General features: G+C 34.5%; 1 protein-coding gene across 1 annotated transcript; it reads right to left on the bottom strand.

Moving 5' to 3' along the window:
• Positions 1–26,591: 26,591 nt before the first annotated feature.
• LOC145266983 (serine protease HTRA2, mitochondrial-like) lies at positions 26,592–59,798 on the bottom strand. Its single transcript, XM_080122826.1, has 7 exons — positions 59,311–59,798; positions 53,046–53,238; positions 42,816–43,010; positions 39,891–39,923; positions 35,374–35,494; positions 33,480–33,666; positions 26,592–28,325 (listed from the first exon to the last, which is right to left on the bottom strand). Exons 1-7 carry the CDS (start codon positions 59,682–59,684, stop codon positions 28,160–28,162), a joined length of 1,269 nt encoding a protein of 422 aa, XP_079978952.1. The 5' UTR covers positions 59,685–59,798; the 3' UTR covers positions 26,592–28,159.
• Between the last annotated feature and the right edge of the window lie 488 nt (positions 59,799–60,286).

The following is a 60,286-nucleotide window of genomic DNA, read 5'->3' as shown; positions in this document are numbered from 1 at the left end:
TTTCCTGCAACCTCTCTCCCACAGAAGAGACGTTGCGAGCCTTTCTCTGTTTTATCGTTATTTCCATGGCAAGTGCTCGTCTGAGTTCCATTCTCTGGTCCCCCCTTGCCAATCTTTCATGAAAAACACCCGACTAGCTGGAACCACTGTCAATAATTTTCCCCACTCTTTATCCGTGCCTAAATCAAAACGTAGGTTCCATGAACAAAGCTTCTTTCTTAGAACTGCACGCCTGTGGAACTCTCTGCCACTTGCCTGTTTCCCTCCCGACTTCAGCTTGGATGTCCAACACAAACAAATTCCTGATGAACCGCCCCCTTAAGTAATGATACTTCATCAAATCTCCAATACTAACTATTACTACGATACTATCCTATTGATTACTGTACGCACAATAACCCTTATCCCCGAGTGGCTTCTGGGCCTTGATAAGTGGTGACCTCCATGTAAAAAAAAAAAAAAAGGAATATCCAAACAGCATAAAAGTTAATGTGGGATCAATCATGGATCAATCCTTGGCCCTTATTATTCCTGCTATCCATAAACGACTTCCCTGATAAAATTATGTCTGAGATGGGTATATTTGCTGATGATACATTCATCTATAATAGGCATGGGGGAAAAACGAATATACACATATCTAAGGCACTTTCAGAATCCTTAGAAAACGACCTCTAGTCCATAGTAGAATGAGTCCGTAAATGGGTAGTAACATTTAATGCTACTAAGAATAAGCTTTTTCCTTTAACAATTACAAGAAGCCATATCAATCACTGATATCCATGACTAATAACATCCTGCTCAAAAGCTTTTCCTTCAAAATCCATGGCTTACCATTCGCAGGCAACATAAACTGGAACAAATACATTGAGGACATTGCAAAGGCTAGGTGGGTTCCCTTTAGCTTGCTAGAAAATTACTCACACCTGAAAGTATTCTGTATCTTTACAAAACCATCATTTGCCCATGCGTGGAGTATTGTTACCACAACTGTGCTGGTGCATCTACCACTAATCTCTCCCTCTTAAAATCTCCAATCTCCAATCTAATAGGTCCCATACTGTCAACTAAGCTCCAACCCCTGTCATATCACCACAATGTTTCATACGTATGCCTGTTTTACAAATATTTTTTCAATGCACTGGTTTGATGAACTCGTGACATTTGCACCCTTTTTACATACATACCCCCAACAAACTTGTTCATCAACAAAATTCCACCCCCTTCACTAGGTGCATCAGAATTTTTGTAGGAATTTTTGACACCCCTAACACGAAACTGTGAATAAAATATAAAAAACTCGTAATTTCTCTTTTAAAAGTGGGTTGTTTATTTTCTTTATGGATTATACTTCCAAAATAAACTATTAAAGTTGTATAAAATGTAATAGAAATATTATTTTTTTATTTTTTAAAAAACAGTAATGAAATTAATTGAATTTTACGAGTTCAGTATTTTTCAATTTTTAAACTTAAAAAATCTATCAAAATTTTTCTACTGATTCTATTTTCAGGGTCAATGTGAAATTTTATGCTCTTTCCAATAAACCGTATAGAATATTTTAGACAAACGTTTTTTTTAAATTCACGGCCCCCCCATTTTGAAATGTCTATTAAAAAGTAAATAATTAATTTACTCACCAAAGTTTTATATATAACAAATTGAAGATAAAAGATCAATAAATAATATATTCAAATTTAAAACAAAAAAAAATTAGTGTTTTTTAGAAATTTACCTGTAAAGTCCAAAGTTTAAAACCTTTTTTTTAATCACGTTGTTTTTTTTTGTGTTTTTTTTTTTTTTAAATGAAACCTTGGTCCTTGCTCCTTTAATTAAAAAAAATTAGGGTTTGAATTACATTTTCCGAGTAGTTATAAGCTTGGAAAGACAGGGGGTTGAATTATTCAATATTTTTCACAAAGTTTCTGACACACCTACCCCTTCACTGTAGAAAACCTTCTATTTCAATAGTTTCTTCCTTTGAACTGCTAGACTTTGGAATTCCCTGCCTATTTCCGGCTTCCTTGACTGTACTAACATGCAGAAGTTTAAATGTAATGTAAACAAACATCTTGTTCTTTTCTGGGCGTTTTATTATGTATATCGAGAAAAATATATTTAAAATGTTGAAATAAAGAAAAGTTAGAAAATCTTAGATATATTGCAATAAACAAGCCCGTTTATTGTTCTCTGAATTAGAATAAAAATTAAAAAAAACGATCGCTTGAATTATTATTTCACTCGTACCTCAACTGAACAAGAAATTTATTTAAAAAAAAAAAGAAAGACAAATAATAAAAGAGACAATGCATACAGGTCCGAATGTGATTGATTAAAAAGAAATAATTAACAAACAAAAAATCCACTTACAGTTTTAAGTTTTTACAAAAACAACAATTCTGGATCAATGCTTTGAGATTTTTCTTCATTTTCTTTTTAAGCAGACATTTTCTTTTAGCATAAAGATCTCTTTTTTTTGGGGGGGGGGGGCTTTGAAAATATATTACAAAGAATGATACAAATAAGTGTTTTTATAAAAGAATTCTTATTTTCTTCTTGAAATTTGTCGGAAAGTCTATTGAAAATAGTTCTTTTGGGTTTTCATTTTCTTTTCGGAAATCTTGCTAGACTGAGGAATCTTTAGGAAAAAACAGTTCAGCGTCGCCCTTTACTCACGAAAAAATTGTTAAGAATCTGAAAAGGAAAATGCTGAAAAATCTAACCTAAAATAGCTTAAATATTATTTTCTTTTAATATTCTTTTTTTTTTTAAATTTATATTATGAAATAAAAATCATTTGAATTCAAGAAATATTTTTTTCGTTAATCTTTTTAGAGAATACTCTGAAATAATCTTCTTGCTTCATTCTCTTATATATTTTTTTATTATTATTATTATTATTATTATTATTATTATTATTATTATTATTATTATTATTATTATTATTTATCTTTATGATAAATAATTAATACTCTTTTAAAAATTTAGTCACACAGACTACAAACTTTCAGATCTTTATCTTTTTTTTAATATTTTGGACCTCTTCTAAAATAATTTAAAACCAATATTGCAATATTGCGATATTGCAATTCTTCTTAATACTCTCTGACAAAATATTTCATTTTTTATCCAGGTTGATTTCTTGGTAGAAGGTTTTTTACAAAAATATATCAAAAGCTCAAACAAATCAATTTGGAGATCAATCGTCTCGACTTGTTAATATATTATACATTACCATTTCTTCTTGATATATCGAGTTTACTTAAAAAGAGAGACTTGTCTGATAACTGGCAGAGTGTGTTAAGTATATTAGCTATAGGTAAGAACTTCTCAACTAAATCTACTGCTTTTTTCAGAACTTTTTTTTATCAAACAATCGTACAACTGAAAACCATTTAATGACACAAAATATAGTAAAATATTCCTAATTGAAACATTTTTCTTTATCTGTTCTTTAATTCTCTTTACAAAAAGAAGTATATAAATTAATAATTAAAATAATCATAAAAGTATACAAATTAAATAGTTTTAAAAAACTATGAAAGAAATAACGATTGAGAAATAATTTATATCGTTTGTTAATAATTTTCTTAACTTTAATTACAAAAATTAACTTTTTATTTAAAACTTATACTGTACATCTTAAAGACTATAAGCAATTATTTTTTTAAAATAAAGGAAAAAAAATTCATTCCTCATTTTAAACACAGATATGATAAAAAGAACTATGAAAAAAAAGACAAATAATTTGACTAGTTTTTATTATTTTCTTAATTTTAATTACAAAAGATGTACTTAAATGTTTTAAAAATTATATTTCATTAAAAAGATGTTGACCAATGAAAAAATATGAAACAGGAATATGGGAAGTTTGAATTAACGTTAGAGCTAAAGATATAAATGCATTTTCCTACATCAAACTTTAAATAATTAAAGTAAATACATTTTTTAGTAATCATTATGCAAATAAAATCTAGTCAATAAATATATGTGTTGATCAAAACATGTTTGTTGATTAGCATATTTGTCAAGCTTCTTACTTTTGAGTAAGAGTTTAGGAACTGAATCTCCTCCCCCTTTTTCAAGTAAATTTATGATTTTAATAAAACAATCCTACAACTAGAAACATTTAATGACAAAAATAAAATAAAATATTTGCAATTAAAACATGTTTATGTTTATCTGCCTTTTAATTTGTAAAGAGATATTCACAAATTAAGGTCATACGTTAAAAAGATAAATATCAGGTTGGTTTTTAACTTTTAAATTCAGATGAACATGTCTTGGCTCAAACAAAAATTTATTGATCAACATAAGCACCATCAGAATTAACACACTTTTGCCAATGCAAAGCAAGTGTATTTATGCTAGTAACATAAAAATCTTGTGTTCTGGTGGTGATGAAGTCACTAAAAACGTTTTTAATATCGCTTAGGTTTTTGAAGCATTTCTCAAGCAGAAAGTTGTTGAGATGCTTGAAAAAGTGGTAGTAAATAGATGAGAGGTCTGGAAAGGCAGAGTTTCAAAGCCCAATTTGTTCAACTTCTGCAGGGTCGGTTTAGCAACATGCAGTCAGGCATTGGAAGAGATTTGGGCCTTTTCTGTTGACTAATACTAGGTGTTGTTGTGGAAGCTCCTGATGCATTTCATCCATTTGTTGACAGTACTTATCCGCTCTAATTGTTTTGCCTACTTTAACAAAATTGGAATGGATAAGACCAGTTGCAGACCATCAAACAGTCAGCATGACCTTCTTTTGGTGCAACTCTGGTTCCGGGAAGTACTGTGGAGCTTCGTCGGTATTTAACCACTAATCTGAGCATTGCTAGTTGTCGTAAATCCACTTTTCATTACAAGTCAAAACCCGGTTGAGAAACAAGTCGTTTTTGTTGCGTAAAGAAGGGAAGATGACACTTCATAACAGCGTTTCTTTTGGTTGTCGTTCAATTTGTGAAGCACCCATTTATCAAGTTTTTTTGCTTTCCAATCTCTCTCAAGTGGATGGAAATTGTCATCATCATAATCACATCTTCCATTTGTCATTGTATACGTTACGTCTAATTTAGAAGCAAGTTCTCAATCAGTTGTGCATGGATTGGTTTCAACTAAAGCTCTTAATTAATCATTGATGGCTGACCACTATGCTAATCATCTTCAAGACTCTCATCACTGACACAAAATTTTTTAAACTACCATTGTGCTGTGCGTTCAGTAGTGGTTCTTGGGCCAAATGCTTTGTTGATATCGCGAGCTGTTTCAGTAGCTTTTCGGCCTAGTTTGAATTGAAATAAGAAAAATGTATGAATTTGCTTATTTCCATCTTGTATTCAACGTTCTGAAAAGAAGACATAATTGTTTTAAAACGATTGTAATTCATACAATTAGACTGAACAAAAAACGCTCTTTAAAATGATATATAAAGTAAAGGTATTATAATGAAAACTTATGTGAAAATACATAATTTGAAATCAAAATTAAAAATTCCACATAAACTATTTTGTCAACCTAATATAAAAAAAATAAAAATAAAAAAGAATGATTGAGAAACAAATCAACTCGGTTTTACGATTTCCTTAACTTTTATTTAAACATTTAAAACTTATACTTTATGTATAAAGACTATAAGTACTTATTTTAAAATATAAAATATGGAAGCATGAGGAAGAAGGGATAAAGTTAGGATTAGAGTTAACGATATTAATGCAATTTTTTTCTATATCAAATTTTCAATATTTAATGTAAATTTATATATTTTTAGTAATCTTTATTCAAATAAAATCTAGTTAATCAATAGATATCAAGTATATATTGTCAACTCACATATTTGCTAACCTTCTTCTTACTTTTGAGTAAGAACTTATGATGAACTGAATCCCATGTTTTTTCAAGCGGTTTTATAATTTTGATCAATCATACAACTAAACCATTTAATGACACAAAACTAAAATAAAATATTTGCAATTAAAACATTTGGGACGCCTATCTGTTCTATCATTTGTAAAGAAATTTACAAATTAAGGTCACAGCATAAAAGGTAAATATTAAAAAAAAAAAAACTATGAAAAGAAATAACGATTGAAAAACAATTCAACACATTTTTTGTACAATTTAAGGAAATCGTAAAATTTTGATTAGAAAAATTAACTTTTAATTAAAAACTTAAATATAGTTGCCAATTCTTTCTTAGCAATAAACACCAATTCTTCGTTTTAAGCACTTATAAAAAATTAGAAAAAAAAAAAGAAAAAAATTCGACTCGTTTTTTATCATTTTCTCAACTTTAATTACAAAAATGGACCTAAAATGTTAATATTATTCTTCATTTTAACAATTTAGAGCAATTAAATTAATAATTTCCTATATGGAGGAAAGAAAATCGTTGATTTTCTACTTTAAAACACTATTTTTATTTGACACAAGGTTATTTCAAGTCAAAACGAGACAAATATTTACACGTTTTTAATAAATATATTCCTAATTTTTATATTTTGATGAAGTATTTTAAATCAGTTTAGTTTGAAATGTAAACAGATGAACGAAACACTTTGATGATGTTTTTTCTTGCATTTTAAAGCAATTATTTAATCGGTTAAACATAAACCAGTTTATGATGACACGTGATGATGCAGACTCTAAAACACATAAGTGTGATATAGTAAATATTCATTTTTCGATTAAATAAAATCGATTTATTCCACAAACAAGCAAAAAATAAACACAAAAATCCTTTCGGTGTTAAGATTTATTCAAATAAATACAAAATATGCCGTTAAAAATATAAATATTTGTGAGACTCTGTTTTGAAGGACGTCTCGGTCAACGTTTTAGTCAATAGATTGTCTTCTATTTTCGCTTCGAAATGCTTTTTTAGGTTTTAAAACATTCCCTGTTCATGATTTTAACAATAAATAATCTTTATTAAATAATTATTTATCTTAAAACGATTAGAATCATCGATAAAAATGGCCAAATTAAAGGTTTTCCTTTCATGCTAATCAAAATTTTTCTAGATTCTGTCTCCTCCGCCAGTCGCCATTTTTTAGGAGTCGTAATTCATTTTTTTTTTTTCTTGTTGACTTCAAACATGAAAGTTTTTTGTTATTTTTTTTTAGCTTTTTAAAAAAAAAACTTTCAAAGTAAAACTTTATTAATGAATTAACATCTTTATCAATTACCATTTTAAACAAACAAAAGATATATTTGCTTAAAATGTCGGCATTTTATTGTTTAAGGTTGTCATTAAAAAGAACTTCTACTCCATCTTATTTACTTTCGTTATTTATGAAGAACATTGCAAGATATTAAAAAGTTTTAAAAATGTAATTTTTTAAATTAAATTTTCTTAAAATCACATTTTAATTAAACACACACACATAATAGGATTAACAATTTCTTTTATAAGTATATTTTTTATATTTAATTTGAAATATGTTCGTTTTAAAAATGCAAAAAAAAAAAATAAATAAATAAATAATGAGCCAATGCAATGCACTTTCCTGTCCTTACGATCTCTTTCTCACAAGAGACGTTGCGAGTCTATCTCTGCTCTATCATTATTCTCATGGTGGGTGCTCGACCGAGCTTTAATCTATGCACCCCCTCCCCGTAAAATAGTCATAACAAACACTCTAATTACAATCATAGTAGGGAACAAATGGCCTTTTTGGTAAAGATCAAGGTGTAGTATCTGTTCTTCAGATGCTGCACTTCCATTTCTTGTTCTCTTTCGGTGGAGGAGAAATCCTTCACGACTGAGACAATTTTTATTTTTGTACCTTTTCTCCACGTTAAAAAACGACCCTGGTGTCTAACTCTGTCCCGTGGGGAGGCATAGTAAATAGGTACAATCATAGTCAACAATTTCCTCTACTCCTTATTCATGCTTCAATTTAAATGCTAATTCCATGAACAAAGTTTCTTTTCTAGAACTGCCGGCAAGTGAACTCTTTACCGCAAAGTTGCTTCCCAGCTGACTACAACATGATAGTTTTCTAGTCCAATGTAAACAAGTTCTTGTTACATCATCCTCTTAAATAATCAATTTTTAACCAATTTTTACCACTACTGACTATTACTAGCATTGTTTCACTAACTATTATCTTCAAAGTGGGCTACAGGCCTTGATAAGCTGTGACTCCATTGTACGTTTTTCTTTTTTAAATAAACGAGATCAGTTAAATTAAAAGTAGCTGCCGCTATCCAACGTTGCTCGAGTCTGTTTAAATATGTATTTTTTTTAAGTCAATTTTTATTTATTCTAATGAAATTTGAACATTAAATTATTAATTGAACCAAATTATTAGAAAAATATGACTAATTGTTGTTGAGATAATGTTATTTTAATATCTGTTTATAAAATTATTAGTTGTAAAAAAAAACCGTTTCCAAAACTTTCAATGCAATGATTTGCTAAGAAATGATTTTCTATTTGACAGTTTAACTGCTTTTAAATTCCTTTAAAATTTTAGATAATCATGAAATATTTCATTCTTTTTTTTTTCTTTTTTTTTTCTTTTGATAAAACATTAAAATGTTTATATGTAAACAAAGAAACTTTATGTATGTATAACACTTCCATATAGTAGCTGGTTTGTTAAATAAATAGATAGATAGATAGATAGATAGAGAGAGAGAGAGAGAGAGAGAGAGAGAGAGAGAGAGAGAGGGAGAGAGGGAGAGAGAGAGGTGGTTTTTTATAACATCACAGGAGAGTGGGCAGGAGAGTGGACATGATACATTGAGTTTATCTTGGTCAAAATGTAGTCAAACGACGTTTACTTACTTAAAGGCTTATTTGGCTAAAACGTGGTGAGACAACAACAACTACGGATGGCAGTGATTGCTGAGAATGCAGTTAAGAGATTTGAAGTTCCTATCTGTCGCGATTACCACCTGATGAAGGCCAGAGAAATAGTTGGCCGAAACGTTGTGAAACAACAACTAATAAAGATGAGAATAATAGTCCGCAATAAATAAAACTAATATAAATAATACTTATCTCTATAATTAATCCAATTAAAATAATATATCACAGGAGAGTTTTATAAATATTCAGAAATTCCAAAAGGATTTAATAATATATTGAAGAAAGAGGTTAGTTACAGATAATCTGTTTCTAGCTTTGTGAAGTCAGAAGAGTTAGAGCATCATCACAAATTTATACTATTACTGTTATTTCGCAACTCAGCAGTGTGGCTAGATCAGATTCAAAACCAAAACAGTTTCACATAAATGCTTGACACTCAACCCACATGTTTAAAGTTACCAAATGTTACCAATTCATCCACGTTTTGATAATGTAACTCACAATAGTTGTGGGTTGTATTTCCAGAAAACCAAATGTATCAAGGGAAGATAAACCCAATGTATCATGTCCACTGAATAAAAATATATATGCTCTTGCACAAGTAATTGAGCACTCTCATTATTTCTTCTATAACACTGAATTACTTTATATGTAGATACCATAGTATAAAAATCTATATAAATAAAGCTCAATGTCTGTGTGCATGTGTGTATGTGTGTATCTGTCTGTCTGTACACAAATAGGCTCCTAAATGATTTACTATTATACTAAACTGACCACATACAATGATAAAGACGTATCAAGGAGCAAAAATAGGTATGATAAGGTCTTCCCCAACTAACGGGGTGGGGCCCCCAGAGGAGAAACCCTATGCACACTCCCACCATTTCATATAGCAAATTTGGCAGGATGACCCACCATGGGGAGGGGAAAGTTTTGATGAGTTACACCATTCACCCTCACCAAGTCTCAGGTGTGTCACTTATAACTGGAAACACTGTGCATGATTATAGCGTTTGATTTACACTCATAGAGTAATCAAATATGGAAAGATTACCCACCATTGGGAGGGGGAAGATTTTGATTGGTTACACCGCTCACCCTCAGCAACAGGGTGAGGATCCCAGGAGCTACTTATAAATGGGAGCCCTATGCACGCTCACACCATTTAATGTAGAGCTACTTGCCATGATAACCCCACCTTGGGAATGAGTAAGTTTTTACAGGTTACATTGCTTGATCACACCAACTGAGGTAGGGCCCCATGTGGGTCACTTATAATAGGGAATTTGAATTAGTGTTCATACGTTTATGACAATAAAAATTCCTACTATTACTCCCTCATGTTCATTTGCTTTGGTTTTGATCCTCCCAAAAGTTTGAAACTGTCTCTTTACACCCACACTCCCTTTTCATAATCTTTCATATGCCCATAAATCACAGTCCATTTTTTTAACACAGTCAACGACGGGTGCTTCTGTTAGTATATTCATATTTGTCTTTATTGACATCTTCTCTGAGATCCAAAATCCGTACAGCCAAATATGCTTTCCTACTCGACAACAAACACTGACCCCAATGCTGTTTCTATAGTCTTCCTTTCTTCTGGTCGTGTTGTTGTCTCTTACATTGATGGCTGCCAAGGGAATGCACACAGATTCACAAGTGTAAAAATAAAATAATGCTAGAGAAAGAAAAAAAAGAACACACACACACTCTGATACAGTTCATATATATCAGTTGAGCTCTGTGTGTGTGTGTGTGTGTGTGTGTGTGTGTGTGTGACACCATTGCAGAAAACGACCTTCTAACTATTAACGTCCACGTCTACATAATTTTTAAAAGCCTCTTTGTCATCGGTTGATATCAGCTCATCTCGATCTGCTCTGAGCCATAACTTATATAAAACTGTGTCCATCTAACAACTGTCCTCAACTCAAAACTGTCTTCACCTTAACAAACTCAAGATCGTCTGTAAACTGTTCCTAACTGTTGAAAACTCACAAAACTTATTTTAACTTCTAAAACTGTAAGTAAATTAACTCTAAATATTGATCTCTAATTAACCTGACCTTTTGTCCTCATCACTGTCACACCTTGATTAACAATCCTATTTCATCTTTGTTTTTTGTGCATTGATAAACAACTTCCTATACCATTGTACTGCTGATAAACATATTTCTTCTATTTTGTTATATTTTTTCCTCTTTTTTTACTTCCTAACATTTGGGGGAGAAACGTTGATAGTATCATACAACCTCTTTTTAATTTTCTCATTTTGGTTGTTATTTTCACAATGTTTTGTCCCATATAACCTTTGACCCTTTTTAGGTTCATTTTGTCAAACTCGAAGATCTGTACAAAATTTTGAATCAAACACTTAAATAGGTCCATGCCGATATATTGTTCTTGTTCCTTAGTCATGATAAAGTAGAAGTGTTAAGTAATTTATATTCGTAGTAATATCTGTAGTGTAGAGTGAACCGTCAACCTCCACAAGATGTCATTTAAAATTTATTCTAACTCAGCACCTTTTATTCGTTTGTCATTTATTTTCTCAATGAAATGTGAGAAATTAAGAGGTTATGATTTTTTGGGATCCAACAAATTTAAACATTTTTACAATTTTTGTTTTCAAAAACTTATTTAAAAAAATATGTAAAGTTTTTAGTTCAAGGGAGATAATTAGTGAAAATATGAAAACTGGAGGAAATAACAAATTATTTCACATTTTTATTTGAGTGATTATGTGTGAAGTGCTTAGGGTAGATTTGATTTGGTTGTTTTTTTTTTTCTAAGGCATATCAATCTTTTTTTGGATCATATCGAATCCATTAATTTTGAAAAAAGTTTCTTTGTTTCAAGTTCTTTACGTCTTTAAATATTTATTTGTAGTGTTTGGTTTGCTTTTTTTGTATAGGAAAATTGTTTTTGTTTTTGACTTTGCAGAACATGATTAAATTTTAAGGGAGTAAAACATAAAAAGATGAAAAAGGGAGTTGGAAGGATGGGCATGAGCACACAGACCCTGCTTTATTTTTTCATTTTACTTCAGTCAAAGTTTTCAGAAATCAAGCAAGTCCCTTCATGGGGCTAACACTTAAGCTCCATATAAGATACATGGATATTTGAATATTCCATTAAAGTTTTCTTTTACCTTTCAAACGTTGAGTTAGTAAAGAAGTTAAGAACATTAATTTTTCTATCCCTAGTTGACCAGTTAACTATGTTATATTTTTTATGGTCTTTTGGTCTTATCATTTTTGTATACTTTATAGTATTCACTTGTGAAGTGTATACATGTTAATAATAATACAAGAAGAAATAACTGGAAATGTGTGTATAGAACAAGAACGTTTTATTGATTGACTGCTATTTGTACGGCACGATCACGTTGACATACCAGTTTTCGCCAAATCACCAAGGTTAAGCAACGATGAGCCTGGCCAGTACCAGATAAATGTTCATTTGGGAAGGCTAGGCGCTGTATGTCTGGTGGCGAGTCGTAAAAATTTCCAGGTTGGTATCCGGGGGCACATTTAACTCACTGAGGGAGATGCTCCCCTTAATCAAAACAGAAAGCAATAGGAAAGTACCATCTTTACTTCTCTTCCTGAGATTACCATGGCTCTACAATTTGGAGAGCTGTGGTCGCTGACGTTGTTAAAACAGCAAGGCCGCTGATGCTGATGATGATGCTATTAGTAGAATTAGTATGGAAGTGACAGGGTGCAGTCCATTCAAAACAGGAGTAGTGTGCAAGGGAGATCTGAGTGTAGTATTTGTTTTGAAGCTACACTTAATTTGTCCTTAGTCAATGTAGGGGAAACCCTCCTATACTAAGGTAATTTTTATTTTTGCCTATTATCAGAGTGTCCCTTTTTGTGGAGTTTATTTTCATCCACATTAAAAGCGACCTTATATCACATATTGCTCTCATAAGAAAGTAATTAAATACCATATTCCAGGACAAGAATTCATCTAGTCTGATGGAGTATCCAGCTTAGTCACAACTATCATAAATAGGAGACTGTTTCATTGAAAGTCACATGACCTGCTAACATCACAGAATAAAGTACTGTAGGACTGACCTGAGTCACCCCTAAAAGCCAAGAATTAGGACGAAAATAATACCATTCCCCAAGAAATAATAGTTTCTTCGCCCCTCTCTTTCTCTTTCTCATAAACCGGACACAAACCAGGAACTGCTATCCAGAGTCCCTCTCTCTCTCTCTCTCTCTCTCTCTCCCTCTCTCTCTCTCCTTAACCAATCCCTAGCCAGCATGACAGGTGAGTAGGCAGTACACTCTTAGCCCCGAAACCAACAAGACATATGTTGCCGGTGAATATTATTAACAAGAGGTGTACTCACTCCAAAATGTTAAAGGGCAAATAAAGTTATTTTCTTTTAAAGGTTAACATGTGTATTACTTTTATTATTCCAACAACAACTAATGGAAACAAGTGCCAGCCAGTGTTACAGTACAATGGCCATGAAACTAACTGTTATGATGGATGGTCCTTTTCTGTTTTATTTCTCAAAGAACTTGCAGACGAATTTATACAACTAGTCAAAAGGTGACTGTATTATTTTTTCTTGAAAGATAAAAAATTGTTTTACATTTGGACACATTTGCAAAGTTTTATGAAGTTTTATATTTGTTAAGTGCATTTTATTACTAATTACACATGACTTTAATCTTACAATTTTGTAAGTTAAAAATGCACCCATTTTCAATGGGATAATATTGTAGTAATCGTTAGTAATAAAAATTTGGTAAATTGGATTACTTAAGGAGGCGGTTCATCAAGGATTTGTTTATGTTGGACTTGAAGACAATCAAGTTATAGTCAGCTGGGAAGCAGACAAATGAAAGAGAGTTCCATAGGCGTGCAGTTCTAATAAAGAAGCTTTGTTAATGGAATCTACCTTTTGATTTAGACACAGATAGAGAGTGGGGAAAATTATTGACAATGGTTTCAGCTAGACGGGTGTTTTTCATGAAAGATTGGTGAAGGGGGATCAGAGATTGGAGTTCAGACGAGCACTTGCCATGGAAATAACGATAAAGCAAAGACAGGCTCACAATGTCTCTTTTGTGGGAAAGAGATTGCAGGGAAGAGAAAAGGGCATCCTCCACTAAGCTACAAAGTCTATTTTGAACTCAGTCAAGGCAGGGTAAGCTGCTTCTAGCAACTCCTGCCCAGCAACAATACTCCATCCTTGGATGTACTTGGCTTTTATATAGATAGAGAATTGCCTCAGGAGTGAGATATCTACTGGAGCGGTAAAAGGATCCCACCATTTTTCCAGATTTATTTCTTTTGTAAATCCATTAAATCACTTTAAAATCTATCTGCGTTTGTGCGCAAATGTGTGCATATAAAAAAGAATGCTCCAAGTTTATTTCTGTCAAGGAGTTTTTTTTGGATAATAATTATTCAACCTTTTTAAAAATTACTTATCATTTAATTTCATTTAAAAAAAAATATTGTTCGATATAATTTGTTTATTTATTCTCTTAATTAATTATTCAACTTTTGTAGCATTTGATTGTCTCCTGCTTTAAACATACATAATTTTACATCATTCTTATTTATATATATACTAGCAAGGAGACCCGATGTTGCCAGGGATGGAATGATGATCAATGAATGTTTCACACACTCATATTTCTATTGTCACCGAAATCGCCATTTTTCAATCAAATCGATCGATGGCCTGCTCTAGTAGGGACCATGGTACACTGGGAGGAAACTTTACATGCCCCCCTGCAGTTACTTAGTCCACAATACATTGTAGTCTGCATTGCACTGTAGAGAACCTACTGTTAATTTTATTAAATTATTTTTATATATTATGGCTTGAATTAAAGTTTAAAATGAAAAAGTCAAGTATCATGTTGCAATTGTGCTTTAAACAGAAATAGTCATTTCAAACGTGCCACTGTCATATCAAAGAAACTACTGTTGATTTTATATGTCGGGCCTTTCGGCTTGTGTGGTAATAAAACTTCTCAAATGCACTTGTGATGTTAGGCTATATAAGCGTGTTAACTTTGCTCAAAATCGTCTGTTCCTTCTTTCATTGGATCATTTTGATTATCGATACTTATCAAAGATATTCTGATACAAAATCTATCTAAGAACACTACCAGGCACATAAAGTACCTTCGTGTGAAATTTCATAAAAATCAGCTCAGGTATTTTCGAATTCATAGGGAACTCTCTCTCTCTCTCTCTCTCTCTCTCTCTCTCTCTCTCTCTCTCTCTCTCACACACACACACACACAAAGTTGCTTTTATATATATATATATATATATATATATATAATTATATATATATTATATAAACTTCAGTTTTTGCAGTATTTAATTGTCTCTTGCTTCAAACATACATAGTTCTTGTTTTTTGTATTGAATAAAATTTTGTTTCAGTATAAATCAAATCGTGTTCCTTTTTCTTTTATTGAATTCAAATTTTACTCTTTAAATACATGAAACAGCAAAATGTTTATTTACTTTTAACACAGACACAACGCACAACTTTTCCTTTTGAAATCTTGTTTTTCTTTTATTGAATAAGTTCAGTTTCAGTATAAAACATGTTCAGCATAAAACATGTTTAGTATAAAACTTTTCCCATGCATTTTTTAAAAAGTTTTCTAATTCTTTTTGTAAAAAACTCTTAATCATTATTATCAGTTCGAGTGAACTTTTGAAGCCTATTTTTGCAGATTTGGTGACATATTCAGGATTGATTTTAAATCATAGAGTGAGTAGATGAAAGTTTGTCTTTTATTACAAAAATTGGGAGCTGCAGAACATAATAAGTTTGTGAACTACATCATCGCTAAACAGACGAGTGAATTGTCCTTTGACGAGACAGTGAAATCTTTGATGTAATTATACTGTCCGAAAATCAGCTTATTCCATAAAAGATGGAGATGCATCAACCTGATACGCAAAGAAGACCAAGATTACACCACATTTGCTTCAGTTGTAAATAGATACTGTGATAACTTCGGACTATCCTCATTGACGGCCGACAACTTTAAGGTCCTGATTTTCATTCAAGGCTTAGTGTCAACCAAGGACGCTGAACTCAGACACCAGGCTCTAAACAGATTGGAAAAGGAACTAAATATAACCCTTCAACAATGGCTAAGGAATGCCAAAGAATCATCTCGGAGAAGCAAGACTCCAAAAATATAGAAGAGGCAGGTGTAGCACATATTAAGAAGGTACAAAGTAACAAAAAATCTTACTCTCCAAACAGTCAAGCAAAAGGCAAACATAACCCTTCAGAAAAATCCCAAAAGAAGTCTGAGTTACCCTGTTACCCATGCCAAGGATGTGGAGAACTCCACTGGCAGAAGGATTGTCCATATTGGTCCCGGAAATGTGATCGATGCAGACGCAACAGACACAAAGCCTCACATTGCAGAGCAAAAGGACCGGGCAGGAGCTACATAAAAACGAGGACTTAAGCAAAGGACGAAAATGAACAGAAGTATGTGATGGTAAAAATTGGGGACAAGAATATTAGACTTCAGCTTAACAGTGGTTCAGATTTGTCCATCATAAACCACCATACTTGGTGCAAAATCAGCAAACCAAAGATGAGAACCAAGAAAGTTGCCCGTTCAATAACTAGAGAAAGAATAAGATTTGAAGGTGAGGTTACCACTAATGTAACATTGGAGAAAGAACACTGAATCTCAAGGTGTTTGTATTAAAAAAACACCTTTTTGGTATAGACCAGATTAAAAAATTGGAACTCTGGGACTCGCCCATTAGCGATTTTTGTCAAAAAGTGGGCAATCTTACAGCCAAAGCTGAAAAACTAAAGAAAGACCTGAATGAGTCGTTCTCCAATGTTTTTTTTTGTACAAACTAGGCTGCTGTACAAAAATGGAGGTGAAGTTCAAGTTACAAGACAATGCCACCCCAGTCTTCAAAAAGAAATGCAGTGTACCGTTTGCCTCTATACAAAAGCTTGATGTAGAACTGAACAGACTCGTCAAAGCAGGAATTTTGACCCCAGTCAACTACAGCGAGCGGGCTGCCCCCACCGTGTATGTAAAGAAAAAATTGAAGGGCATTAGAGTCTGCGCAGACTTCTTGACTTTTTTTTTTTTTACACGGAAGTCACCACTTATCAAGGCCCAGAGGCCACTCGGGGATAAGGGTTATTGCGTGTACAGTAATTTTTTTTTTTTTTTTTTTTTACATAGGCATCACCACATTATCAAGGCCAAGAGGCCACTCAAGGATAAGGGTTAAAAAGTGTACAGTAGAAATTGGACAATATAGTAATCATTAGTAATAAAAATTTGGTAAATTTGATAACTTATATGGAATGGCTCATCAAGAACTTATTTACGTTAGACTTGAAGACAACCATATTGTAGTCAGCCGGAAAGCAGGAAAACGGAAGACAATTCCACAGGCGTGCAGTTCTAAGAAAGAAGCTTTGTTCATGGAATCTACATTTAGGTTTAGGCACAGATAAAGAGTGGGGGTAATTATTGATAGTGTTTACAGCTAGACGAGTGTTTCTTGTGAAAGTTTGGCGAGGGGGACCATAGATTGAAGCTCAGTCGAACACTTTCCATGAAAATAACGATACATCAGATAATCAATGGGATAATATTGTAGTAATCATTAGTAATGGAGATTTTATAAAGTGGATTACTTAAGGGGGCGGTTAATCAGGAATTTGTTTATGTTGAACTTGAAGACATCCAGGTTGTAGTCAGGTGGGAAACAGGCAAATGGAAGAGAGTTCCACAGGCGTGCACTTCTAAGAAAGAAGCTTTGTTCATGGAAACTACATTTTGATTTAGGCACAGATAAAGAGTGGGGAAAATTATTGACAGTGGTTTCAGCTAGACGGGTGTTTTTCGTGAAAGATTAGCGAGGGGGGACCAGAGATTGGAGCTAGGACGAGCACTTGCCATGGAAATAACGATAAAACAAAGACATGCTCAAAAGAACAGGCTACAAAGTCTATTTTGTACTCTGTCAAGGCAGGATAGGCTGTTTTTAGCAGCTCCTGCCCAGATATGGCAGCAGTACTCCATCCTTGGACGTACTTGGCTTTTATATAGATAGAGAATTGCATCAGCAGTGAGATATCTACCGGAGCGGTACAAAGATCCCACCATTTTTCCAGCGACCTTGGCAACAGATTTGATGTATGTGTTCCATTTAAGATCAGGAATAAAGGTCAAGCCCAGAAGCTTATCAAAACATGGAGCCTCCCCAAGATGAGAGTCATCCATTTCAATTGATGCCAGATGGGGATCGGAGCGTTGATGATGTAAAGATAGCTTGGTTTTAGATGCATTAAAAATAACCAGCCACCTTTTCCCCTAATGTACTATGCACTCAAGATCAAAGGAGAGAGAATCAGAGAGAACTTTATCATTTACGGCCTTTGATGTGTTGCCATAGATGGTCCTGTCATCAGCATAGATGTCAACAAATGATTTAAGTATGTGTTTTGGGAGATCATTGATGTAGATCAGGAAGAGAGTTGGGCCCAGGATGGACCCTTGAGGGACTCCAGCATTAATACTGTGGGCTTCTGATTTCTGCCCATCAACCACTACTCTTATGAGCCTATCAAAGAGAAATTATTTAATTATTGAGAAAACATTTCCAATTATACTGTAGCTGGAAATCTTGTGAAGTAGGCCCTTATGCCATACTTTATCGAAGACCTTTGATATGTCAAGAGCAATTGCCCTAGAAAGGAAGCCTTTATCAAGAGATTCACTAATCCTATGAGATATAACCGTTAGCACATCTACTGTAGATCTAGCGGAATGGAAGCTATATTGCATGTCACTAAGAAGGTTATTTCTACTGAGGTGGTTGACTACTTTTCTATTTAATATGGATTCCAACAACTTATTCATGACACACAGGAGACTTATTGGTCTGTACTGAGAGGAAGATGACCTGTCACCTGAATACAGGGCATACTGATGAGGTTTTCCAGGGTGTTGGGAAGCACTTCTTAAGGCAATGCTTAAACAGTTTTGTAAGTATGGGGACAAGTTCCGGTTGAAGCTTTTTCAACACTATAATTGGAATGCTGTCAGGGCCAGTTGCTTTACTGGAATCAAGGGTCTTGATTAGCTTGGCGACATCACACACAGATATTTGTATGTTGCATAGCGTGTTGTCTGTTATTAGAGGAAATACAAGGAGTTGATGGCCTTGGTCGCATAGGGTCTACCCAGCCCTGAGGAAGTTTTTACAAAACTAAATGGAGGGAAAAGATTCTCAAAAATAGATATGAACAAAGTGTACTTACAGATTCCCATTGAGGAAGAAAGCTCAAAACTTTTGTGCATTACCAGTCACAAGTTCAAGTTAAGTTCAATAGGTTTGTATTCGGGATCAAAGTCACACCAGCTATCTTTTTTACAGATAATCAACATGATGTTGAGCAGCCTTGATTTTTCCCTTGGATACCTGGACGATATTCTAATGAAAAACGAATCTATAGAGCAACATAGAAAACACGTTTTTCAAGTGTTTGAAAAGATAACAAGTATGGCTTCACACTCAGAGTCACCAAATGTGAATTCTTCCTCGACCAAATAAAATACCTAGGGCAGATAATAGATAGAAATGTTAGACAGCTCACCCCAGAAAGATCCATAGCAATAAAAAATATGCCTTAGCCGCACAACATAACTACACTGCAAAGTTTTTAGGCTTAGTTAATTACTATCAAGCCTTCATTCCTTATATGCACACATTGTGTGCACTTTTAAATGAACTACTTAGGAAGGACAAGTTTGGAACTGGACTGTAGAATGCAAAATGTCATTCAAAAGGCTAAAAGGTGTTCACATTGGAATTATTCCTGACTCATTACAGCCCAAATTTAGACATTATCTCCACATGTGACACGAGTGCACATCAAATCGGTGCGTGTATCCTGCATAAACTTCCCAACGGTTCTACGAAACCAATAGCATACATGTTGAGAACCCTACTACCGGCAGAAAGGAATTATTCCCAGATAGAGAAAGAATCCTTAAGCATCATTTTCGTGGTAACAAGATTTCACAGATTTCTCCATGGACGACATTTCAAACTTCAAATGGATCACAAACTGCTGATCTCTCTGGCTCGAAGAAAGGTTTGCCTATGCATGCAGCAAACAGACTCCAAAGAGGGTGAATAATCCTACTAAATTACGACTTTGATATGGAGTTCCTTCCATCAAAGAAGTTGGGACATGCAGACGGGCTATCCTGGTTAATACCAAGGAATGGTAAACCACTTGAAGATTCGGTGATTGTATCACTATGATCAGAGAGAGATTATAGTTCAATCCTATGCAACACTGTGAAAGAACTTCCTGTTACTCTGGATGACATAAGGAAAGAATCTGAAAACGATGATTTTATAAGTGAAACCAAGGAAAAACTGCAGACTGATGAATAAGTAGCAGAGGTTTTCTCAACATGCGACCAGGTATTATTATATTTTTTTTTTACAAAGGCATCACCACATTATCAAGGCCAAGAGGCCACTCAAGGATAAGGGTTAAAGAGTGTACAGTAGAAATTAGACAATATAGTAATCATTAGTAATGAAAATTTGGTAAATTTTATAACTTATATGAAACGGCTCATCAAGAACTTATTTACGTTAGACTTGAAGACAACCATATTGTAGCCAGCTGGAAAGCAGGAAAACGGAAGACAATTCCACAGGCGTGCAGTTCTAAGAAAGAAGCTTTGTTCACGAAATCTATGTTTAGGTTTAGGCACAGATAAAGAGTGAGGGTAATTATTGATAGTGTTTACAGCTAGACGAGTGTTTCTTGTGAAAGTTTGGCGAGGGGGGACCATAGATTGAAGCTCAGTCGAACACTTTCCATGAAAATAACAATACATCAGAGACAGACTCGCAACATCTCTTCTGTGAGATAGAGGTTGCAAGGAAGAGAAAAGGACATCTCCTACGAGGCTACGAAGTCTATTTTGAACTCTATCAAGGCAGGACAAGTCCTTTCTAGCATCTCCTGCCCAGATGTGGCAACAATATTCCATCCTTGGACGTACCTGGCTCTTATATAGATAGAGAATAGCATCAGCAGTGAGATATCTACCGGATCGATAAAAAGATCCCACCATTTTTCCAGCAGCCCTGGCAACAGATTTGATGTACGTGTTCCATTTAAGATCAGGAGAGAATAGTTGTTTCAGAGACCCTTCAAAAGAAAATCTTAAAGGATTTTCACATAGGAGACCCTGGTGCAAATAGAATGAAAATTTTAATGCATTCATACATGTATTGGAAATAACATGGACAAGGATATTGAAGAAAAGTTGAAAGCATGCAGAGGATGTGCACTAGCTGCTAAAGCATCACCAATCCAATTTAACCCATGGCCCAAAGCTGACTATTCATGGTCATGGATACACATGGACTATGTAGGACCACTTGATAGACAGTACTACCTCCTAGTAGTGGACAGCTTCTCTAAGTGGCCAGAAGTCTTTAGGTGCAAAAACCCAACTACTGACTTTTAGTTAATAATGAAGACAATGAAAGGAAGTCTCATTTTAACATTTAATAAACAACTTTATTTGTTATTTTCATTAGTAGCGTTAGTAGAAGAGAGAAACGGGTTAGTAGGTGGAAGTGTTCTTGTGTAAAGATAGATTTAATATATTGCCGGCTTGTTGAGGAGAGAATAGTTCAGTTCCATTTGCACATGTTTATAGCTAGTAGCCATTGATACGAATGAAGCCGGTTAAAGGAGAAAGAAAGGGCAAAGACTTCAGCATATTTACGTATGTAGGAGCGCGTGTCGGATAGTAGAGACAGGGCAAAGGGTTAGTGGGTCATGGTAAGAAAAAGTAGGTGTGTGTGCGTGTGTGTCAGTATATGTTCTTTAGCAGGATAAAGAATGTTTGGGTAGCACACATGGAAATAAATGATAGCTAGAAGAGAGCCATTGTTAGCTTGTAGTATTCACATTTGGCCGGGGGACAAAGCCCCCTGACGATGTATGCTGCTTGGCAGAGCAGCGAGAAAGAGAGTTGAGAGTTTCAGATTTCGCCTTTTATATACACTGTCACATGATAGAAAGCTAGCTTGTGATTTGACAAGCCAGGAGGAAATGGATTTCAAATCTCAAATCGTGAGAATTAGCTTCTGCCTGTGATGTAGCGAGTGTCAGCTGCTACAGATACCCGATGTTGGAAAAGTTTTTAGAAAAAAAACCCAAAAATGTTTGTCCAAATAAAAGAAAGGTTCTTTTATGTGTGTCAGTTATAATTTAAAAAATTTGTAGTAGTGAGAATTTTGTAATATGTCCGTCCGTGACAGTTGCTTGTAAAATCCGTTCTTTTTTGTGTAAATATGAGGCTTGCTGCTTGTGACAGTGTTCAAATTTGTTCCGTAGAATTGAATATATTTCTTTAAATTTGAACGATTCCAGTGGAATTTGAAGTCGTTAAGTTGCTCATTGCTAAACATAGATGATGAATTGTTTTGTTGACTGGTTTACTTCAGTGGAGCTTGTGAAAAAATAAATGTGTTGAATGTGTTCTTCTGTGAAGAGTGTTTTGGATGGGTAGTCGCCAGTAACACGTTTTTGTTGGACTCAACTGTTCAGTAAACATATAAATATCTGTTTTCTGTTGAAAAAAAAAAATGTTGCTTTTCGGTGAAAAGAAATTCTTTTTTTTTTTGAGGTTATTTTGTGAGGGGAGTGTTTCTTGTAGCTGAGAATATTTACGCCATGTGTAAATGGAGCCGCGTTTACCCATGTTTTTGTTGTTGTTGTTGTAATATGTGAGGTGTGCGTAAAAGGCAGAGAGTTGGTAATAGCAAAAAGGTAGCATGAAAAACAGCGAAAGTCCAGGCCAGATATTAGAATTTTTCGTACACTAAGAAAGTGTTAACTCTCTTTGTAGGCTGGTGTTTTTTTTATATGTAGCTGTTGTGAAGGAAAAGATGTTTTTTCTTTGTTTTGTTTTGAGGAAACGTATCCGGTTTATCATTTTCCATGAAAATGTGGGATGTATTTGAAGTGAAATGTATTTCTGCTAAAATGTTTTTAGCTTTGTTCATGTGACATGTGTCTTTGAACATGTTTCAGCTTTTTTAGTTTATTGTGTTCAACGAGGATGTTTTGTCTTTCTTTTCGGCGAAAACAATGTCCGGTGTTAGAACAGTGTTCTAGAGAATTCTTAAGTGATGAGTAAGCGACCTTTAAAGATTGTTTTTGCTTTTCTGTGAAAAGTGTGTGCTTTTTTTTTAATGCTCCTTTGTTTTGTTCGTGATGAATATGTGGGCAAACTGATTCATTTAATTATTTATTTTTTTTAAGGAAAAAAAATTCTTTGGCCATGTGAAATGTAACGATACTGAGAGTTTGTTGTTTTTAAGAGGCGAGGAAAAACGGAAATAACAAAGCCACTGAAGATCACGACGGGGTCACAGTTTTAGTTAATAATGAAGACAATATGGAATGGGGTTGCGTGTGCGTGTTCACATAACGTTGGCCTAACCAAAATACAGAATATCAGACAATGTAATGGAGTTTCATTCTATATTAATAAACAACTTTGTCATTTTCGTTAGTAGAGTATACAACAGCAAAACAGGTTAGTAGCTTGAAGTGTTCTAGTGTAAAGATAGAATTAATATATTGCCGGCTTGTTGAGGAGAGAACAGTTCAGTTCCGTTTAGGCAGGGAAATGGAAAAGAGTTCCACAAGCGCGCAATTCTAAGAAAGAAGCTTTGTTCATGGAATCTATATTTAGGCTTCAGCACAGATAAAGAGTGGGGGAAATTATTGATAGTGGTTTCAGCTAGACAAGCGTTTTTGTGAAAGTTTCGCAAGGGGGAACTATAAATTGGAGCTCAGACGAGCACCTGCCATGAAAATAATGATAAAGTAGAGACAGGATCGCAACATCTCTTCTGTGAGAAAGAGGTTGCAGGGAAGAGAAAAGGACATTTTGGCACCTTTCAGCATTTTACGTAAACCACCCGGAATATTCTGACAATAACATGATTCTTATTCTGCATAAGTACCCAAATTTTATTCTAAACAGAATACAAACTTCAAAAATTAGAATTTAACAAATGGATACAAAATGTGACATACTGTACATGATCGAATCATCTAAGATGTTTAGCATGTAAGTCGTTATACAACTAATACAAAATATTTGATGAAGCACGATTGAAAAGATGTCTTCTTCCAGTTTGCAGTCACATACCCACCTGGCAAAATCATTACACTGGAGCCGTTAAAAATCAGAAATGGAGAATATAAGAATATGCTGCAGAAGTTGGAGAGGCTAATAACAATATCAGAGCCCCCCCCCCCCAAATAAAAAAGAACAAACAACAAATAAAAATCAAAAATATTTTAATTATAACATTCTAAAATTGAATCATTTCAAAGTAAAGATTTTTTGTTCAGTTTTTAAATTAAGCTGGAATTACATAAACATTAATCAGAAAGGACTTTTCCTTTTGTATACATTACCATAATTTCCGAAAAAAAAAAAAAAAAAAAAAAAAAGCAGAGGTCAAAATGACTTAAGTTTTTGAAGTTAATCATGATTCCTTATCAAATCCTCTGTCAGGGGCAACATCACTCAGAGCAGTTTGATTGCCTTGCTACATTTTTGTTTCTAATAACTTATACAAAAGATCTTTGTTTAACATGTGTTTTCTACATTAGATGTGAATTGCACATTGACCACGGTGGCACTATTGTTTTCTTCAGCAGTAAAGAACTGGTTTTCTTCTTTGTCTCACTTGGTCTTCTGTTTTCACTCAAGTAAATAATCTGTCATGCCTTAACACAGTATGTTGCACAGATTTCCTTCTCCAAACGGCTTGCTTTTATAATTATAACAGTTTAGGATTATCTAATTTGCACACAAATGGTTTGAATTCACATTACTTTTGCATGATCATTGAGCATAAAATCAGTTACGCGTTGCCATTTTGTTTTTTTTTATTAAGTAACTGAACTTTACAAAATGTGTAGACACATGCGCGTTTTTTGAAGTCATTTTTGCAATAACTACAATTTTCTGTACAGATACAAAGTGACTTTCTCCATTAAAAAATTTTTGTTGGTTTTGATATGCAATTGCTCAAAGTCATCTTCGATGGAGTCATTCCAAGTCTTTCTCAGCCTTGCTTTTCCTCAATCGAGATCTATGCTTATCTTTTTATTCAGCTAGAGCTTCGTTCAACATGTTCATACCACAATCAGTGGCTGTAACAAGGAGGTGACTTCAATCTGGGCAACTCAATAGCAGTTAATGATTTTTAACAATGTTTTTATTAATTTTACTGTCAGTATATTTAATTGTGTATTCTTAATCTCCTACTAATCTTGTCTGCAAGTAAAAATCAGTAAATTGAATGAGTTATAGGGGTTCTGAATTTTTTAGATGAGGGGTGATTATATTATTAAGATTAATCAGACTAGTGTTCTCATCTTGAGTGTTATTTGCACAATGTTTTGGTTGATGTAATCTCCAACCTTCTTCAAATGTATACATTATTTTGAAACTTATAATATAAGAAAGAAAGAGAGAGAAAAAAAAAAACAATTAAGAATAAATTTTCTTTCTAACACCAATAATTTCTTATTTTTAATAAATAAACATAAAAAAGTGCCTGAAACCAAAAATTAAATAAAAAAAGCCATTTTGAAAAAATGGTACTTATAAATAAAAAATAACAGTTCAAAATAAATTAACGAGACATTTTGATATACTTACATATCAAGCAAAAGTAAATATCTACACCAAAAATTACAAGAAATTATCGAGTAGAATTTTAATTAAAAAAAAAAAAAAATCTATTTTATTCTTTTTTTGTCAATTCTCAAAAGGCAGAAAAGGGGAGATAAATAAGAAAAATGCGTTTGTGCCAATGGAGAATCAGAAATATACAATAAAACAGATCTATATTTTTAATTAAAATTCTACTTTATAATTTTCCCTAATTTTTAGTGCAGATAATTACTTTTGCCTGATATGTAAATATATCAAGGATTTTTCCTGATGATTTATTTTGAACTGCCATTTCACCTGCTTATTTCTATACATAAGCATGGAGAATATTTTTGAAAGAAAAAAGTGATTATTTCCATGTGGCAAGTGGAATAAATTAAATGAAAGGAATTTTTTCTACCTAAATGATTTTTAGAGAGGGACCTCAAATTTCATGTGGCTTAAGGTTGCAGCAGTTGAAAGTGTGATCTCGGGAATAATTCCACATTTCAAGTAAGCTTAAAAAGTCATTATTGTTAAAGTTTGTTTTTATCAGTTCATTCCAGCCAATTTCATGTTGGAACCATTGTGAAGCTTTAAATTTTCATCAATTTTTTTGTAAGCGGAAGTTTTTGTCACTTATTTATTAGGACACTACCTGTACCTATCACCCAGTGTTATCCGAGTGTAGGCATATTGCGTAGGGAAGGTCCAGAGAAAAAGAATCTTAAATATCGTGTTTACAATTTATTTTAAATAGCAATGTAAAAAATTTACTTTGGTTTTTCATTTATTTCATTGGAACAAAACTGAATGCATAAGCTAGAGACATGCACACATGGACACACTACAACTTAGTTTTAACAGACAAGTTAATGGAAGGGAAGTAACTCCAAACATTATGATTAATGGAAGTAATTACAGTTAGATTTACTGTTATGCAGATAAACATAAAAATTTCCAAAATATTTTTACAAAGTCTTTTTTTTTGTTTTAAACTATTGCCTTTTTTATTTTACATTATTGCTTAGATAAACATTCAATTAATCGTACAACTACTAATATATCAGCATATATTTAAATACCAATGTAAACATGCACAATGCATGTTTAGTGTGGTGCATAGTTGCAATATATGTGGATGATAGACCTGAAATGAGAAAAATATTTAACTGTGAAAGAGAGACCATCCAATAAATGGATTGATATTTTTTAAATAATAATATCTTCTTTGATACGGGGTTCCATGCTGTGATTGTAAGCCATTTGAATTTTAGAAAGATTAATGTCTCTTCTGATTTGAGACTCCTTCGACGTAATTTTTTTAAATTTTTTATATCAAATAGCTCATGATATTAAAGTAGGTAGCTGTGTGATCTACTACAAATAATATCAATATATATGCATTCCAGCAAAATGGGCAAAGAGCTCAGTTGAGTTTTTGTGGATCTTCGAGACAAATGGTCCTTTGGTTCTTAAGCTAATCAACTGTTTGAATTTGGTTAAAGTTATTTTATTCATCTCCTCTCCAAGAAGTTAGACACAAGGTCAAGTGTCAATTTGATGAAAGTTTTTTCTGTGGAATGAACTGGATTTTCAGGTTTTCAGTCCATGTCTTTAATCACTTAACCACTGTCAGCAAGTTATGTTTCTTCTAATTTAAAAGTCTGTTATATATTTCAGAAGGATAGGCAAAGGAGTCAGTTGGGTTTTGTGGGCTTCCAGAACAGGTGGTCCTTAAACTGATTGACTGTTTTGAGTTCAGTTGGAAGTTATGTTTATGCTGATTTGCAAATCTGTCATTTGGTAGAGAAATCAAATATCATTGTCACTTCTCAAAATAAAACATTATTATTTACTTGTTTTAAACTGTTGTGCTTTTATTTGGAAAGAGTAACATTTTGTAATAGCAGTGATATTTGTCAATTTTCTATTATCTTAAAAACTCAACCATCAAAATTATAAAAGAAACTTTAAAATCAGATAATTATTAAAATACATCTAGAAATGAATCTAGATTTTCTAAGGCAGGTCATTTAAAAGAGATTGAACAAAAAAAAGAAAAAAAAAAGGAAATGAAAAGAGGAAAAATATTTGTTCAAACTCTTGTTTTCCCACGACTAAATTTAACTGTAAATTTCACCGTCTATTCTCTTTCTCAGCTGTCGAAAAACTGACTGCTAGTTTTGCTTCTAACTCGTCCTTTTCATAACAGTTTCTGTCCTCTTATGCAAATTAATGCTATTTCTATATTACTAAGCCTTCTACAGATGAAGATCCTTTCTTTCTTTCCTTCCCTCATTTTGGTCACCTGACAAGAAAGAGAAAGGCGCACCCATTTGTGTAAGTCACTTTCTTTATTACTTTCACCATGTAATCAATTTCCCTAATGTTGTTGTTCAATTCCGCTACACAGACCCTGCCGTTAAAATTTGAAAAATTATTGAATATTTTAAAAACTTTTTATGGATAGATTCTCAGTGAAATTGGCTGGGATGATGCTAAATTCATGGTTTATTTATTTTGCAACTCAATATGAGCAGTGGTAGAAAAAATAGGTTTAGTTGACAATTTCGGGCTGGACAACCACTTGAAAAGTTTGGTGACGTCTGCAGACATTCAATGTTAATGGTTGTCCAGATTCAATGGCTTTATACACATCTGCAGATTCAGTCGCTTCTTTTCCATTCACTGATATGATGACGTCTCCTTCCTTAAGTCCTGCCCTGCAAAAATAAATAAATGAAATAAAAAAAAAATAGTATTCAAATGTATAAAAAATAGGCAGACATATTTAAAACATTTCTGCAAATTCTAAAATATTTGGATTATTTAGACTACTGTTCTCATTCTGAGTGTTATTCTCACAACATTTTGGCTGATATAACCTCCGACCTTATTCAGAAGAACCTTTCTATCAAACTGTACAGAATTTCAAACAGATCTCATTATTTAACCATGTTCTCATTCTGTCAGCCATGACCAAGTAGAAGTCTTAATTCGCAATTGTAGTCTTAGTATTGCTCTTACTGAGGATTGAACCTTCAACATTCAGAAGAGTGTCACTTAGAACTGAATTTGACTTAATAGTCTTATGTGTTATGCCTCATGCGGACTTATGAGAATAACACGAAAGATAAAAAAAGTAGTCAGAATAGTCTAAATAATACAAATTATTAATCCTCATTTCAGAAATTTAGAAACATAATATCTAAAATATTTACTTCACAAAATAATTAAAAAAAAAAAATCTTTGTATTATTTGAATTATTAAGATGATTATTCTCATCTTTGATGTCATTTTCATAATCAGGATGAAAATAGTAACCTGAATAATCGAAGCTATTCATCCTTACCCCAAAAAGTTCAGAAACATAAAAAAAAATGTTTGTATAACCAAATTTTCAGGTACTTGTGTAAAATTTGAATGAGACGTAACTGGACGCTTGGCTTTGCTTGTACAGGACATCAACCACCGGCTTTCGCTGATTAATCAAAGCTTAACAACGCTACTCAAGGAAAATACTGAAGAAAACATTTAAATATAATAAAATCACCAGAAAAAAAATTATATTTATTTTTTAAGTGAGGAGTGAAAAAGTGAAAAAAAAAAAAAAAAACTCAGGAAGCTTCCAGAGCACTACTGCAAGCACTAACTAAAATTAAGGAACCCGTACCAAAAGCACTACTAAAACCAAGCTTCTACCTCCCTTCTCCTTGAAGAGAAAATATTTTTTAAATAAGGCCTGAAAAAAAATAAATCATCACAATCCACAGGTTCGCTACTAAAAGCAGTAAATATGGTTATAAATATGATTATAGTTAGTTATATATTGTATATTTAAATTGTTTTTTTTTCCCAACTCAACGGGGTTAAATTACATTTATTTGTAATGCAAACATGTTAAAATAAGTTAAAACAAAAAATATTGTTGACCTTGTGCATGCTTTGAGTAGCAACAGTGGCTTTTAATATTGGACTTAAGACAGGGCAGCCATGAAATAGGTAAGCAGACATATTTTTTGAAACAGGAATTCACAAACTGGAGGGACGATTTAAACACATAAGCAAGCAAGCTTATCTGAGTTTTATAATTATATAGATACAATAAAAAAAAGCAATGACCACTCATAGCCATTTGTTTTATTCTTGTAACAAATTTTTTTAAGTGTATTTTTTTCAATCATTTTTTTTGTCAAACAAAATTGAACAAAATTAGTAAGATTACCAATTTTTTTTGTGTTTTTCATATCTTTTTAACAAAAGTTAAAAAAAACAAACACTTTTATGTTTTTCATGCATTATTTATTTTTGCATGTTTTTGTAACTAAAATAAAGTAAACTTTTCTTTTTGTTATTTTTTATTCTTTTCATGAACAATTTTTTTCCTGTAGGGTGGGACTGGGCAACCATTTTGTTTTCGATTTTTTAAAATTAAATTAAGACAGCCAGTATATTCCCTTAGGATTAGGTAGAGTTGTCTATGGTCATAGCAGATAGCAGATGATGTCAAATGGGGGGAGAAGTGACAGCGAATGTGGAAGAAACTTTGTCAACTGATTAGCTTTCCGATATATGGTTTAAGATGGAGAAAAAAGGATCATTATCAAAATTTCATTTGAAAATATGAAACAACATCTTCTGGCATTTGCAACTGTTGATCCAAAGTGGAGATATTAATCTTGTATGAAGTTGTTAGGAACAGCCGTTTGATTTAATTTATTGATTATTTTTTATTCCAATATTTTCCTCAAAAGTTTGTCTGCTTCTTTATTGTACATTGATTGGCTGATTGGCATCTCACGTCAGATTACAGTCAAATCCGAGCGCATGAAATGTTCCGAGCAAAGCCAAGCGACGGTGAGTTACGTCTGGTTCAAATTCTACACAAGTAGCAATTTTCACAATTTAGATTGATGTACATAATCAAAATTTTCTTCAAAATGTATTGTTAATTCAACAACAACAAAAAAAAAGTTAAAAAAAAGCCTTTTATATTAATAGATCATACGACATCTGAATGACAGTAGATATACATTGTTTTAGTTGTAAACCCAAAAATTAGTTCTAAATCTGTCACAATGCGGCTATCACACAATGATGTTGTACTTGCAACTTTTGAAATGTCTTCTTCATTTACTGAAAGATATTTGCTTTTAATGTATGAAGGAACTACTGACATTAGATTCTGCACTTTATCATGTTACATAAATTAAAAAGTGAAACTGCTTTTTATTACTGTTAAGTTTTAAATTTGAGACATTTTCTAGAATTGTTTTTCATACAATTGGTTTTGATCAAAATTGGAATAAAGATTCTAAACATAAGGTTTAGTAGAATCATATGTTGAATTTTTATAAGAGGCAATAAAAAATGATGCAAAACTGTTTGGGATGAGTATTTTTTATCAGGTTGACAAGAAAGTTCTTGCGAGTTTTAACTTTTAAATTCAAATGAACATATCTCAGCTCAAATAAAATTTATTAATTCAAATAAGCACCATCAGAATCAACACACTTTTGCCAACGCAAAACAAGTGTATTTTTATGCCAGCAATGTAAAAATCTTACATTCTGCTGACGATGAAGTTGTTGAAGGTGTTTTTGATATTACTTAGGTTTTTTAAGCATTTCTCATGCAAGTTGTTGAGATGCTTGAAAAAGTGGTAGTCGGTAGGTAAGAGAGCTGGAGAGTATGGCAGATAAGGCAGAGTTTCGTAGTCCAATTCGTTCAACTTCTGCAGGGTCGGTTTAGCAATGTGTGGTCGAGCATTGTCACGGAAGAGAATTGAGCCTTTTCTGTTGATTAATGCTGGATGTTGTTGTCAAAGTTTCTGATGCATTTCATCCATTTGTTGACAGTACTTATCTGCTGTAATAGTTTCATCTGCATTCAAAAAACTAATGGATGAGACTGGTTGCAGACCACCAAACAGTCAGCATAACCTTCTTTTGATACAACTCTGGCTTCGGGAAATGTCATGGAGCTTTGTCAGCATCTAACAGCATCGCCAGTTGTTGTAAAGAATCCACTTTTCATTGCAAGTCACAACCCGGTCGTTCTTACTGCATAAAAGAAAAGATGACACTTCATCATTATGAAGTGTCATCTTCCTTTCTTTTATGCAATAAGAAGACCGTTTCATTTGGTTGTCCATTTCATGAGGCAACCAGTTACCAAGTTTTTGTCCCTCCAATCTCTCCCAAGTGATTGGAAATCATCATATATGTTACATTTAATTCAGAAGCAAGTTCTGGAACAGTTGTGCATGGATTGGCTTCGATTAAGGCTCTTAATTGATCATTATCAACAGCTGATGGCCAACCACTATGCTCATCATCTTCAAGACTCTTCGTTGCCACAAAATTTCTTAAACCACCATTGTGCTGTGTGTTCAGTAGTGGTTCCTGGGCCAAACGCTTTGTTGATATCATGAGCTGTTTAAGCAGCTTTTCAGCCTAGCTTGAATTGAAATATGAAAATTGTGCAAATTTGTTTTTGTCCATCTTGTTTTCAACGTTCTGAAAAAATAATTGCTTCAAAACGATTGTAATTTATACGATTAGACAGAGCAAAAAGCGCTCTTTAAAACAGTATATATTTTTTTTTTATTACATTTTCACCCCAAACAAGGCACATTACCACTTTGGTGTAGGGGGCTACTATCAGGGGCAACAACTACTGGGGTACTATGTAGGGATTTGGGCAGCAAGATGTTGGTTCACATTGCATTTGAACTTCTGCACGTCAATAGAGTTGGGGAAGTAGGGACCTGGAATTCAACTTTGATGGGAACATGTACTGTCAAATTGATGGGGTAGCAATGGGAAGTCCTTTGTGTCCAACATTGGTCAATACAGGGTGGAACGATAAAAGTGTCACTCTAAAGAAAACAACACTACAGCTTTATTTTAAAACTTTTACTGAAAAAAATCAATTCAAGTAACTTGATTATGTAGTAGAACTGATATTTATTAAATGTAGCTGTCTTCAGCCTCAATCATCACCTCAAAACCGGTCCAGAACTGGGAACATGCCTTTTCTCCAAGTACTGGCGGGAGCTCAGTGAATACTCAGTGGATGGCGGTGATTAGGCTGGCTTTGGTGTTGCGAGAGCTTATATTGGTGATGTTCTCGACATATGACCAAACAAAGTAGTTCAGATCAGAGGAGGAGGGGGTATAGTAAGAGAAGGGTATAAAGTTGTAGCACTCCTTCTGAAGCCAATCCTGGGTCTCTTTGGACATGGGTCAGCACTGAGTCATGCTGCCACATTCAGAGTTTGCCAGCAGCCACCTGATTACATCATACTCTTCAGCATATCCAGGTATACTTTGGTGTTGACTTTCAAGCTGACTTCAAAGATATAAGGTGACATGATATGGCCCTCACTTGAAACCACACCAAAGACTATAACCGTGGCCAGAAACTTTTTCATTACTCTAGACACATCCCTGTTATTTGTGGTAATCCAGTAATACATTTTGAGGGTCCTGGTGTCATAACTTGGATCGATAGAGAACATGAGTTGTACAGAGACGCATCTCCGATCTCGCTCGTTGAACATTGTGTCACTTTCAGACATGATAGAAGGCTCCTATCAATGTAGACCAAAAATTGACAGTAGTTTGATCAAGACTATTTCATGCGCGCGCACGCACACACACACACACACACACACACACACACACACACACACACACACACACAGAAATAAGGTCATTTTACAAACACAAGCAAAAATAAGTGATCAGGAGTAAAAACGAATTAAAAATAAAATATGATGGGATGATTAAAAATTATGGAATCAACAAAATTTGTCCATTTTGTGTTTTAGATGAGAAAAAAAAACATTAAATTAAAAATTGAAGACACTTACTGATCGGCTGGAGATCCCATAACAACTCTATGAATAAATATGCCATTATTGACATTGGGGAAGTCGGGTAGGCGTTGTTTCAGTGTGAATAGGATGGAAGGAATTAGAGTCAGCATTGTGACACCAATGTAGTGTCGAGGTACTCCACCAAAAGGATGTTGACCACCAAACCAACTGGATTTGGGAGCTGGAAATAAACAAAAAAAAAAAAAGGTTTTTCATAAGTTTGTATAATAATTAAAAAAAAAAAACACTGATTTTTTAATTTGATAGCCAAACTCTACAAGTTTTAAGTCTGCAATAGGTGAGAAAATGGGAAAGGTAAACTAATGTTAATTTTGTTGAGATATTTTTGAAGTAAGTTAAGACATTTATTAGTAGGAATATTTGTATACAAGAATTTTATATCAAGGCTGTTCATGGTTTTGTTGGTTAGGTTAAGGTCTTTTATTATAGTGAGTAGGTCCCAGAGAGTTTTTTTAAAGAGGAAGGACTGAATGTATCTAATAATAATAACGTTATAAGGTTCATTGCAAACCAACTAATAAAAATGATTATATACATTTCTATTCGTACCACAATAATAGAATAAAAATAGACATTGCAATCAGATTTTTCCTTGGAGCTTTAAGAATATGTAGCAATGAACATCTAGATGAGGAAAGTGAATATGCTGAATGCACCTTCAAATGTTTAATACAAAATTCAAAAAGAAAATCTCTCTAGAGTTCCTCAAAACGCAATCAAGATAACTCCAAAATTAACCTGACATTAAACAGAAATTTAGCCCTATTAACTAACACCAACAACAAACCTATCTATACAAGGTCGAACAAAATAGGAATTAAAATATCTCAAGTAACTACATCTTCAATTATAGATATAGTTCAGGAGTCCTACGTCTATAGTCAATACTGGTATATATTCCATTCCCTGTCTTGATTTTAATAAAATCTATATTGGTGAAACTCAAGAGAATCTGGATAGATGACTTTATGAACACAAAAAAAGCATAAAGACCAATAACGCACACAACACCATTTTCTCTTATAGAATATGGTTATTGCTTTTATTTTGAAAACAAAAATCTTATGAAGCGCCTTCAATAAGTTTCCAGAAAGCATTCAAAGCTAGTGACATTACCACTATCCAACGTGACACGCTTATGAACTGATTAAAAATAAAAAATAAACAAAGATGAATATATAAAATGTATAAAGATTTTTTCAATTTTGACCCATGTTTGGCCTCTTAAAAACTATTTTAACTGGCTAAAAACCCATAAAAGAACGGCTTGTAAAAAATCCAATCATTTGAGGCCCCTAGTGTTGCTTGCTCTGAGACTTTTAGTTTTGGAAGAGATAGAGTTTGAAAATATGGTGACAAACAGACATATAGCCTTTTATGCATTCGCTTTTATTTATAAAAATAATATTACCTGATCAATTTACATACTTTTTGGTATGTGTTATTTTCTTTCCATCACAAGTACATACATCATAAAGTGGTTTTGAACTTTTTTCTTAGGGAGTATTTTTTGGATGAGTACCGAGGCTAATTTCATTTTGATTTGTGATATTTTTTATGTAAAAGAAGAAAAAAATCTTAAAATTTGATCTTATCATGAACAGGTTAGTTGTAAATACTCTTCAAGAAAAAGGAAAGCTATATCATTATGCATGAATCGGGAATAGGAAAGACTCAAGTTGATAAGGAAAAAATGAGATAAAGCACTTCAGTGATATGTAAACAATATTGTGTCTGCCAAACCAACTTGCCTTGAATTGTTTTGTGTTCCTGTGTTGATGAAACTATTAAATAAAGTTGATTTAATTGTAAAAAAATAATAAATGAATAAAAATAAATAAACAAAATAATTATTTTTTATACTTACTTTGTTGAGCATTCAGCATTTTTTCAGCTTTACTCACAAAAACTTTGGCGTAATCACTTGGAATAGCAAAAGAAATTCCAGTGGCAACTTTTAGTGTGTTAATTCCAATTGCTTCTCCGTCCTGGATTAAAAAAAGAACAAACAAACAAAACGAGTTAAAATAAGTACAATAAACTATAAGGGGGAGGGGGGCGCCCGGCTTTGCCAGATCGTAAAATATGCTTAAATATGATATTTTAATTTGTCCAGATTTTGTATATGTTATTATAGAGTCATGATTTCAAAAGTAAAAAAAAGTATTTGGATGCCATTAGCTAGAATTGAAACCGAAAGCAAAACTGTAGCATTCAAAGCTGGTGATGTTACCACTTTACTGTTATTATATAATGTATCCCGGGATAAGCTGGCATGTTGGACATTGGAGTTACTGACAGGTTGGTTAGTGCAAAAAACAGTTCAAGGGGTTAAGTTTGCCATATGTCAAACAGGTAGCTAGGGTCAGCGATGATAACCGAGGGTGACAGAGTTCGTGTGAAAGAAAAACAATGCATGAAGAAGAAAGAGAGAAAGATCTTTGGTTTGCATGAAAGCACAGTCGGTTTTCTGAGTTTGGACGAAGCAGATGACTTGGTTAGACGTGAAGATGTGTTGAAGAAAAAAACGTAAGAAAGTTTAAGTGGTCAACAATGCAGAGCTTCCCACCCCGTTCACTCGTTAGACAAAATAAAGCCACGCTAGGAATTGGTGTTGTGTTTCTTTGTAAGATGTTCTTCCAGCATCAACCAGTGATGGCAAGAAAGCATCCCCAGAGAAGACCAGAAACAGGAAAAAAAGGTATGGCGACTTTATCGAAACACACACACACACACATATATATATATATATATATATATATATATATATATATATACACACACACTAGAAGGACCATGACCACATGTATAGACATACATACATAGACGATCACGGCGCACACAAGCATAGACACTAAATAAGAGACTCACGTACAAATACAGATATGAATAATAAATAATAAAAATAATCATCAAAGACAGAGAAACCTCTTTCTCCCCCACAACCTTACAGGGTGGCACACATATGAACTGATTAAAAAAAAACTAAGATGAATGTACAAAATGTATAACAAGTTTTTCATTTTTGACCCATCTTGACCCCTAAAAAACTATTTTAACTGGCTAAAGATCCATAAAAGAACAGTCCATAAAAAATCCAATCATTTGAGGCTCCTAGTGCCACTCTGCGACTTTTAGTTTCAGAAGTCCCCTTAAGTAATCCAACCCTTATTCTCGCGTGACCTCCAGACCCTGATAAGTGGTGACTCCTATGTTTAAGAGAGATAGCGTTTGAAAATATGGAGACAGACAGAGAGTTCTATAAATTAGATTACAAACAATATCTACCTCGTGTTGTCTGGGAGTCTTTATTTGAATTTTTTTAACCTTTTTTTTTAAATCCCATAAATACTTTTTCAAATCTTAAATTTATATATAAAAAAACCTAGAATTATTAAGCTAGGATGGATAAAATGAATTCTCTAAACAAAAACGTTTTTCACCACTTTTATGTCGTTTTATAAAAATTAACACCAGCATATAATGCTACTTATAATCTTGTGTTTAAAATTTTTGTTTCAAATTTGGATCAAAGTCCATTATATCATTTTGATTTCAGAAAATGTCTAAAATTTTAAATTTAAGATTAAGATGTCTTAAGAAGAAATTCAGAGAATCCTTAATTGATATGTAATGACGAGTGCTATGACAAGAGAATATTCTTTTCATTATTTTGACTCGAGTATATATCACTTAATATCTTATGTTTTTAGATGGAGTAATGTAGTTCTCGATTGATTAACTGTGTCGGATATATACTCGAGAGTCAAAACCATGATAAGAATATTCTCTTGTCACAGCCCTAGTAATGACCATGGATCAAATTTAATGTAAATTTGAAATATTTGAATTTTCAAATAGGAGGTTGTGCTCATATTATAAACCTTAAAAATCCTTTACAATACTGTAAATAAATTTAAATTTGGAGAATATTTATTATTTTATAAAATTTGGATTTCAGAAATCACTCCAGACAAGGCATGAAGCCACCTGATGTAAGGAGCTAAAAAAGAAAAGAAAAAAGACTTCAAGGTCAAAAACTAGACAATGATAAATGTTATATGGATAGATTCCAACCCCCAAAAATGGCAATTCTTCCCTCTTTATCAGAAACATTGTTCATGGAATGTGAAAATTAAAGGAAAAAATAAGAGAAGCAAGAGTTATGCCAAAATTAAACCCAGGGACCACTTTCTACTTTTCATGATTTGGTTAATTTCCATGTAATGTTAAAAATTAAGCAGAATGAAATCTTCCAATTGAAATTCAAGTACAGCTATATGTCCCAAGAGTGATATTATAGAAAAAGGAAGTTGTTAACCTTAAGTAGTGGATTGATATGTATTATTTGGATTGTTCAGACTATTGTTCTAATCTTGAGTGTTATCTTCACAGCACTTAAATCTTCAATCTTCTTCAGGTGTACCTTGTTGAACTCCTGAATATGTCCAGAATTTCAAACGGAACCCTGTGTTTACTCCACGAGTGTAGCATGCTCTTAAGTATTAAATAATTTGCAGTTGTATTTTGATGGTATTATGGGTAGGATTTTATATCTTTGTTGATAGCAGGGACTGCTTTGCTAGAATTGAACGTTTGTACAAAATAAGTGACAGGACATCTTTTTTACAAAAAGAAAATTCATTTTTTTTAACAATTAAAAGGAGCATTTTCAACTTCAAAACTCATTTTCAACAGCCAGCGCAGAACTGCCATATGCGTCCCAACTTTAACTGTTTAATCAAATTCTTTTCTCTTTAAAAGAGAGAGAAAGAGCAAAGAATGAAAGAAAGGGAAAGAAAGATAAAGAGATAGAGACATGCATACATGCTAAGAAAACAAAGCGACTGAAATATCATTTTGTTTTTTAATTCTGAGGACAGCAGCCAGGTTTGATCTTTCACTGTGCACCGGATTACATAAACAATCTTGCACCCATTACCTGTCAAACTGTTGAGTTGGCAGGCCCAACATTTTGGATATCTGCATCAGCCTGTTGCTGCACACCTCCCCACAAGTACATGACAAGTACATGACAAGGTTCACTTTCTGGAATGCCTCCAGCTCCCCAAAAAGAGAGCCTCCTCATTATACAACATCTCTCTCTCTCTCTCTCTCTCTCTCTCTCTCTCTCTCTCTCTCTCTCTCTCTCTCTCTCTCACAGCAATGATGTTAGTTTTTTCTTTAAATACTATTATGGCATGTGTTCCTCAGAATTTGATCTATTCCTGGCTCACTTTATTCCAGCCCGTTTGCTTCCCTGCTCTAGTTGTTTCCATCAATTTGCTGTTTTGATACCTCATTGGAATATAGCTTCTTATTCCAGTAGGTTCTTTTAAAGATTAAGGTCAACAGGCATTTGCTGTTTTGTGATAATCAACTTTTGTTTTTATTTGCTTCTTACAGCAAGTGGTATCATGCCTTGTCTGAAGTGATTTTCCTAAAAGTGATTACTGTGATCAGGACCTGATTTATAAAGGGAAGAAGTAATCTCGGTGAGGAGTTGGACAGCAAGATGTTAGTTGTTCATATTACCTTTAAAATTTTGCATAATAATATGGTTGGAGAAATGGGGAGCAGGAAGGGAATTCCAAAGGCAAGTAGTCTTAGGAAAGAAGCTATTAGAGCATCTAAGTGCCCATGCAAAGTTTGGGGGAGGGGAGGAGGAGTCATTTTGCTGCTAGACAAATGCAGTAAGTTCATCAGAACACATTTTGAGGCAGTATTTGTAAATGCTGTGGCAATGTGACAGAAGTTGGAGCTGGGCAGATAATGAGGAATGTATAAGTTTGGAAATTCTATTGTTCACATTACATTTAAATTTCTGCATGTTGGTATTATTGGGAAAACAAGGAGAGTATTCCAAACACAAGCGATCCAAGAAAAAAAAAGCTGTCAGAGTAGAAAATCTTTCATTATCTAGAGACCTCTACAGTGAAGGGGTGAGATGTTCTTGTTCATCAGGTTGGTCTGAGATATTTACGTTACACGGTACAAGTGCAGTAAGTTCATTGAAAGCACATTTCACGGAAGTACTTGTAAAACAAGGGATGCAACACTGTGGTAATGGGATAGAAGCTGGAATAGACAATCAGTGTGACTTTTCTGCATTCTGCCTAAGAGGGAGAGACCAGTGGTTTATGTACCAGCCAAGATATGGCAACAACACTCCATGTATGGGTAAACAGTGGCTTCATAGAGATGGTGCAATTAAAGCCTTAGAATCTTCCATTACCCCATCTCCTCCCAATAACAGACAATTCATAAGTATAAAAGCATTTGCCTGGTAAAAAGGCAGAAGTCAGCAGGATTCAGAATTTGTATGCATATCTAAATGATGAAAAAAAATTAAATATACAGATTTTTGGAAAAATTAAAGCTTACCAAATTAACCAATGGACCGCCTGAATTTCCAAACTGAAAGTAAATATAAAAAACTAAATTGAAAATTTTAATTTTGAAGAACGTTGAATAAAAAAAAAAAAATTGTCAAAATTTTGTTTTCTTGAAATAAAGAATTTTTGTATTATGTTTCAGAATTTTTAAGATGAGAATTGATCTGTATTACTTGAATTCTTCAGATTACTGTTCTCGTCTAAAATGTTATTCTCACGTTTCGCCAATGTAACCTTTGATCTTCTTCATATCGAACTTGGGAATCTGTACAAAATTTGGAACAGAACTCTTTAATTATGACCAGATGGAAGCCTTAAGTAATTCTTTATAATTGTATTACTGATATTGCTCATACTGAAGATTGAACCTTTAACCTCTAAAAGATTGTAACTTAAACTTATTATTATTTAGCACTTCAGCCATTGTGTCACAGATCCGGTTCTCATTTTGGATGTTATTCTCATAACGTTTTAGTTGATGTAACCTTCCGTTTCCCTGCTTTCCAGCTGACTACAATATAGTCACCTTTAAGTCCAACGTAAACAAGTTCTTGATGAGCCCTCCCCTTAAGTAATCCAATTTACTAAATTTCTACTACTAACGATTACTACAATATTATCCCATTGACTACTATACATCTCATTAACCCTTATTCTCGAGTGGCCTCTGGTGACTCCTTTGTTTAAAAAAAAAAAACAAAAAAAAAAACAAAACCCTAGGACATCTTTAAGTGCATTTTGTTAAACGTGGTGTACAGAATTTTTAACATCAGCCATGATCGATTAGAAGTCTTAATTTGTAATTACATTCTTAGTATCGGCCACACTAGAGATTGAACCTTCAACTTCTAGAACATTGCCATTTAGAATTGCTATTTGGCACTTATATTCATTACACCTTAGTGTGGTCGATACTAAAATTACAATTACAAATTACCCAAGACTTCTACATAGTCATGACTGATGGAATGAGAGCAAGCAATAACCATAGATTAAATTAAGAGTCCTGTTCAAAGTTCTATACAAATTCTCAAGTTTGACAAAATATACCTAATGAAGGTCGGAGGTTACTTTGGCTTAAAACATTGTGAGAATAGCATTAAAAGATAAGAATAGTTTGAATAATCCAAACTATACAAATTGAAGGTTCTTACATTTCATGGTATTTAGACGTTTAAAAAAAAAAACTTAATTTCAGGATGAAAGGACTGCTGTGCGAGATTAACATTAGGAGCAAAGTGTAGTAGCTGTTCTGATACTATACATCATCTTTTCTGTTCTCAGTGAAGGAGAAATAATTCTGACTGGTAATTTTTATTTTTGCCTCAATTCAGGGTACTCCCTTTTTGAAGAGCTGGTTTTTCTTCATATTTAAAACTGATCTGCTATTTAATTCTGCTCTCCTGAAGAGGCAAGTAAATAGGGTTTGGTTTGTTTTATAGCATACCATTTTTTTCTTGTTTTGTTCTAGCAGAGGATAGGGATGCCTACTGGATCCTAGATATCCATCCGCTATCTCAGATATTTCAACCAAGAGATCGTTTTAAGATACTGTCTCTTTAAACGGATAGCATCTAAATAAAGTCATCAAATGAAATCCTATAGATAATTATTTTATATTTTTAGAAAATGCTGCTCCTAGAAAACACTACTCTTAGAATGGTTTGGTCTGTTTTACAGTATAATTATCAATTACTCTTAAGGAATATTATTCTTTAGAAGGAAGAGGAGAGTGTGAATATTACTCTTAGAAACCATTACTTTTCGACAGTAGTAATTTGCTTTATTCCCTTAACCACTACCTTCTACTATCTATTTGGGAGGAAAATAAAAAGTGAGATTTTATTTTTAGAAAAACTAGATTAGGGATAAACTCATAGATACTATTGCATGACGTGACCAGTCGATTAATTGGATCGGACCTCTCTAAAACTCTCGTCTAGCCTAAGTGGATTACTGCAAGTCAACAGGCTACAGATTTCTCAGCCCCCCTGAATTCCATCCTAAAGCATAATTGGTAATAGTCAACTAGCATACTTCCTAACTTCCAGTGTGTCTACAACTAGAAGAGTGACAAGGCGAATCAGTTCCTTCGCTTTTTTTTCTCTCATATCTGTATCTCTCCAGTATGCACTCTTTTATTACGTTTTTTACGATCGTTCTTTTTTTATTAATTAATTATTGAGAAGTCTTTTCGGTCTTATTTCAATTAAGAATTATTTAAATTAGTTTTATTTTTTAAGAACTATTGAAAACTTTTTGCGCTCTTATCTTTTAAAATTATTATTGAAAACATGTTTAAAAGTTTTAATCAATACTTATTGAAAACACTTTTTTTTATAATTTTATAAACATATATTTCTTATAAAATTTAAAATAAAATAAAAACTTATTTTTTTAATTTTGTTATTAAAAGTGCAAATAAAGACTCATTTTTATTTGTATAATTTTGTTAAAATGAAGGAACTGATTTGTCTGGTAGCAGACACACTGGAAGTTAGAAAGTAAGTTAGCTGACTATAACTGCATAACGAGCCACCACCCATGACCTACAGGTGGCCTTGTTATCGGAGAGGGAGATTATTACCCCTTTTCATGAGGTTGCAGTCAACGAATATATGACCCCATCAACAGGGTAAGTAAATAGAGACATAAACAAGTTCTCATTAAACTGAATCTAGAATTTGTTGTTTCTAAGATTATTTGTGCAAATGTATTAATTTTTTTTATTTTGTTTTAGTGTTGTTACGATTAAAATGTTTTTTTTTGGAAGTGTCCTGCTCTGAAATGTGTGACAAGTGTTGTATCATTCTAATTTGACATGTTGCAGTTGACTTATCAAAATAAAACATGATTTGAGTTTATAAAAATAAAATGAAAATAGAGATGAAAAAGAAGGATTTGTTTGACGTACATTGATGACGGCATCTGTCTGGATATAAGTCATGTTGCGATGGTGAATGCCCAACTCTGCACTGCCACGATGAGGTGTGCTCACAATTCCTGCTGTTACAGTGTTTGTCAATGATAATGGACTACCCATAGCAATAACCCACTCGCCTGGTCGAAGGGAGTTTGATTCGCCCAAACTGAGAATTGGTAAGCCAGTCTAAAAGAAAAAATATATATTTAAAAAAATAAATTAAAAAAAGATCATATTGTTATATATTAGGTAAGTAGGCACACTAGTATAGAAAATTGTTAATTAAAAACAACAGTGAATGAAAGGACAGCCGAGGTCACTTTGCTAAACTCAAGGTAAGGATTATTATACTAGACTGTAAGAATTAATAGAAATGGAAATGACATCACATGACCAAAGAGAGAGTGTGATTTGGGAGCATGTGTGGACATGTGGAATGATATGGACTAATAAAATATGATTAAACAGTTAGCACTCTTTCTCTATACCCCCTCACTGATCAGTGGTTTGGAACAGAGATCAACTTGGATAAATCTCATATGAAAATTCACATGCACATTCATCACAGTACCATGTACACTCACCAACTGTTATCATTTTCCATGTGGTTATGGGTCAAGGTTGCTCATCGATTTATCTGGTCAGCATTGTAATGAAAGGAGTCCTCACGACAAGTAAAACCTGAAGTTCAGTTTATAAACAAATAATAAATGTTTATTATTATTTTTTTTAGCTTACAAATAGCACCCACCTATTTAGGTCAATGACAGACTTGCAACACTGAATCTTTGCGTAACCAGATCAAAACACGTTACATCAACAAAGTCACTTGGCTGAGAAGCAGAAGGAAACCCAACCTGCCTGGAAGAGGCCTTGTGACCGATCTGCTTGCTAACTCTGCCAAAATAAATTAACCCTCTCCAAAGATTCAACTCATCCTCTTCCATCTATAACCACCTCTCTTTCTATTCTCCTTGACTGATTTTGGCCCTTTGTCACAGTGGTCAGTTTGTTTACCCTGGGATTAGCTGCTCCAAACATCTATTGAAAATAACATCTAAAACTGTTTCCATTCCTGGGGCTTATTTATTTATTTTTTTTTATTGCATTTTCACCCCAAACAAGGCACAGTGCCTCTTTGATGTAAGAGGCTACTGTTGCATTATTTCTTTCATAAATAGAGGTACATATTAAAATATGACGGGGACATACATAATGATGATGAGGGTGACATTTATACAGTTCTTATATTTCTTGGGGACTTTGTATTGTCAGTTCTTATAACACAGATAGATAGATAATGACATTTATATATATTGCATCATGACGACAACTGTGAAAATTCTTGAGGGGAAGACATTTATATATCAGACAGGGGATTGTTCTTCTTAACATATACCGAGGAGAGGGTGATATGATGCACAGTTCTTAACACAGAGGAGGGGAGATACATAATTCTCGAAGGGTTACACAATGTTCATCATAAGATGATAAACACAATTACCTTTTGTTCGTAATGAAGGATGACACAAGACAACAGTTACAAAATAATGATGACTTCTTTATTCATCTGATCAACCGGGTTGATGACGTTAAGAATTCACTTGTATCTACATGGTTAATCTTCTACCCTTTGCCTCTAAGGGGACTCTCCTCTGACTATGTCAACTCTTGGTTGATCAACTCTCTGACAGACTCCACAACTCAACTCTCTTGACTAACTAACTTTTAGATCCTATATTGAGCATCTGCCTTTGTCTATGACGTCAGAAGCGTTTTTCAAACATGACCAATTTCACGTGGCTTTACATATGTTTGTCCAAACACACTCCTGGCAAACAAAAGAATCCTCAATATATAACTAACCTATTTTAAACAATATAATTTAATTTGCATTGTTCATTCTTTTACTGACATATTTAATATTCAGATTTCTAAAAGAATTAACAATAGACTTAATTTCTAACATTCCATTTCTTAACTTTGCCTACAGGGTTCGATTCTAGGCTTATCCTAATCTCATTTTCACTTATCTAATATTCTTCTTATTTACATGGGAAGGGGACAGCCCTTTCCTGTAACACTACTATTTGGGACATAATTTGCAGGCATACTATGTAGGGAGTTGAGCAGCAAAATGTCAGTTTAATAATTGAACTTCTGCATATCAGTACAGTCAGGGAAGCAGGAATCTGGAAGGGAATCCCAAAGTCTAGCAGCCCTAGGAAAAAAACTATTAAAGAAAAAGACTTTTAGCCATCTAGGGATCTCTACTGTGTAGAGGGTGGGATTTTGCTGCTTGTTGGGTTTGTCGGGGGTATTTATGTCGAGGGGGTACAAAGGCTTGTAGTTCGTTGGAGCACCTACCATTAAAATACTTGTAAAACAGTTAGAGGGATGCAACATTTCATTGATGGGATAGAGGTTGAAGCCTAGCTGACAATTCGGGACCTATTAGGTTGGTGACTTTGAACCCTTTTCAGGAGGGCAAGACTAGTAGCAGATGCACCAGCCCATATAATGCTAAATATATGGGCGAACGGTGACCTTGTAGAGGTACAGGATACTCTCAGGAGTAAATAACTTTCTAGCATGATAGAGAGAGCCCACCTTTCAATTTCCTATGCGGACAGACGCCACGCTAGACGGTCTGAAAATCACCCCTGCTCAGGTGCATGCTATCATAAAAAACCTTGACACTTCAAAAGCATGTGGACCCGACCTCATCCCAGCTGTGCTATTAAAAAAGTGCTCAGCCGAAGTAGCTCCAGTTCTCTCCAAACTCTACAACAAATGCCTTAATGAATCTTGCTTTCCGAGCTGTTGGAAAACTGCTTCTGTAGTACCAGTATTCAAGAATTCTGGCGAAAGAACTGACCCATTAAATTATCGCCATATTAGCCTCCTCCCACTTTTTGCCAAAATATTTGAGACCTTAATTAACCATGCTCTAGTCCAGCACCTTACAGATGCTAAACTTCTGACCGACCAACAATATGGATTTAGACAAGCCCGTTCCACGGCAGACATCCTCACTGTAATCTCTGAACGCATATACCATTCACTGGACAAAGCGGGAGAGGGCAGAGCGGTAGCTCTAGATATATCTAAGGCTTTTGACAGGGTATGGCATGAGGGTCTCCTCAGGAAGATTAGATCTTACGGTATCACTGGTAGAATACTTAACATAATTAAATCCTTCTTAGATAAGAGAAAAATCCAGGTTGTCCTCGACGGTCGTACATCTAAACAATATGATATAAATGCGGGAGTGCCCCAAGGATCTATCCTTGGACCTCTGCTGTTCCTGATATTCATAAATGACCTCCCCGACAAGATTGCCTCTGAGATGGGTATATATGCTGATGACACCACACTCTATAGCAGGCACGACAGGAAAACAAACGAACATATATCTAAAGTAATGGCAGAAACACTAGAGGATGACCTCCAATCAGTAGTGGAATGGGGACAAAAATGGATGGTAACGTTCAATGCCACCAAGACAAAACTGGTTTCATTCAATAATTACAAGAAACCTTCTCTACCACCTATAGCAATGGCCAACGACTCTTTATCTGAGAGTACGTCTCTCAAGCTCCTTGGCCTAACGTTCACAGGAAACATGAGTTGGAACAATTACATCGAGGGCATTGCCAGGGCCGCTGCAAGGAAGGTGGGCTCTCTCTACCGTGCTAGAAAACTTTTAACACCCGAAAGTATCCTGTACCTCTATAAGGCCACTATTCGCCCATGTATGGAGTATTGCTGTCATATTTGGGCCGGTGCATCGGCTACTAGTCTCTCGCTCCTTGACAGGGTTCAAAAGAGAGTCGCAAATCTGATAGGCCCTAAACTGGCATCTAAACTTCAGCCTCTGTCCCATCGTCGAAACGTTGCATCCCTCTGCCTGTTCTACAAGTATTATAATGGTGAATGCTTTGAAGAACTGCAAGCACTTGTGCCCCCACGACATGAACACCCTCGACAGACCCGACAAGCTGCAAAATGCCACCCCACACTGTAGAGATCCCTAGATGTAAAAGATCTTTCTACTCCAGTAGTTTCTTCCCCAGAACTGCTAGACTTTGGAATTCCATTCCAGGTCACTGCTTCCCCAACTGTACTGACATGCATAAGTTCAAGTGCAACGTGAACCAACATCTCGCTGCCCTAATCCCTACATAGTACCCCAGTAGATGTTTCCCCTGATAGTAGCCCCCTACACCAAAGTGGCAATGTGCCTTGTTTGGGGTGAAAATGTAATAAAAAAAAATTTAAAAAAAAAAAAAAACAAAACCTTTACCTACAAATAATCCTGGATATTGTTTTTCTCACAAAGGTCATCGCAGTGAAATTTTTCCTATTCACCGAAATGCTTATTTTTCAAACAAAGAGAATATTTTTTTAGGTGGTCTTGTTGATCAGAGATATTTTCAGTTTTCTGCACCTGCTTCTCTAGCCAAACATCTATGATTGCAACATCCGCCGTTCATATGAACTAGCAAAAAAAATAACCCAAAAAACTTGCTGTTTTCATAATTTTACATTTGTTCAGTCTTGAACATGCAGCTGCTAAAGTATGAATACAATTTATGATTTGAACGTTTCAGTAAAGATTACAGCAACTTGATTTTCCATATGTATAACACAGACAAATAGGGATATTCTGTTTGGGAAATTTTCAGATAAAAATTGAAAATTAAAAGGTTTATACAAAGACACAGAATGTGGAGTTGTTATTAACGGGCATAAAATCATATTGATTTGAAGTAAATGTAGGGTTGTATCTAATCTCTTTCCCTCCTCAATGTTTCTTTATTTTTTTCTTGGCATTTGTGATGAAAGAATTAAAAAATCTACAATTAACACTGGTGCTTAGCTATTAATATTAATTATGCTTATAACACCACATTTGTTACCACTATCTTTGATAAATTGAAGCTTTCTATTTCTGAGTTTGAAGCCTCTTGGGAGAAATGGGGAATGAAAGTGAATGTAAATGATGATGATGATGATGATGATGATGATGATGATGGAGGAGGAAGTTATGGTGATGATGATAATAATAATAATATCATCATCAGTTTAGTGTCTGTTTTACATAATGACATGCATTGGACAGCTTTAAGACATTGATTTTCAAACTAGTTCATTTCTGGCCAAGTCTTTATTTATTCCTCTTTCTCTGAAATCCATTTTTATCATTTCCTTCAATGTTTTCCTTTGCTTTTCCCTGTCAACCGGGCACACTCACTCAACTGTTCTACACCTACTAATCCAAGAATCCTTATCTATTCTTTCAATGTGACCATACTATCGAAGACTCACATTATACATTCATTGTATCATTTCCCTCCATGCAACACATGTCCTTAATCCTTAATGTATTAATATTTTGTTTCTTGGCTTAATGGTCCCAGAATCCTCAGCTGACATTAACAAAAGAATAACAATGGTAACTTTTGCATTTGGAAGATTAAAAAGAAAAGGTGTGAAGCAGGAAGGACATATCAACGTTTTTGAAGTTAAGACTTTAAAGTGTACTAGCTGGACACCTGGCATTGCTCGGTCGTAAAACATGCTTAAATATGATGCTGTAATTTATGTAGATTTCATATTTATTATTACAGAATCAATTCTCTATCAATTATTATATTGTACCCAATATATAGTAGGGATTTAAAAAATAATAAAAAATAAAAAATAAAAAATTGGACTTAGATGCCATCAGCTAAAATCGAAACCAAAACATAGCTTTCCAGCCTTAGTCGTTGCTGTTTGAATTATCATCAGATGGATGAGAAATAATTAAAAATAAACAGACTTCAACGTATAAATAATTTTCGCCAAAATATTTGAGTCCTTAGTTAATAAAGCCCTAGTCCAGCACCTAACAGCTGCTAAACTCTTGACTGACAAACAATATGGATTCAGGCAAGCCCGTTCAACAGCAGATATCTTAACTGTAGTTTCTGAACGTATATACCGTTCATTGGATAAAACAGGGGAGGGTAGAGCGGTGGCCCTTGATATATCTAAGGCTTTTGACAGGGTATGGCACGATGGTCTTCTAAGGAAAATTAGATCATATGGAATCACTGGAAGAATTCATAACGTAATTACATCCTTCTTAAGTAATAGAAAAATCAAAGTTGTCCTCGACGGACGTACATCCAAACAATATGACATAAATGCGGGAGTGCCTCAGGGGTCTATCCTTGGACCTCTATTGTTCCTGATATTCATAAACGACCTCCCTGATAATATTGTTTTGGAGATGGGTATATTTGCCGATGACACCACTCTCTATAACAGATATGAGGGGAAAACAAATGAACACATATCCAAGAAAATGGCAGAAACACTAGAGGATGATCTCCAATCCGTAGTGGAATGGGGACAAAAATGGTTGGTCTCATTCAATGCTGCTAAGACTAAGCTTGTTTCCTTCAATAACTACAAGAAACCTTCTCTACCACCAATAGCAATGGCCAAGAACACATTGCCTGAAAGTACTTCTTTTAAACTCCTCGGCCTAACGTTTACAGGGAATATGAACTGGAATAGATACATTGAGAGCATTGCCAAGGCTGCTGCAAGGAAGGTTGGCTCCCTCTACCGTGCTAGAAAACTACTTACGCCTGCCAGTATCCTATATCTCTATAAGGCAACCATTCGCCCATGTATGGAGTACTGTTGTCACATCTGGGCTGGTGCATCTGCTGCTTGTCTCTCGCTCCTGGACAGGGTTCAAAAAAGAGTCGCAAACCTGATAGGTCCTGAACTGTCATCTAGGCTTCAACCTCTGTCCCATCGACGAGATGTTGCATCCCTCTGCCTGTTCTACAAATACTTTAATGGTGAATGCTCTGACGAACTGCAAACACTTGTACCTCCCCGACGTAACTACCCCCGACAAACCCGACAAGCTACTAAGTCTCATCCCTTTACAGTGGAGATCCCTAGGTGCAAGAAAGCCTTTTACTCCAATAGTTTCTTCCCCAGAACTGCGGGTCTTTGGAACTCCCTTCCGGGATTCTGCTTTCCCAACTGCAATGATATGCAGAAGTTCAAGTGTAATGTTAACAAACATCTTTCTACTCTTCTCCCTTCATAATGACCCCGCTAATTAATTCCCTAATAGTAGCCCCCTGCTTCAAAGTGGCACTGTGCCTTGTTTGGGGTGAAAATTGAATAAAAAAAAAAAAAAAAAAAAAAATATGCGCAGACCGTTCCTCATGCAAACAGTCAAAGTCACTTTTATACACATAAAACAATAGTCCACAAAAAAATGCAATCATTTGACCCACCTCGCGCCACTCTGCTACTTTGTATCTCAAAGGAGATACACTTTGAAAAAAAATGGAGACGGACACATATACACACAGCCAGTTTTATAAATTAAATTAATAGTTCCTATTGATGCATATGCAAATGGAAGATGGATTGGCAGAGCATAAGACAAAGCTCAATGTCTTTGAATAGTTGAAGAGAGAAAGAGAGAGAAAGCAGAAAAGGACTAATTTGGGATTTTGTCGTTTTACTTTTTCATATTTAACTGGCTTTGCTAGTTTAACATTTTAACCTGGGTTCAATAGATGACTATATAGATGTATTATTTATAATTAGTTTAATTATTATTAACAGGACATGTGGAAATTCTACAGTGCTTCCTACATCAATTCGTATAATTTCACCAGAGTTCTTGAACACTGATACCACAGAGGCAATTTTAATCAAGAATTCAAGATTCAGCAAAGCATTTGCTATAGAGTTTGGAGAAGACAGGAGTCAGTCAGTCCAGCAAAGTATTTCTTTATTACTATAGCAGGAAAAAAGATCAGGCCCAGATGCTTTGGAGATTTTTATATCCGAACTTCGGAAGCAGTGATCAGATCATCAAGTGAGGCTTCTGTCAGTAGTGGAACATTTGGTAGATTATCGTTTATGGAATAATGGTGGAGTTCAGCAAGAACCTCTGGGCCAGCAGTTCAACTTTATCAGTTGCTGTGCAAATGACATCACAATAGTTAGATTGAGGGAGAATTATTGATTGCACATTATTCACCACACAATTATAGATTTTCGAGAAATCGCAAGTTCCTAATTTCTGTGACTCAATGGGTTTTCTGGTCAGAACCTGAACCTAAATTCAGGCTAGCTATTTTACACTATATATATTTTATATATACACAGCATAATCACACTGACACACTAGTTCCCATTAGATCACCAAAGTTAAATGATGTTGAGCCAGGCCAATATTAAAATGGGTGACCATTTGGTAATACCAGGAGCTGTATGTGTTCGAAACCTGGAGAGGGATGGATGCTGCCAAGTTATTCTTGCCCAAGACACCCCACGACTCTGGAGAGTTAAGGGACATGTCCACATTTTACACTACGTTCCCAACAAAATTTTGTACATAACATTGATAGTAATTGTCTGTATTTTCGAGATGAGGTGTTTTCATTGATTGAGATTGTCGGACTGACTTCCTTATCTTGGTTGTTATTGTCACAATGTTTCGGCCGTTTTGCCCTCCGGCCTTCGTCAGGTGTTTTGTATCAAACTGGGGAACCGTTTGTTAGGAGTCTCGAACCCAACCCTTTATTATTATTACGGGGGTACCGTGTTCGGACTCCAGCTAGGCTTTGGGACATAGTTGTTGATTCTCTGAAGCCCCGCATGGAGAACATGACCAAAAACTGCATATACTCCATCCCATGCAGTTGCAGAAAGGTTTACAAGGGTGAAACATGCCGCCCCCTTAAAGTAAGGGTGGAAGAACACCGAAAAGCGGTAACTAAAGGGGAGACGGAAAAATCGGGTATAGCCAACCATGTCTGGATGGAGAGGGGGGACCATCGATCCCTATGGGATGAAGTAAAAATAATAAACAGAGAGACCCACTGGAAAGTGAGAAAACTTAAGGAAACAGCTCACATGCTCGGACATAACAACCTACTGAGCAAACCAAGCATAGAGCAGAATGCAATTTGGACACCTCTGATAGAGAGAGAAAACCTTGAATAACAACATAGGTTTAACATTAACAAAAACCAACTAAGAATTGTCCCAGTGACATATGGCCGAGTGGTCCTAGACGTATCAAAGTTTACAGTTACCCAAAGGTGCTGAGTTCAATCCTGAACGAAGGCAGTGAAAAAGTAACATTCAAAACAGAGAATCAACAACTATGTCCCAAAGCCTAATAATAATAAAGGGTTGGGTTCGAAACTCCTAACAAACGGTTCCCCAGTTCAATACAAAACACCTGACGAAGGCCGGAGGGCAAAACGGACGAAACGTTGTGACAATAACAACCAAGATGAGGAAGTCAGTCCGACAATCTCAATCAATGATAACATTGATAGTTAAAAAGAAGCAACAAAGAAAAAAAAAACACTCATTCTATCATACATTTTGAATTCTAACAACTATGGTTCATTTGAAAAAGAGAACAAAAAATTCTTTTCACATCAGAACATTTTTTAATTCATTTCAAAGAAAACAAAGCCAACATTTTTGTCATGTCACAAATGCAGCATATATTTACAAATATTGTACTTTTATGTTATTTCTTTAAATCAATCATCTTGAAATAAAAATGAAATGTTGATTAATATATACATAATTTTATTCTTTCCTTTCCATTTTCCATCACATTGAAGTATTTTCATTATGTACACACACACACAAAGTTTCGGATAAATTTGATACATTTTGATATCTATATTATATGTTTGTCTGTCTATTCTACTTTTTTTGGAAACTACTGGCTAATCTTGCTGAAATTTTGTATAGACTTGTGTTAGAATAAAGTGCAATACACTAAGTATTATGGTGTCTGTTCGATGCACAGTTAAGGATTAATAGGGATTAGTTACCATAATATCACATTTATTCTAGAAGTTTAGCATAAAACACTCATTCTAAGTCAACAGGCTATAAGTTTTGCCTATTAAAAACAGGCAAAAAGCCTAGATCTTTCATAATTTGTAATTAACTCATCTCTTACTAACAAATTTCTATCACTTTCCTCTTTCTCTATGTCTCTGTTTATTAACAATTGAAGCTAACTGTAAGGTGTTTCACCTGCTCCCTCACCCCCTGCTTTTAATCTCTCTCATTTCTGCTACTCTTAACACCTTTCATGGTTCAAAAAGCAATCAGCGCCAAATAACCTTAAACCCAAAAGTAAGATGTAGGACTTACCGCATTGATTTTAATGGCCGCTAAATCGGAGACGGGATCGATCAACAAAACTCTGCCTTCAACTTTTGTTCCATCTTGAAGTTTAACAATAACTTGATGACGATTGACCACAACATGCGCATTCGTAATAATTAACCCATTTTCTTTCACAATAAATCCCGAGCCAGTTGATAAATCCATATGATATGGATGTCTGTTCAAAAAGAAATGGAACAGAGTTAATTATCATCATCATCATATTCATTTTACATGCTGGCATGTGTTGAACGCCTTTCAGAAATTGATTTCCAAACTAACATACATCTGGCCAAGTCTTTGTCCCTCTTTCTCTCAAGTTCATCCTTCTTACTTTCTTTCATTTTTCCTTTGCCTTCCTTTGTGAACTCTACCTGCTACCTCAATTGTTCTATATTTCCTAACCCAAGAACTCTTATCTATGAGGGGCATGCAATAAGTAATGCCCCTGACCCACTTCCAATTGTCTGATCTAGCTGAAATTTTGCATGTGCAATGATTTATATCTCTACGGGTTATGTGGCAAATTACAGCTCTGAACTAATTGTGGTTTCTGTTTTACAGGTGTTTGAACGGAGTCAGATGTGAAATGGAGCCTGTTGAATGTCGAGCAGTGATCCGGTTTTTGTATTTAAAAGGATGCACACCACAGGAGACTTTTGATGAAATGAAAAAGAAACTTATGGTGATAATGCCCCATCATATGACCTTGTAAAACGCTGGCATCATGAATTCAAACATGGCTGGAAGTCTGTGGAAACAGCTCCCAGACCTGGTCATCCCCCTTCTGCCATTGATGAGGCATCTGTCCATCAAGTTGAGGCTGCCATTTTGGAAGATCAGCACATAACTATTTGCCAAATAGCCCAAGATGTCAAGATTAATACAGGGTCTGTGGAAACTATCATTCATGACCATTTGCATAAGGTGTTTGCCAGATGGATTCCCAGGTTGCTCACATCATTCCAGAAGCGAGAACGCGTTGAGTGCTCAAGGATGAATTTGGAGATGTGCCAAGAAGATGAGTCAAAGTTTTTCAAAAGGCTGATTACACAGGATGAAACCTGCGTCCATCACTATGATCCAGAGACCAAATCCCAGTCAATGCAGTGGAAGCACTTGGACTCACCACCTCCAAAGAAGGCAAGGGTGCAGCCCTCCGCTGGCAAGGTCATGCTCACAGTCTTCTGGGACCAGGACGGAGTAGTGATGACAGATTTCCTGGCAAAGGGTACCACAATTACAGGAGCCTATTATGCTTCACTTTTGAGAAAATTAAGGGAAGCTATCAAAATCAAGAGGCGGGGTAAGATCAGCAAAGGTACCCTCCTCCTGCAGAACAATGCTCCGATCCACAACTCATATGTTGCCAGATCAGAAGAACGGGCGTGTGGTTATGAAACTCTTCCCCATCCTCCTTACTCTGCTGACCTTGCACCCTCTGACTTTCACCTCTTCCCAGCCATGAAGTTGTTTTCGAAAGTAAAGTGTTTTCCAGATGATGCAGCCTTGATTTCTGAAGTCACGTTGTGGTTGGAGGACCAACCTGGGGTGTTCTACAAAATCGGTCTCCAGAGCTGCATCAAACGATCGGAGAAATGCATAACTCTGGGTGGTTCCTATGTAAAGAAAGACATAACTGTGCCAAGTTTTGTTGCTCTACTGCTATGGGAAGTGGGTCAGGGGCATTACTTATTGCACGCCCCTCGTATTCTTTCAATGTGGCCATACTACTCTTCTGCACACATCTCCATATACTGTTTAGATTTAATCTTCCTCTGAGGTTGTTAGCTCTAAGTCTGTCTTTAAGACTCACATCATACATCCATTGTATCATTTGCATATCATTTCTCTCCATGCAGCACATGTCCTCAACCCTTATTGGACAATGAACAATGAGCAAATACACACTCTTGTAAATATAGCACTGTGTTGTCTTATTTATTATTGGCTCTTTAAGGTCACAACACCAACAAAGTCTTTCATTCTGCACACATCTTATACTGTCCAGATTTAATCTTCTGAGATCAACAAAAAGAAATGGAACAGAGTTAATCATCATCATCATCATCATCATCATATTCATTTTATATGCTGGCATGCATTGGGCATCTTTCATAAATTGATTTTCAAACCAACCTACATTTGGCCAAGTCTTTATTCCTCTTTCTCTGAAGTCCTTCCTTCCCACTTCCTTGGCCTTCCCTGTGAACTCTACCCGCTACCTCAACTGGTCTACATTTCCTAACTCTTATCCACTTTTCAATGCAACCATAAGATCAAAGTCTAATCTTCATCACACGTGTCTATCTATTATTATACTAAAAGTTTGAATTTGTCACCATCTCAAATTTTAACGTCATAACATCATTTCTAGCAAACTTTTCAAACTTAAGACTAAGGCTGGAATGCTATATGTTTTGGTTTCAATTCTAACTGATGGCACCTCAGTCACATTTAAAAAACTTAAAATCACTACATTGGATACAATATAATAATCAATGGGGTACTGGCTCTATAATAATAAATATGAAATCAGCATGAATGAAAATATACTTAAGTGTATTATACAACTAGGTCATGCCAGGAGGGGGGGGTGCGATACAATATAATAATCAATAGAGAATTGACTCTATAATCATAAATACGAAATCTGCATACGTAAAAATATCATATTTAAGCATATGCTATGACCGGGCAATGCCAGGCGACCTTCTAGTACTGTCTAGATTTAATCTTCTTGAGATCAGATTTAAGTCTGTCTTTAAGACTCACATTACATATCCACTGTATTATTCTCATATCATTTCTCTCCATGCAACACATGTCCTCAACTCACTCCAAAACTTATTGAGTCGGGGATCAGAAATCCTAATAATCTTGTCAATCTCAGAAATGATGGAAATGACCCCCTGTTTTGGCCTTTCCCATAACTATTTGAAAACTGACCACTGACCGTGAGATATTTGATGGTTTCTCTCTTTCTACACACACACAAATATATATATATATATATTGGTTTATTCAATCGATGATTATTAGTCACTAATTAAGAAAGATTCCTTGAATTTCAATTTCTTTTTAAGATCCCATAAAATAAAGCCTTAAATTTAGACATTTTTTATTATCAAAAGACTGGGTGGAATGAGAAAATTGTTGCACTGGAAAAGACGACATGATTCCATTTCCGTTTGATGAAAACCGGTTTTCTTTTTTTGCTGCCGACCATCTACTAGTTGGCCAGTCGTATACAAATCCCAAGAGCAATAGGAGCAGTCTATCATGTCTAAAAGTGACACAATATTCAACAAATGAGATCGGAGATATTCTGCTGTACAACTCATGCTCTCTACCAATCCAAGTTATGACAACAGGACCATTGCCAGCACCCTCAAAATGCATTACTGGATTGCCACAAATAACAGAGATGTGCCCAGGGTGATGAAAACGAAGTTTCTAGCCATGGTTATGGTCTTTGGTGTGGTTTCAAGTGAGGACCACATTATGCAACCTCACATCTTCAAAGTCAACATCAAAGTGTACCTGGATGTGCTGAGGACTAGTGCAATCAGGTGGTCATTGGCAGACCCTTGTTGGGCAGCAGGACTTGACGCCGACCCACAAGTCCAAAGAGACCAGGGCTTGGCTTCAGAAGGAGTGCTACAACTTTGTATCCTTCTTCCACTGGACTCCCTCCTCTCCCGACCTGAATTTGCTTGACTACTTTGTTTGGTCATACGTTGAGAACATCACTAACATGACTTCCTACAATACCAAAGCTAGCCTGATCACTGCCATCCACAGAGTATTTGTTGAGCTTCCACCAGTGCTTGTGGAAAAGGCATGCTCTCAGTTCTAGACCTGTATGGAGGCTCTACTACATAATCAAGTTACTTGGATTGATTTTTTCAATAAAAGTTTTTAAAAATAAAGCTGTAGTGCTGTTTTCTTTTGGGTGACAACTTTATTGTCCCACCCTGTAATTTGATCAAAATTGGAACAAGGATTCTAAGACTAAGACTTAGTAATATTATACCTTGATTTCAATATTTGTAAGGGGACATAGTAGTAGTACAAAACTGTTCTGTTTGGGGAATGATTTATCCTGAGACGGGTATTCTAGTGTATGTATATAATGTTATTATTTTTTTTGGGTAGTATGAGAGTTCTTATTATTCTAAAATAAATTTAACATTTTATTTTACTTTTAAAAAGGATTTATTTTCAAACAACATTTGTGATAAAAATAACCAGAATAAAAATTATTCAAAACTGGTTTGGATAAGAAGAGGAGAGTAGCGTGAGAATTGACAAAGAAACGAGACTTGAGCCAAAAATAATCACAAAAGAACACAAAATCATCCAGTGAATACAAAATTTTATTGTTTTGTCCTGATGCAAATCCTGTGTTGACAGGAATGTCTTTTTAAATCTTTGAGTACACTGACTGACCCCCCCCCTTCTGAAAGAGAGATGACGTGATGAAGAATTTGTAGTGAAACTAGAGTTGAGCAATCATCACCTGCACTTATCCTAGCCCAAGATTTCTCAAGTATAATGACTGAAAGCAATGCTGGAATAAGCAGAGAACTTGCATCTATCCTTCTCCTAAATGAATTGTATTACAGAAGCTTAGTTTATCCTATTTCACTGGTATTTTTAATGAATGGGTATCCAAAGGATTTCATAACATTGACTGAGAATCCTGAATCAGTCCTGGAAGACACCGAAGCAGTTTATGATCTGAAAACTACCCTGTTCTTTTTTTTTTTTTTTAAGTTTTTTTTTTTAATTTAATTTTTTTATTTTTTGGAGGGGCTAAAATTTTCTTTAACCTAACCGTTTGTATGCCCTTTAAAAAAAAAAACAAACAAACCGTTTTTCAAATCATAAATTACTTAGGCCATTTTTGGGACTTTCTGTCAAAGTATTAAAATTTCTGGATACCCATTCATTACAAGTATCATGTCATCCATAGCTATAGAGGCGACTAGAGATTCATACGAGTCTCAATAATAAATTAGATCTATTGCTCTTTCTGCTTCTCATACAGTCAGTTCTCTTTATCGTTTTGAATACTTTTTCACATCAGATGCTATTCTCTATCTCTACAAATCTGCTTTTAGACCATATATGGAACACTGTTGTCATATTTGGGTTGGTAAATCTGTGTCCCATTTGAGGGTTCTTGAGTTTCAGAAATGTATCTGTAATTTGCCTCACCCTTTCTTTTTCTCTGCACCCTCTGTCTTACAGATGTGATGTTAGTTTTTTCTATAAATACTATTATGGCACGTATTCTTCAGAACTGTCCGATTTATTTCCCGTTTCCTTTGTTCCAGCTAATTGAATCGGTCTAGTGGTCTCCACAAATTCACCGTTTTGATACTTCAATGTAATGCAGCTTCCTATTCAAATAGCTTTTTTCCAAAAAATGCAGGCTTGTGGCATCTCTTCCTGCTGACTGTTTTCCTCCTATTTATAGCCTTGCTCTTTTCAATTCTAAGGCAAATAGTCATCTTCTATCTTTACGATAATTATCTTTCATTTTTTTTTTTTTAGCTCCTTCATGCCTGATCTGGGGTGTTTTTCATGAACAAAAAAAAAACAAAAAAAAAGAATGTTTCAACCGTTTTGAATTAATGCCGAAATCCATTTCATTCTTAATAATTTACGTAAATGAAGTAGGAATTAACCTTTTAATCATTAGTAATCAAAAGAAATTCTGAAAGAAAATAAAATAAATAGTTTAGAGTGCACTGCACAGTGTATGTGTGTGTGTGTGTGTGAAGAGGGAGATAACGCCTTTCAGACAAAGATTTTTCTGACGAAATATCACGTCTGGATTACATCAAAGAAAACAAAGTAAAAATCAACCGCAAAGACATATTTTTTTTTTAAATCATACTGAATCATTAAAAAGATCTGTTTTATTTTTAAAACAACAAATTTAGTTTAATTCCTATTTCAGTCACGTAAATTAACAAGTTTCAGCACTACTCTCACAATCTTTTTTTTTTAACTATGGGTTAGTAAAAATATGTATATTACATCGGAAACACTATGCTATCTCAGATGTAAGGTTTTCAGTTTTAAGATAGTTGTCATTGAAATAACATTATCTTAACCAAATTAGCTAATGATTTTATAAAAATTTGGTCTGATCATCATCATCAACAACAATAACAACAACAATAATAATAACAACAACAATAATAATAATAACAATAATAATAATTCATTTTCTCACCTGTTGGCCACCTCAATATAAACAACCGCTGGGGCTGCTTTCTCAACCACATCAGCAATAAAATTATATTTAAATCGATTTGTTTTTTCCTCGATACGTTTGTCATTTTCAATGCTGTCATTCGTATCAACAAGTTCTACAGCCTGAATCGTATCATGAAAACGAGCTCTAGTAAACCCAATGACCGCTACGGCAAAAACACTGATACCACCCAACGTGGACACCAACTTAACTCGACGATTCCATGTATATTTTATGGGTTGAGTAGATAAATTTATGAAACCATTTTTTTGTTTTGGTAATTGAGTGAAAAGTTGTCGGCGACAAAAATTCCGGCTCATAGCATAACAGCATGTTCGCATGGAGGCAGCCATCTTCGTTTGGTTGAAAATTGGTTTCTTAGTTTCGTATAAAAACAAAGCCAACAACTGAAACAAAAGCTTAATCTAAATATAGATAGTTCATGAATATTAGTTGACTAGCAGAACCCGTTAACCGGCATTGCCTCCTCGTAAAAAGTTTAAGTACGGCTGTTGTTGGTATTGCATAACCCCCAACCTCCTCATGTTAAGAACGGCTTTTGGAATAGACACCCTCTACATCCTCAGGGTAAGAATGGCTTTCGGAATGGACCCTCTCCCAACCTCTTCCTGTTAAGAATGATCTTCGGAATAGATACCCCCATTTTGTGGGGGTTAGGGGTCAAAATATCTGCTCCAAATATAACCTTGATAATCGCTGTCATGATCTCCATGCGCAAATACTAACCAACCTTGAAAAAAATGAAAATGTTAGGTATTTAAGTATTTTTGTTACCGTGCTGAAATAATAATCTTATTATTTGGAAAGCCATTCTGAACATGTTCGGAGAGGGTGTTTTGTAAGTAATCTGTGCTTCCACCTTAAAATTTAATAATCACATGATTACATGTTCAAAAATAACGTCATGAAATTTTACCTCTATAAAGTTTGTGAA

This window comes from Euprymna scolopes, chromosome 42 (assembly GCF_053919585.1).
Source record: "Euprymna scolopes isolate OS-2025 chromosome 42, ASM5391958v1, whole genome shotgun sequence".
Lineage (NCBI taxonomy): Eukaryota > Metazoa > Mollusca > Cephalopoda > Sepiida > Sepiolidae > Euprymna > Euprymna scolopes.
Note: the sequence above shows the minus strand (reverse complement) of the source record. Positions and strands in the feature narration are given on the sequence as shown.

What these genes read in the sequence shown, in the direction of transcription:
- LOC145266983 (XM_080122826.1), bottom strand. Translation starts at nt 59,684, where the DNA reads ATGGCTGCCTCCATGCGAACATGCTGTTATGCTATGAGCCGGAATTTT. An exon ending in AGACAGATGCCGTCATCAAT is followed by an intron (nt 39,924 to 42,815) that starts GTACGTCAAACA and finishes ATTTACTTTCAG; the next exon opens with TTTGGAAATTCAGGCGGTCC. An exon ending in GCGGTCCATTGGTTAATTTG is followed by an intron (nt 35,495 to 39,890) that starts GTAAGCTTTAAT and finishes TTTTTAATCCAG; the next exon opens with GACGGAGAAGCAATTGGAAT.